Here is a 50,610-nt window from a genome sequence, read left to right as displayed (position 1 = left end):
TTTGGGGAGCCCTAGTAACAGCCACCTTATCTCTTCTCTGGTACAAAGCCAGCCAGGCTCTCCCCTGTTTTGCATGATGGGAGGATGAGGGCCAATGGGTGTCAGCTGAAACAAGGGAGGAACAGCTCTCCCCATTAAGACAGCCAAGCAGTGGAGCAGAGCTCCCAGAGAGCTTGTGTCATCTCCATCCTTGGAGCTTTTCAAGCCCAAAATGAATGAAGCCCTGAGCACCCTGCTCTGACCCCATAGCTGACCCTGCTGAGAGCAGGAGGTTGGCCTAGAGACCTCCTGAGGTGCCTTCCAGCATGAATGATTCTGCGCTTCCATCCACAACAGATCTTCCCTTCGTGATGGACGCAAAGCACTCAGGTTCCCAGTGACCGCTGAAGTCAGACAGAAAGAAGTTTGGTCGGATGATCTCTGGCTTTCCTGTCCCACTCCAGGCATTGTTGCTCAGATGCAGGGCTGCTTGGCAGGTACCCCCAAACAGCCCCGATCCTTTCCAGTGCTTCAACTTTTCTTTTCCTTTTTCCCTCTTTTCCCACTCACAATTTCTTCCCCTTGACCATCCTTGTACCCTCCCATGCAAACAGCACGTCTCTGTTTACCCTTCCCTCCCTGGCCCTAGTTTGGTTTTCTTTGTACCCTCATTTGGTGTTTCTGAGCTTGTCACCAGGGCAGTTCCTACCTTGGTCAGCAATTCCATTAGACTAGGACCTCCTTCTGTTATCTGTAGTGTCCTGCAGTTCCTCGTGCTGTCCTCTTGTCAGAGGCACCACAAATCTGGTGGGCCATCTGTACCCCCACATTAACAGCTGTCCAAACAGAGCTTCGCTCCAGGGGGACTTGAGTAACTCTGGGGTTTGGCAATAGAAACCTGATGAAGTTTTACAGGTAGAAGTGGTCAGTCCTTTATTGGGGGCAGAGTAAACCCATAGATGAGGGCAGGCTGGGACCTGAGCAGCTCAGGAGTGACCCTGAGGAGAAGGGCCTGGCCGTTCCAAGGGATGCCATATGAGCCAGTGGTACACACTCACCGGGTATAAGACCACCTGCATACAGGGCTGTGCATATGGGGCTGCTTTAGGGGGTGCGTGGCCACCCAGACAAGGGAGTTATCATCTCCCTTGACTCAGCACTGGTGTGGTCACAACTGGATTATCGGTGTCTGGCTTTGGGGCTCCCTGGTCTGGAGGAATTGGGAGGAACTGGACAGGGTCCAGAGGAGATCTGCCAGGATGGAGTTTGGAGCCTGTGTAGAGAGGCTGAAGGTCCTGGGCTTCTTTAGCCTGGTGAAGTAGAGGCTCAGGGCACCACAGTAGTAGCCTGCAAGCGTTTGAAGGCTGGTTTCAGAGATGATGGAGCTTTTCTTGGTAGTGGGAAGAGAAGGAAACCTCCACAAAGCACAGCTTGGAAGGTTCAGACTGGAGGGGAGGAAAAAGAACTCTCACTCAAAGGGTAGCCTTGTGGTTGTAAGAGGTCACCCAGAGGGAGTCTGGATCAGTTCATGGCTTTGTGTTTCAAGGAAAAGCCAGCGATGGGTGGAGAGACATGAGTGAAGGTCTAGAAATGCTGGGGTGAGAGCTAGGTGGGAAAGCAAGATGGGTGTCTACAGCCTGAAGGGCAAGAGGTGCAGGCATGGGACAGTGTAGGACAGCCTGCAGTAGACATGAGTGAAGGTCTAGAAATGCTGGGGTGAGAGCTAGGTGGGAAAGCAAGATGGGTGTCTACAGCCTGAAGGGCAAGAGGTGCAGGCATGGGACAGTGTAGGACAGCCTGCAGCAGAGATGGCTGAGGGCTCTGTCAAGACCAAAAGGCTCAACAGGACCGATGTCTTTGTCCCCTTGGCTAAGGCAGTTGCCTCTGCCACCAAGGCCTACAAGGAGGAACTTTCTTTTGAGGCTCTGCACTTCATTTCTTCCTTCTTGCCCCTTCTTTGGGAGGCCAGGAGGTACCATAGAATTTTCCTACCCTTGGCATTGCTCACCCTCACATCCAACTGCCCCCAAGAAGAGCCCTAAGCCACGCATGAGGGACAGGATCTGCCTTCCCAGGGCCTGGGGGTGAGGGCTTGGCCTTTCTGCTTCACAAAATAAACCAAGGGTTTTCTCAGCATTACAGCCACCTGCACAGTGCCTTTGCCTACCTGCAAGCATGGCCTCCAATGATCTGCTCTAACAAGGCCATGGGGAGGCTTTGTCAGTAATGGTCCTCAATGGGACCCATTAATGCTTCAAGGTACTTTGAGTTTTACTTCTGACTTCTTGAGCAGTTTCTTCAATCTTCTCTCAGTAGCTGAGGTTCATGGACTCAGCACCAAATACACAGTGGGAATCATTAACATACAGAAAGCCCTAACGAGCCATGTAATTTTCTTCAGATCTTCCAGGCTTGTACAACTAATTAGAGAGGTTTCATACAGTAGTTAAGAAGATTTCAAAGTGCATCTAATAAAAATGATCTTTTCAATTTATGGAAGAGGTGATAGAAGCATTCTCCAAGTGATATTGATCCAGGGTGTCTCCTCAGGAGGTCTGGACAGGCAGGAGAAGCAGTCCCTTGAGGTCTGACTCTGTGCGGAGAACTTTGCTCCTCACCTCCCAAGCCTCACCATTTCTCTCATTGGCCATCTGGGACTTACATCACTCTTCCTTGCATCAGACTTCTCCACTGATCTCTGCAGCTGGGTGTTACAGCTCCATGGCACCATCTCCCACCTGCTCTCCTCAGAGAACTGGCTGCACACAGGCACAGAAGATTGTTTCCTATTTGTAAGGAAAGAAAATTAAAGCATGATCAGCCTGCATAAACAATAAAGCACACTCTGTAACCATGTGCTAAGTACAAGCTGCCTCTAATGAGGCTGCCTCTCTCCAAGGGATAATCTTATCAGAAATGGTTTCGAGAGACAGATACAAAAAGATAGACAGGAACCTAATGAAGGAGTTGGCTAAAGAGCCAATGAGACTACTGAAGGACAGGCAAGCTTTTAACTCCCTGAAGCTCAAAGCAGCTGCATAGGTGAGAGGTATCGGAATGAAGAAAGACAAAGGAGAGGAGAAAAGTGGAGAATAAAGGAAGGGGCCTTGGTCTTGACAGTCTTCATCTGAAAAGATGATTTTAGAAATGGCCGTTGTATCATGACAGGTGGAAGTATGTGAAAGAATAGAGAAACTGAATACACCGTATAACAGGCAGAACAGTGGTAATGAAGTTACAGGGCAAGATCGATCTTTCCTTGCATACCCCTTTTAAAAGGCCATGGGATTGGTAGAGGTCTGTTGTGAGTGAGGACAAACCAACGTTGCACCCATCTTTGCCAGAGGCCAAAAGTGCAACCCAGGGAACCACCGGCTGCACAAGCTCACTTTGATGAGGAGTGAGCCATTGAATGGCTCTTCGTGGGTGACATTCCTGGGCACCTGAAAGAGAAGAGCATCAGCGTGGACTTTGCAAGGGTAAATCATGCCTCGCCAACCTGATTGCTTTCATGAAGTAACTGCATTTGTGCAGGAGGGGAGCAGAGTGGATGACATTGACCTCCCTTCAGCAAGACTTTTGGCATGGTTTCCCTCAATATTCTTGTACCCAAATTAGGCCATTCCAGTCTGGATGGGTAGGCAAACAGATGGGTAACCCACCAGTTGGATGATGAGGCTGGGAGAGCAGTAGTGAAGGGGTCATAGCCTACCTGGAGGCCAGTGGGACATACTGGGGCATTGTGGGGCAGCAGAGGGGACTCTGCTGAGCCCTGTGCAGTTTAACACCTGTATCCATGACCCAGAGGAGGCAAGTCTCCCCACGGTTGTTGATGGCACTATGTTGGGAAGACCATTCCTGTGCCTTGGGATGCCATTCAGGAGAAACCTGACAGGCAGAAGGACTGTCCTGTCAGGAACTTCTTGAGAGAGCAGAAGGACAAAGGCTAGATCCTGCACCTGGGACAGACTGACAGCCTGCAGTGGCAGGGGCTGGGACGTGCCTGGCTGGGGAGCAGCTCTGCAGAAAAGGCCCAGGTGGTGCTGGATGAAAGAAGGCAAACCACGATCCAGCAGCGATCGACACGATGCAGTGTGACCTGGAGGCAAAGAAGGAGTCTTTGCAGCGTCCTGGAGTGTGTAAAGAGGAGCTCCTGAAAAAAGAGAGGGAGATTATTGTCTCCGTGGCCATCACCATTAGACCACCAGTACACTACTGTGTCCATTTCTGGGCCCCTGGTTCAAGTGTACTGGTCTGGCTGGGATGGGGTTAACGTCCTCTGTGGCGCTGTCTTTGGCATTTGTGCCTAAACCAGTGTTGATAACACACCAGTGTTTTGGCTGTTGCTGAACAGTGTTTGCACAGCGTCAAGGGCTTCCCTGTTTCTGACTCTGCTCCCTCCCAGTGAGTAGGCTGGGGGTGGGCGAGAAGTTCGTGGGGGGACACAGCCAGGACAGCTGACCCCGACTGACCAGAGGAATATTCCAGACCAAATGACGTCATGCTCAGCAATAAAATCTATGGCAGAGGAAGAAGGAGGAGGAGTTTTTTGTCGTTCAGGGTGTCTGTTGCTGGGACACTGCTGGGTGTCAGTCTGCTTGTGGGAGGGGGTAAGTGATTGCCTTTGCGGTGCCTGTTGGTTTTGCTTTATGTTTGGTTTTACCTGTTTTCTTTTGCCTATTATCTGTTTTGATCTCAACCCACAAGCTGCACAACAACTCCATGCAGCAGCATGGGTGGAGACCTGGCCAGCTAAGGAGTGCCCTGAGGAGAAGGGCCTGGGCACCAGGACGATGCCATAGGAGCCAGTGGGCCTCCCATTTCAAAAGGAAAGTGGAGAAACTGGAGAGGGTGCGGAGGAGGTCTGCCAAGGTGGAGCTAGGGGCCTAAAGCAGGAGCTGTGAGGAGAGTCTGAGGGAACTGGGCCTCTCTAGGCTGCTAAAGGAGGCATGGGGCAACCTAGGAAGAGCCTACAGCTACCTGGAGAGATGATGGAACCAAGCCTTTTCTGCAGTGGCCAATGATATGACAGAGGCAACAGGCACAAATTGCCTCTTGGGAGCTTTAGGCTGAGCCTTAGGGAAAATAAAATGGCCTAGGCTGAGCGTTGCTGTGATGTCCACCTTTGGAGCTCTTCTTTGCTCTGCAAAGTCAAAGCCAGCCTGGAGGCTGGACTAGAGACCCCCAGCAGTCTCTTTCCCACCAACCCTTCCATGAGCCTGTGCCTTGACCACGTGCCCTATGAGAAAAGATGAAGCTGGAAGTGAGGGTCTCTACATCCTGTGCTCCTAGGACAGTTCAGGGTGGAAGGGAGCTCAGGTGCTCTGTAGTCCAATGCCCAGCTCCAAGCAGGGCCAGCTCTGAGGTCAGACCAGGTTGCTCAGTAAATGTCAGCACCCACCGAGAGAGTTTACAGATGAACCAGGCATCTGGGCCACCATTACAGAAATGGAGACGAGGCCTTTGAGCAGCTCCCTGAGCACAGCTAGGGGTACGCCATGCCTCCGGAGATTCCTGGGAACATCCACCTTCTTGTGCAGAGGAGTGTGGTTCTTCTGCAAGTTTCCTGGCATCTCTCCAGACCACGGGGTACTTTAGGCTGGACACAGGATTGAAAGAAAGCCTCTGACTTGGGTACTGTCAGCTTAATTGCTAAAGGAGAGGGAGGTGGAGGGATCTCAGCATTTCCAGGTTCCTGCTGAAGATTTAAGGCCTCCGAGAAAGGAGCTGAAGAGAACACTTGTGAACTAGCATAGCCTTTAGATCGTTTCACATGTGAGGGCTCTGCTCCCCCATCTCAATCCTTGGCACCCAGAAACCTCACCTGCTTTTCCCTCCTCTCCTCCCAAAACCTGACCAAGTGATGGGAGGAAAGGCAGCAGAAAGGCCCTTGGCCTCTGTGAATCAGCCGGGGTCTGGCACCTGGAGGGCAATGGTGTCATTTCATTGGACACCCCATAAAGACTCAAGCTGGGGAGTGCCTCTGCAAGTCCGAACCAACAAGGTCCATGGCCAGGCAAGGCTGTGTCTCTGGCTGTGTCTGGAGACCCGAACACCTACAGCTTAGATGAAGCTGGGGCTGAACCTCAGGCCTGGACTTCAGTGGTCTCCTGGGCCCATGGGCAGAGATGCAGGTGGAGGCCCCAGGTGATGCTGCTCAGGGCCATGAAGGCCTATGGATGCTCTCAGGGCCCTGACACTGCCATATTGGACCCCACCTGCCACTGCCCTCACTAGGACAAATTCTCATTCCCTGTTGTGCAAGGTCTGCTCTCTGCTACTCTCCTTCCCCATGTCCCTGGGCATCTGGGAGACCACAATTTCAAGGTCACTTCAGCCAAGGCTGACACTGGTCTTCACATCCCTGACCAGCTCTTCCTCCTTTGGCAGTACCAGGTCCAGGTGAGGAGAAGACTGGGTGGCCCATTCAGAAGCTGACCCCCACACAAGCCGCCATCTAACCTGTTACGTGTCCCATACAATCACAGAATCATAGAATCATAGAATCATTAAGGTTGGAAAAGACCTCTAAGATCATCGAGTCCAACAGTCAACCCAACACACCATGCCCACTACACCATGTCCCTAAGGGCCTCATCTACATGTCTTTGAAATACTTCCAGGGATGGTGACTACACCGCTTCCCTGGGCAGCCTGTTCCAAGGCCTGACCACTCTTTCAGTAAAGAAATTTCTCCTAATGTCCAAACTAAACCTCCCTTGGTGCAACTTGAGGCCATTTCATATATCCCTCCATGTATCTGAGATGAGACCCTCCATATATCTGAGCTGCCCTGACACCACACAAGGCAGCCCCCACTCCTCATCATCCCCATCAGTCTCTCCTAAAGATACTGTACCTCCACCCACCACAAAAGCCGCGGGAGCTGTCCTTCCCCACCCCAGCTCTTCTTCCACTGAAGTCACAGCTCTGTGATGGCACCCACGGCTCCTGCTCTCTGTGGCCCAGGCTGTGGGCTTTGGTGCCCATTTGGGCTGCAGCCCCTCCGATGGGGCACCAGGGCCAAGGGCAGACTTGTCCCATGCAAACCTGGTCCCCAGAGATGGGACCCCGTGTGTGGGAAGGCTTTGCTTCCCAGCAGAGGCATGCTGGAGTGGGTGGCAGGTGGCAACAGAATGGTGGATGAGGTTGCCACCCCGAGAGCAAAAGCTGCAGTGCCCAAGGCCAGAGAGAAAGAGGCGAGGGCTGTGCAGTCCCGTCAGGAGAGGGGTTTACTGTCCCAGGTGACTCTGCAGCACCATGGGGCCTGTGCCAGAGGTGGGGCTGATCTCCACGATGGACAAGGTGCTGCTGAGAATGTCCCTGGGGGAGGACAGCCTGTGATCCAGCCACACTCTGGACATCATGCTGGGGGCCAACCAGCTAGACAGCAGCTCCGCAGAGAAGGATCTTGGGGTCCCAGAGGACAAGCAGCTGAGCAGGAGCCAGCAGTGCACCCCCGCGGCCAAGGCCAACAGCCTCCTGGGCTGCATTAGGAGAAGCATTGCTGGCAGGTGGAGGGAGGTGACCCTTCCCCTCTCCTCAGCACTGGTGAGGCCCCATCTGCAGTGCTGTGTCCAGTGCTGGGCTGCCCAGTGCAAGACAGTTGTTGACCTGCTAAAGCAAGTCCAGCAAGGGGCCACAAAGCTGGTTTAAGGGACTGGAGCATCTTTCACAGGAGGAAAGGCTGGGAGATGTGGGACTGTTCAGTCTGGAGAAGAAAAGGTTTGGAAGGGTCTTATATAATGTTATAAAGTACAACCTGAACCCAAGAAAACACTTTTTGACTGTGAGGGTGGTCAATCACTGGAACAGGTTGCCCAGAGAGGTTGTGGAGTCTCCATCCATGGAGATATTCGAAACCCACCTGGACAAGGTGCTGAGCATCCTGCTCTAGCTGACCCTGCCTCAGCTGGGGAGTTAGACTAAATGATCTCAGAGGTCAACATTTCTGTGATTCTGGGAGTATAAAGGAGAAAAGAGAGGCAGAAAGAAATGAACAACACATGGCCTTGACCACAAATATGGTGGGATCCATGGAGGAGAGGACCCAAGGTGGAGCAGGGGAAAAGTGTGAGGAGGAAGGAGACGAAGCGATATTCTTTACTGACTGTTAACCCCCTCTTCACCATCCCCCCTGCTCCTCTTGGTGTGTGGGTGGGTAGATGAATTGGGAGCAATGGAGAAATTTGAGCAAGGAGAAAGTCTGAGGAGAATGGCCTTTAATATTTTTGTCATTGATTCTCACAATCCCGATCTTTTTTAATTGGCAGTAAATTACATTGATCCCCGGCAAGTCAACATGTCTTTGCCCGTGACAGGAATTGGTAACTGATCTCATTGATTCTCTCTTCACCCATGACATTTCTGGTTTATTTTCTCCCTTTGTCCTGTTGAACCGGGGGTGTGAGTGAGTGAGCAGCTGGGTGGGTGTCTGGCTGCTGGCCAAGGCTAACCCACCACAGGACCGCTGTGTCCAGTTTGGGGCTCCCCAGCACAAGAAAGACCCTGACAGACTGGAGCGAGTCCTGCAGAAGCCAGAAGGATGTTTGGGCCTGGAGCACATTTTGGCCAAGGAGAGGCTGAGAGAGCTGGGATTTTCTGAGAAATCCCTCAGAGCCAACCACTGGGGCAAGGACCCAGGCCAGTTGGTGGGATCTCAATCAATGGAGATTTTCAATGTTTGTTGAGACAAGGCCATGAGCACCTGATCGAGCTGGGGCTGTCTGAGAATGGGCTTGGTGAGAGACCAGCTGTGGCAGGAGCTCTGGGACTTGTGTGTAAGAAGTGCAGTAGGAAACTGGTTCCCTTTTTATTAATACTGGCAGTGGAGTTGGGTATCACTGAGCCCCAGAGGAGGACAGAGGTGACCAAGCAGCAAAGGTCCCTCCTCAGGGCTGGGGGGTACGACCAGAGATGGAAATGGCCAGTGTGTGGGACTGGTCTGGGTAGGTTTTCCCAGGACAGCTTCCCTGGGGTGTCCAGGGAACATGGCACAGACTGGGCCTCTCCCTTCTGCACCTTTGGTGCCTTGCTTCCTTCTCCATGACGCCTGACTCTGCACTGTGAGCACCCTGCTGTGTGCCCCCACCCTGCACACTCACACAGCTGAGCTCTACACTGCTGCTTTCCTCTCCCGGGCACTTCCCAGCCCAGCCCAGCCCCTCCCCAGCTCTCCCCACCACCCCTGCCCTCTCCCCAGCCCAGCCCAGCCCAGCAGCCCAGCCTGGGCTGGTCCCACGGCAGTGCCCACCGCAGGGTGCTGCAGACCTCTGGGCACTCACCCCACGGCCCCAGCCCCTCTGAGGGGCACAGCAGCTGCTGGGGGGCACACAGGGAGCTCAGCCTCCCCATCAGCCCCAGGGATGGTGCTGGCCCCAAGGCCACGAGGAAATGGAGGCTACTCACTCGCTGCCTCTCCTGAATTCATATTGCAGGTGGTGCCCAACCCTCACTGAATTTGCCCCCTCCTCTGCTCCCACCTGCCCCACTCCCCACGACAGCACGACAGTCCTGGCCCTGGGCCTCGTCCGGCACCTCCTGCATCTCTCCAGTCTCCCCTCCCTCTGCCTGCTGGGTCCCCACTCACTCCCATGGCACTGCAGAGTCCTTGTCCATGGATACGTCGATTTGGTGCTTTCCTTTTGGGGGACTTCACCTTGGAGGGTGTTTCACCTTCTGAGTCTCCATTCATTGCAACCCCAGGGCACGGGGTGAGTCCCCATCCTCTCCTCTCCTCACCCCTCCAAATTCATTTCCAGAGACTCTGGTATGTGCCATCAGTCTTGTCATCCATGAAGGAAACTGAGAAGATAATGGGAGTTCATGGACCGTGTCCCCTGTCATTGGACACCAAGGAGAGAACTCTTAAATCCAGACCATTTCCTCCAGTGGAATGCAGCTTGACTCCCAAACCATTGAGAACAAAAGGAGAAGAAGCTTTCTGAAAGACCAATTCCTTGGACATTTTCGTGGAAGCAACTTTGGAGGAAGAGCCCAGCCTTCAGGCACTGCACCTGGGAGATCCCCTTTTATTGAAGAGCTGCTTTTGCACATGCCACATCTGACAGAGTGTTGGGCAAGAGACAGACACAATAGTATGAATAATATGACAAGTAGTATAAAGCCAGAAAATTATATATAATAAGGATTATCACAAGAGAAAAAATAGAGCCATGGCCTAAGATAAACTCTGGGGAATGTGCAGAGAAGGGGAGGCAGGTTATTGTCGGTGAAACAGCGTCCATTGGGCCAGTTTCCTTAGGGCATCCTTGAGCTCCTGGTTCCTCATGCTGTAGATGAGGGGGTTCACTGCTGGAGGCACCACCGAGTACAGCACTGCCACCACCAGTCCAGGGATGTGGAGGAGATGGAGGGGGGCTTCAGGTAGGCAAATATGCCAGTGCTGACAAAGAGGGAGACCACAGCCAGGTGAGGGAGGCACGTGGAAAAGGCTTTGTGCCGTCCCTGCTCAGAGGGGATCCTCAGCACGGCCCTGAAGATCTCCACATAGGACACCACAATGAAAACAAAACATCCAAATGCTAAACAGGCACTAACCACGAGAAGCCCAACCTCCCTGAGGTAGGAGTGTGAGCAGGAGAGCTTGAGGATCTGGGGGATTTTACAGAAGAACTGGTCCACAGCATTGCCATGGCAGAGGGGTAGCGAAAATGTATTGGCCGTGTGCAGGAGAGCATTGAGAAACCCACTGGCCCAGGCAGCTGCTGCCACGTGGACACAAGCTCTGCTGCCCAGGAGGGTCCCGTAGTGCAGGGGTTGGCAGATGGCAACGTAGCGGTCGTAGGCCATGACAGTGAGAAGACAATACTCTGCTGAAATGAAAAAGACAAACAGAAAGAGCTGTGCAGCACATCCTGCGTAGGAGATGTCCCTGGTGTCCCAGAGAGAATTGGCCATGGCTTTGGGGAGAGTGGTGGAGATGGAGCCCAGGTCGAGGAGGGAGAGGTTGAGGAGGAAGAAGTACATGGGGGTGTGCAGGCGGTGGTCGCAGGCTATGGCGGTGATGATGAGGCCGTTGCCCAGGAGAGCAGCCAGGTAGATGCCCAGGAAGAGCCAGAAGTGCAAGAGCTGCAGCTCCCGCGTGTCTGCGAAGGCCAGGAGGAGGAACTGGGTGATGGAACTGCCGTTGGACATTTGCTCTTTCTTGGCATAGGGGTACTGTTCAAAACTGGAATAGACAAGGAAAAAGTATGACAGACTTCTCCAAGCAAAGCCACTCCTTTTTTCATAGAAATCCACCCCCCACCCCAAAATTGAAACGCATTTCCTTCTCTGGTTTGTGCTGGCTGAGTGTGCTCTGAGGAGCAGGACCTCTGTCCACGGCCAAGGAGCCAGCTTTTCTCTGCTGCAGTGGGTACCTGGCAGCTGGTTTGTGACAGCTCCAATGTTCCCAAGGGATGTCACATGTCATCCGCCCTTAATGGAAAAAATCAGTATCTGCACTCATGACTCTCAAGAGCGTGGGCTGCAGAAGAGAGGCTTAGCGTGTCCTTATAAGAATTTTTCTCTCTGTTTTTTATTTTCCACCATCACATCTGGTGAGTGTTCTTTTTAGGGGTAGAAATGCTCGTTTCTATGACTGAAAATGTGAAGAGTCTTGAGACAGGAGAGGCAAAAGGGCTCAGCTCTCTGTGGCTTAGTGCAGTCAGGTGAGCTGCAGTGTCCATCAGTCTGTTACCCAGCTGCCCTGCTCTTTCCCTTGTGCTGCCTCAAAGATGACTTCACACACAAATTACTCATTAAAAGAAACCAAACCAAACCACTGGACTCTGATGAAAGCAGGGGAGCACTGTTGCAGAGGGCAGATCTGCACACTCTTCTCTTTCCCACCCCAGAGGTGGAGTTGTGATGGAGAAGGACACCGTCCCTCACAAGAGAAGCAAAGGACTCTGAGCGGAGAGTACTGACCTCCAAGGGAAAGCTCAGCCCTCCCTAGGATCCTACAGGAGAGCTGTGCCTTTCTGGAGGGCAGCTTGCAAGCCCAGCAGGACAGGCAAAGCGGAGGGTCAGGGGTCCTGAAGATGGGATGTCCTAAAGGGAGAGTCAGCTCATTGCCCAGCAGACAATGCCCAGAAGACATCCACAGTGAAGGACCGAATGAGAGCTGCCTTAATGGAGCCTACCCCGGTGCTTGTTTGCAGCTTCCTCCCACCCCCTGCCCAGGTCTCTGCTGCCTGGAGCTGTCCCTGCCGAGAGCTGGTTCCCTGTCCCCACCTCTCCTCCCTGTCGGTGCTCACAGACCCCATCCCACCCGCTGTGTGCTCAGCTCTTCTTGCAGACCCCTCCCAGCAGCCGGGCACTGCACAATGTCTTCTCTGTCCATGCAGGCTCTGATGGGATCATCAGACCAACCCTGATGAGGCTGGAGAAGTTGTACTGATGCTGTCTGTAAGCCACGGTGTGTTGATTTCTCATACTCCCTGCTTTATTCACCTCCAAGAGTAACAGATTTGGAAATTCAGTGCCTCCTCCTGACATCAGACATTAATTTCTATGTCCCATTGCTCACCCAGGCAACCCAGAGTACAAGATAGAAAGAACAGGACACTTGATTTACAGGTAGCCCCTGCCTTGCTGTGCTTCTTCAAAAGTCTTCTGGGAAAGTCCTGTAGTGATCTGAAAATGTGAGCAGGGCTGACCCCGGCAGCACCCTCTCAACAGCAGAAGGACCCTGCCCTGCTGGGGCTCGCTCCTTCCACCCACAGCTTCTCCCCACAGCGCCGTGGGGAGCTCCCCGGGCAGGCTGAGTGCTGACCCTGGCAGGCGGCAGAGTCCCTGCCCCAGCACACAGCCCCTGGGGTGCAGGGACCCTGCTCGCAAGGACAGCCCTGGGCACCCCTGGTTGCACACCCACATGCACACCTCCACAACCATCCCTGGGAGAAGGCAGCCCTCATGCCCTGTCCCTCTGACAGTGTACCAGGGAAGCCCTGCTCTGGAGCACCTCCTCCTCCTCTACATTACAGAAACTGAGTGAGTCCTCCTGACAGAACCAATAAACTGTCAAATGGAGCAGTTTTCGGAGATCCCTCCAGGAACTGAAGCTGCATTGCCCCGCACCCAGAGACTTACCACGTAGAGGGCTGTGAAGATTCTCCCCCAGTGAGGTCTCAGCATCCTCCCACTCCCAACTGCCTCTAACCTCTCTCTGCCTTGCCGGTCTCCTCTCAGTGCCTGCAGGCAGTGCCCCCAGCCCTGCTCCTGGGCAGAGCTGTCTCTCTGCAGCGCTGCCCGCTTGCCATGAGCTCCCTCCATCCCAGGAGCCCAGCCCAGCTCAGCAGCAGAGGACCAGCCCAAGGCACCACTTGGTCTGCCCCCTCGGGGCTCCCTCCACGTGTCCCTGCGCCTCCAGGGAACCTGCTGGGAACAGCCTGAAGCCATCAGTGATGGTCCCTCCCTCAGCTGCGGAGAGACACTTCTTTCCAGCAGGGGCATTTCTCCCATCTCAAGAAGAGTCAGCTCCAGGAATCACCTTTTCATTGGCCCATCTGTAGACAGGACACCCGGACAGGGACAGGGAAGGACCTCATTTAGCAGTGCCGAGGGAAGGGATTCAGCCCCCATTCCATGGTTGTGGCCCTGGGGCTAGAAGTGGGCTCAGCTGCCCCCCACGCACAGCACAAGCCCACAGGAGGTGGGATTCCTCTGGCCTCAGCTCAGGTGTGCACACAGCAGACACCTGCATGTCAGCTCCTTCTCTCAGCTCCCTGCTAATTAATGGAGATGGAGGCCAGGGCTGACGTGGTCACATGCAAAGACCTGGGGACATCTGGAGTGCCAGAGGTGGTCCAAGATACCTGGAGCTAGCTGCAAGCTCTAGTGGAGCAATGCTGAGAGACAGGGCAGCATCTGGGGGCATCTTCTTGGAGGCTGGAGGTGAATCTCTTTGGCCAGTGGAAATGGCATCAGATGCCCACATTTAGGATGATGGAGCCTGTCTCTCTTCTTTATGTTCTGGGCAGCCTATGCAGGGATTCATCTGATGGAGTCATGTACCACAGGGAGAGCTCAGTTCCTCTCTGTCTTTCCCATCCGCCAGGTTGACTAGATCTCCATTGGCTCTAATGGCGGTGGTGTCCTGAACGTTCTCCCATTGCCCAATCCACTTCAGGGCAGTTATTCCATGTAAGGCCAGATACAGGCCTGTAATGGTAGGTGAGGTGCCAAGGCTCTCAGACACAGCGACATGCAGTTGGCAGGGACAGCGATGGTCCTACACAGGAAAGCCATCCCCATGCAGAGCGAGGGTGTGACAGACACCCAGGCAGCATTGCGACAGATCCAGGGCCTTTTGGCCAGAAACTGATTGCCACCCCTGCAGCGTGGCAAGGTCCGTCCCTTCTCTCTCCAGTAGAGGTAGGGCACTCCATGGATAGGAAGCCCATCACACCAGGGCCACCACGCGTGTGCCTACACCTTCAGACTTCTGGTTTTTCTCTCCACCAACCTTCCCTCACCCCCTGGAGAACACAGTCAAGGACCAGACCAACAGTTGTCACAGTGGGCCTGCCAGGAGCACCTTGTCATTCCTGGAGATCAGCTTCACCTCCACCAAAGGCCCTCGGGGACAGCAGAGACCCCACCGACAGCAAACCCATGTCTTGCCAGGGCTGCCCTTCCCAGCCCTGATCCTCTCTGCCCTTGGGGACAGCAGGGTTTGCTCACTCTCTTGGCACCCAGGTTCAGCTTTCTGTTTCCACCTGCTCTCCACCCCGGCATGTCTCTGCTGTGAAGCAAAGCCTTTGCACACACGGGGTCTTGGACACTTGGTCCCAGGTTTGCCTAAGACAAGTGAGAGCTTGGCCTGGGGCTGCACCTGCAGTGCTACAGCCCAAATGTGCACTGATGCCCTCAGCCAGGGGCACAGCCAGGACGAGCTGGAGCCAGATGGGCCAGCAAATGTAATGCAAACCTGGATCTGACACTTGCAAGCAGGTGAGAGCTGGCCAGTGGACTGAAGGTCAGTGTAAGCCTTGGTTGTCCTGACACTGAAACAGTGGGGTCCCAGCTCCCAAGGGATATGAGGAAGGAGAATTGAAGGCTTTAGATGCTGGACATCAGAGGAGCAGACTTTGGCCTCTTCTGCGGAGTTCTGGTGGGGTCTCATGGTCAGCAGCGTTGAAGGGCAGCTGAGCTCAGTACAGCTGGTCTGCAAGGACAGCATCCTCCAAGCACAGAAACGGTCTCTATCAAAACTCAGTTGAAACTTGGATGTAAATTCAAGGGCACCATAATGAGCTGTTACTACTTCAGGGACAGTTCAAGAAGAAGCAAAGATGAGGATCACTCCTAAATCTAGTAAGAGTAGGTATGGCTAGATCTGAGATATTTGATGTGCTCTTATCACCAGCAAGGTCTCCCAGGCCTTTGTGCCTCAAGGCAGGACTCTAGAGGAAAACAGCCTTCAGTGGACAGGAATCAAATCAGTAGCTGCTTGAGCAAACTCAAATGTTACCAGTGAAAAGGGACCGGATGTAGAAATCTGTATTTACATCGAGGGAGAGAAAGTGTCATCAGCTTGCTGGTCCATGTCCGTGGCCTGTGAAAAATAATGAGAATTTACAGACCAGTGTCAAAGCTGTCAAGATGAAGCCTTCTTACACACTTATTACGCCGAGGTCGTTTCTGCATATGTTTCAACTTCTGCCTAACATCTTCCTTCAGGGGTTGATGCACTTGCCCACACCGAGGCGGCCACTGCCTCTGAGATTCCCAGGGGTAGCTGAAGACCCCACATGGTACTGGGAAATGTTACCCAGGGCTGACAGGAGCCTTTCTGGAGCAGGAGCTGGTGGACAGGCAGGGTAGGCCAAAGCATCTCAGTTGAGACAACTCCTTTCTCTCCCTTGAGTAGGAAGGGAAGCCTGGACAATTGCCCCCAAGGTGTCCAGCACTGGAGGAGAATGAGAAATGAGTGGGTCTAGGTGCTGCAGAGTCTACTTGAAGACGCTCTTGTAACCCCGATATGTTGGGACTAGTGCAGATTTGGCTATTCAAAAGAGAGCATTCCATGCACTTTGCCTCTTTGCTTCCTTCTGTGCATTAAGGGAGCTCATGACTTCAGCGTGTGACTCGCTCTGAGTGAGTGTGGAGAAACAGAGTCTGGGGCAGGGAGTGCTTTGGGGGTTCTTGGGATCTGTGCTTGACACAAACTTGTGTTTTCTGTTGGTCTAAGGCCATCCACTGTGGGAAGTGCACTTCAGAGGAGGTAAGGTGGATTTAATATACAGCAGAGGAGAGTGGTTTATTTTTTATTGAACCATGCCTTTATTTGGTTTTGTTTGCTGGAATTAAGAAACATCCTTCTGTGTCTGCGTGCAGCTCGTTCTCCAAGCAAAGCGGGTGGGAGCTGGTGCCAATGGGATGAAACACGCAGCTACTGACTGTAGTGGAGAAAGCTCAGGTTTGAACAAAGGTGCTGTAAGTCCCAGGGGGCTGATGGGAGAAATGGTGGGGTTGGAGGTAGGGACAAAGACTGCCAGCCTGACATACAGGGCCTTGACTTCCCTACATCTTCAGCCTCCGTTAGGAGATGCTGAGGATCAATATCAGTTGGAGTTTTCTGGTACCACGGAATGTGTAAGCAGAAAAAGAAGAAGGGGAAAAAGAAGAAATGGTTTCTTACTGATATTTAGTATTGAAAACTTTTCACTTTGACTACACTCCTGAAACCTCTCACATTAACCCCATAAGAACAGAGGAATGAAGGAAAGTTATGCCCAGAGACTTGGCTGGGTAGGGCATTTTGCATGTTAATGAGCCCTCTGGTGCCAAGGTCCTGAACTGCAGATACTGAAAGAGGATTGAACTGGCCTCTGGAGAAGGAAAAGTCAGCAGCACGTCTCCAAGTTTCTGCAGGTGTTATTTAGTCCCCCTGAGGGCCATCACTGAAGAGATCATGGAGGGAATGAGATGACAAGGTGACTGTCTCTGGGGGCCAGTGAAGCAGGAACGCAGAGGCACTGCTTACAGGTTGAAGATCAGATGTGCAGGCAACTGTGAAAGGCCTTGATGTGTTTCATCAAGCAGATGCTCAAGCGCTGACCCCCATGCCCTAGGAATGGGGATCCGTTCCCTCCTGCGATGCTCAGGGCTCTTCCAGGGAGCAGGGAGATGTGGGGGGTGCGATGCCGAGTGCAGGGCTGCAGTAGGACTCCTCCCAGGCTGTGTGGAGGGTGGGTGAGGAGGCAAGGAAGTGCTGGGGCTGTAAGGAACTGGTGTCCTCTCAGGGGCTACAGTGGAAGAGACAGCAGCCATAGTCGAAAGGACAAGGATTTCAGTTCTGTTGGGGGGTCCCAGCCCCCACAAAGGGGCCATCTCCACCACAGGCTGTCCTACACGGTTCTGTGCCTGTGCCTCTTTCTCTGCAGATTTTAACCACCAGCCCTGATTGCCCACCTCACTCTGACCCCATCAAGTCCCAAGCTTTACTGATGACTTTCTGTCCTCATTGACTCATTCTTCAAACACAAAGCTGAGGTTTTCTGAGGTTCTGCCAATGGCTGTGAGTTCCCCACACACTGTGCAGCTTCTTCCAAAGCCCTGCTAATGCTCCTCAATCACCCAAGATGTCCCAGCACACAGACACACTTGAATCCTCTATTTATCTGCATATCCTAGCACTGAACTGCACCTCCTCCTTCTTCTGCTGCCTCACAATCAAAACTCAACCTATGTCACTTCCGCATGACACCCTCCCACTCCCTGCTCTTTCACATCTTCTTCTTCCTTTAACGCACACGCTGCCACCTACCCACGGCTCTCTTCCTGCATGCCCGTGTGTCTCAGAAACACTTCCTCTGCCCCTGCAGTGATGGGACATCAGCCCAGGAGGTTTGTGCGTTCTCCAAGCTCATGGATGTTTCCCTGAGGTCCACCCAAACGTTGGGAGTGAAGGAAGAAAAGAGATCAAGGTCAGCTCATTGGGCACTACTGAGCACATTCCCCCCAGCAGTGGGCATTCCCCTTCTGCCAGGCTGAGCCATGCGCACAGGATGGAAATGTCTCTATCATCCCTGTTTGTACAAGAAGGGCCTTTCTTCCTGCCATATGCCCAGGACAATCCTCCTCTTCTTCCTCCCCCACCTGCAGACATCAACTGCTGTCCATTGCTGGGCTCAGGCATGGTTGTAAGGATTTGCTAAAGCCATCAGCCATCCCCTTGCTTCTCCCGGACATCCCTCGACCCTCTCTCCTAGACCTACCCATGGCCAATCACTGCTGCTCAGGGCCTCTCGCTCTTCAGAAGAGGCCTTGAGCTTCTTGGTTCTTCCTGGTGCTCATTATAAACTTCCTCGCTCGCTCCAGACCTCATGGTGAGCTTTCTTGTCCATAAAGGGCCCTTTTGACCATCTCTTATGAAACCGTTTTCTGTTTATGATCGTCTGTGCAGAAAGAGCAGAAAAGCACCAAAGAGATCAAAACGGATGCTGTGTGAAATGCCATAAAAACCTGCTGAGTTCCCCCCGCGGCTGTGTCTTTCTGGCAAGGAGTCTGTCCTGAGAAGGGGATCCAGCCTCTGCCACTCTCTGGAGAGGCAAACCAGCAGCGTCCATGCCACCTGGGGAGAAAAAGGGTGACTTGTGCAAGATCGCCCTTCATCTGAACCACTTAGATATGTACTTGGGCATGGGGTATCATGCCTTAGAGTGCAAACACCGATCTGATGGGCACTGCCCAGAAGGGCACCCACAGATGCAGACTGCTATGTTGCAGGTGTTTATATTCAGGCAGATTAACCCTTTTGAAATTGGTATTTATTTTTCTAAAATACTGATACCCTTCGGGAAATCACACAAGCACTTGAAGGATTATTGATGCATTTTAACATGATTATGGACAAAAGGCCCACCAGCTTTACATGTAATGGGATGCCAGAGGCCAAGGGATGGATGGTTTGGGCACTGTCCTGGGATCAGGGAAACAGAAGCGTGCTCCCACCTCCCCAACACCCTGCCCTCCTCTGTGAGGCGTGTGAGAAACTCTGCCAACGAGGTCTGAACTCACAGTCGTGACAAGTATCATATGTCTAACTGCAGCCAACGTTGTCCTGCCAGCTCAGGATTTGAGCTTCCATCTGAGTCAAAACCCTTTCAGTTCACATTGCCTCCATCTTCCCTCTGAGGCTGGCTGTTGTGTGGCACAACTGTCCCGGCTCTCCAGGCAGGCTGGGCAATGGGTTGATGCCTGAATTGGAAGTTTTCCTCTTCCTGGGGTACAAGACCCTCGATGAGAGAAGGCTGTAGAGATTTGGGTTGCAGAGGTTTGAAGTAGTCCTTTCAAAATCTGAGCAGGGTGAGCTTTGGAGCCAAGGAAAAATAGAGCAGCTCTCAAGGGTGTTTTTGGATTAGTGGTACACCACCAGTACCTGCACTTCCAGTTCCCAAAGTCCTACCTGTGCAGCAGAGAGCCTGGAGTTGTGAGCTCCCTTCATCTGCCCTGCATGTCAGCATGTGAAATGGAACTAACCTAGTCACAGAGTTGGGTTTGGTTCTCTCCACAGCCTGAAGCACCACATGGGTCAGGAGACAAGCCAGGATACCTGACGAGGACTCACACTTCTCTGCACTTAAAGTTTAGGGTTCCAGGGAATCTCAGGTGGCATGGCATACCGATTCCTGGTTTGAAGGAGCTGGTCAAGTGCCTCGTCTCCATTTCTGTGATGGTGGCTTTGATGCCTGGCTGATGTGCAGACTCTGTACATGGTTGCTGACACCTATTGAGAAACCTGCTCTGAAAGGATTACCAAGGTAGGCTGTTCTTTCTGGAAGGGTATTAGGAGAGTAAAAAGGAAGAACGTGGGTTGGGGCAAATGAAAAGGGATACCAAAGATGTGGTCAGGGCTGTTTGGGGGTACTTGTAAGGCAGCCCCACACCTGATGTGAATTATTTCTGGGGTCAGGGAGAACCTGAGAGCTTCCTCTACTCTGAAACCATGAAGGGGAAGGAAGGACAGCATCCTTCAGGCTGGAAGGGACCTCAGGAGGTGTCTCCACCAACCTCTTCCTCAAAGCAGGGTCAGACCAGATTACTCAGGGCTTTATCCAAAAACATCTTGTTCACATTCCAGGACAGAGCTGGTGCACGCTCCCTGCGAAACAGCTTCCAGAGTTTGACTTTCCTCATGACTGAAAAGTTTCTCCCTATATCTAGCGTCCTTCCAAGCCCAACCATCCAGCTTCTTTTTTACCCATCTGCTTATACACCCATGCAGACCATAATATCCTCTCCTGGCCACAAGAATATCATGGGGGATGTTGCTGAATGCCTTGCTGACTTCCAGGGAAAAGACCACCACCGCTCTCCCGAAGTCCAGCAGTCCTGTCCTTTCATCACAGAAGGCAAAGAGCCCGGCCAGGCACAATCGACCCTGGGTAAATGCCGTCACCTTCTCTTCCAGACACCCAGAGGTGGGATCTGAGTGGACATGCTCTGGGGCACAGCCTTTAGTTCCACTGCTCATGCACTGGCCATTTCTGAAAAGTGCACACCACATTTGGGTGCTGCCAGGCGTCAAGGAGTTCTCCCAGTCTCCGTGAGCTTTCAGAGATAATGGAGAGTGGCCTCACTGTGCCACCAGCCTGCTCGCTCAGCTCCCTGGGATGCTGCCCCTCCTGTCCCGGAGACTGGTAAAGATTGCATTAGTCCAAGTGACCCCGACTTGATCCCCATCCACTGCTGGCTGTTCTTCTCCAGATTCCTACCTCGAGTCACAGAGGCCTGGGAGACCTTGCTGGTGAAGACAGAGGATGAGAGGACATGGAGAATCTCACCTCTATCCCTATGAAATTCAGCAGTGGCCACACAGTGTCTTTGTTTCTTCTTTAACTCTTCCTCAAGGAGTCAACACTCCTTATGGTGCCCTTGAGTTGCCTTACAGGTCTAGACTCAGTTTCGATCGGGACTATTGCTGTGCCTGGAGGATGCTGTCCTTGAAGAGCAGCTGCACTGAGCTCTGCCACCATGCCTTGGCAGTTCATTCCATCAGTGTCACAGCTCGGTCTCTGACATGAACGGCTCCAGCTCACCGTGTCTGTGGCCCTGGCTGAGGGCATTGCTGCACATCAGGGCTGAAGCACATACGCTGTGGAACCAGGCAAGCTCTGACTTGCCATAAGGGGTCCTGGTACCAAGTGTCCTCGACCCCGTGTGTGCAAAGGCTTTGTTTCAGAGCAGAGACGTGGCAAGGACAAAAGATTGCTGAATGTCTTTGTAGGCCTAGGACTACAAACCCAGAATGCAATGCCTAAATTCACTCAAGTGAAGACATCCCCCCCAGCTTGGAGAACTTAGATCCTTTGGTGTAACTTTCCTGGTGTCCTTTGTAATGGGACAAGAAATGCCCAAATTTCTCATGTTCAAATCTTTTTCTAATAGGAGAAATGCCCCTGCTGGCAAGAAGCGTGTCTGCAGAGGTGAGAGAGGGACCATCAGTGATGGCTTCAGGCTGTTCCCAGCAGGTTCCCTGGAGGTGCAGGGACACGTGGAGGGAGCCCCGAGGGAGCAGAGCAAGTGGTGCCTTGGGCTGGTCCTCTGCTGCTGAGCTGGGCTGGGCTCCTGGGATGGAGGGAGCTCCTGGCAAGCGGGCAGCGCTGCAGAGAGACAGCTCTGCCCCGGAGCAGGGCTGGGGGCACTGCCTGCAGGCACCGAGGGGAGAGGAGCGAGGCAGAGAGAGGTTAGAGGCAGTCTGGGCTGGGAGGATGCTGAGAATGAACGGGAGGAGAAACCTTCACAGCCCTTGACACGGTAAGTCTCCGGGTGCAGGGCAAAGAAGCTGCAGTGCCTGGAGCAATCTCCAAAAGCTGGCACATGCCACAGCCTGTGGGGCATTTCAGGAGGTCTCTCCCACCTTCTCTGGTGTGGAGGAGGAGGACGTGCTGCAGAGCAGGGCTTCCCTGCTGCACGGTCAGAGGGAGAGGGCATGAGGGCTGCCTTCTGCTGGGGGGGACTGCAGGGGTGTGCAGGCAGGGGTGCCCAGGGCTGTCCTTGCGAGCAGGGTCCCTGCACCCCAGGGGCTGTGTGCTGGGGCAGGGACTCTGCCGCCTGCCAGGCTCAGCACTCAGCCTGCCCGGGGAGCTCCCCACGGCGCTGTGGGGAGAAGCTGTGGGTGGAAGGAGCGAGCCCCAGCAGGGCAGGGTCCTTCTGCTGTCGAGAGGCTGCTGCCTGGGTCAGGTTTGCTCACAGCTCCGGCTCATGCCCAGGGCATTTCTGAGGGGACTTTTCATGAGTATGTTCAGGGCAGGGGTTTCCTGCTGGAGTCTGTGCTTTCCTGAACCTGCGCTTCCACTTTTCTCTGTCTCAGCTTGGTGGGAATGGAGACCAATGTAGGTTAGAGCAGGGTCTGAGACTCTTAAACTGTCACGCTGAGGTTTACTAGGAACCTCAGCAAGCGCATTCACCCCCCACCAGCCTGCAGATAAAACCAGCACCACCTTTGCATTTTCCTCAGGGTTTGTGTGACCTGTTCTTTGAGCCCTGCACACACAGCGTGGCTGCAGGGCAGAGCTGTGCAGACGGGGACTGGGATGGGCTCTGTGAGCACTGGCAGGGAAGAACCATGGGGCCAAAGAAACAGCTCCCAGCTGGGGAGGCAGCTCCAGGCAGCAGAGACATGAGCAGGGAGGGAGGGAAATGCTGCTGGAAACCCTGTTGCAGGGGAGATACGGGCACCTCCCAGCCATGCCCTGCAGTGCAGACTCCTTCCCTGGGCAACACCCCTCTTGTCTCCTCTCCCACCCAGCACAGCCCTTAGCCCGTGGGCTCTAGGCCGTTAGTCACCTCCTCGTCCAGCAGACCAGCAGAAGAGATGAAGCACGTCTCTCCGGCCACGTGCCCATTTCCCGCTGACCAGGGCCTGAGGGCGACTGTCCTGCATTGCTGTTGTCTGGGAGGGGTTTGCAGAGCTGGGTAAGGGAAAGGCTCCCCTCAGTGCCCATCTGTCTCTCTCCTTGCCTTGCTCAGATGCTCTTGGTATTGCTGACAGGCTCCTGGGAATGGCAGTTTCAGCTGCAGAGTCAGGCACAGACCTTGTGGGTCCTCCTATGCAGATGTGTCCACAGCAAGGAGGTGTCCCAGCTTTCCTCTAACCTGTGCAGCTCTGGGCAATGCAGTCTGTGAGGCTGGGGATGAGCTGACTCTCCCTTCATAAGTTGCCATAGTTAGGATGCTTGGCTCTCTCCTTGGGGTGTCCATCCAAGATTTCTGCTGCTTCCGGGGTATGCTATGAGCAATGTGTGTCCTTGGCTAGAAGTGGGGTGCTGAGGCTTTGAGAAAGGGTGAGTCATTTCATGGTCTGCAGTGGATCCCTCTGCTCTCAGCAGTGTCTGGTTGCTTTTCAGGGTAACACGGGAGTGTAATGGCCCTCCATCTCAGAAAGGTGCAAGGCCAGGGCAGCTGGGAACAAGACGGAGGGACAGACCAGATCCCCTCACTCCGCAGTAATCTGCAGGCAATCCTCTTGCCTCGCAGGACTCACTCTGTTCTCCTGAGTGCAGCAGAAAACCCTCTCCAAGTGCCTTCTGCCACCTCAGTTCCTCAGCACGGGGAGTGCAGGTGCTGACAGGCCCTTCTGCGTTAGGAGCGGTTCCATCTGACCAAGTCAAACGCCAGCACTGGCCCCTGCCCCCACCCTTCCCAGGAACCCACTGCTGCAGAGCAGGGCTGACTCCTCGGCAGCCAGCGGGCAGAGGCCCTGCTCCTCACGCCACATTCAGCCAGCACCCACCAGAGCTCCAGCCCCGCAGCTGAGGAAGGTCTCCTCGAAAAGGAAAAGGGGGTGGTGTGTAGCGGAGGGGTGGGTGTAGGAGAAAGCGCTTTGATTTTGCTCAAAGAAGTCTACCCGAACGTGTCAGTGTCTTTTTCTTCTTGGACAGTGTTCCATTATGAATAGAAGCAAATGTCCAACGGCAGCTCCATCACCCAGTTCCTCCTCCTGGCCTTCACAGACACGCGGGAGCTGCAGCTCTTGCACTTCTGGCTCTTCCTGGGTATCTACCTGGCTGCCCTCCTGGGCAACGGCCTCATCATCACCGCCATAGCCTGCGACCACCGCCTGCACACCCCCATGTACTTCTTCCTCCTCAACCTCTCCCTCCTCGACCTGGGCTCCATCTCCACCACTGTTCCCAAAGCCATGGCCAATTCCCTCTGGGACACCAGGGACATCTCGTACTCAGGATGTGCTGCCCAGCTCTTTTTTTTTCTCTTCTTGATCACAGCAGAGTATTGTCTTCTCACTGTCATGGTCTACGACCACTACGTTGCCATCTGCCAACCCCCTGCACTACGGGACCCTCCTGGGCAGCAGAGCTTGTGTCCACATGGCAGCAGCTGCCTGGGCCAGTGGGTTTCTCAATGCTCTCCTGCACACGGCCAATACATTCTCACTACCCCTCTGCCACGGCAATGCTGTGGACCAGTTCTTCTGTGAAATCCCCCAGATCCTCAAGCTCTCCTGCTCACACTCCTTCCTCAGGGAGGTTGGGCTTATTGCGGTTAGTGTCTGTTTAGGATTTGGGTGTTTTGTTTTCATTGTGGTGTCCTATGTGGAGATCTTCAGGGCCGTGCTGAGGATCCCCACTGAGCAGGGACAGCACAAAGCCTTTTCCACGTGCCTCCCTCACCTGGCTGTGGTCTCCCTCTTTGTCAGTACTGTCATGTTTGCCTACCTGAAGCCCCCCTCGATCTCCTCCCCAGTTCTAAATCTGGTGGTATCATTTCTCTACTCAGTGGTGCCTCCAGCAGTGAACCTCCTCATCTACAGCTTGAGGAACCAGGAGCTCAAGGATGCCCTAAGGAAACTGGCCCAGTGGACGCTGTTTCACCGACAATAACCTGCCTCCCCTTCTCTGCACATTCCCCAGAGTTTATCTTAGGACACGAGTCTGATTTTTTCTCTTGTAATAATCCTGCTTATATATAATTTTCTGGGTTTATAATCCTTGTCTTGAGGCTTGATTTTGTTGTGTCTGACTCTTGCCCAACACTGTGTCAGATGTGGCCTGTCGAACAGCAGCTCTTCAGTAAATGGGGATCTCCCAGGTGCAGTGCCTGAAGGCTGGGCTCTTCCTCCAAAGTTGCTTCCACGAAAATGTCCAAGGAATTGGTCTTTTCAAAAATCTGTTCTCCCTGTGTTCTCAATGTTTTGGGTGTTAAGCTCATGGTACCATTAGGTTCCACGGGTCCAAATGGTCTGGATTTGAGAGCTCTCTTCTTGGTGTCCAATGGCAGGGGAGATGGTCCATGAGCTCCCATTATCTTCTCACATTTCTTCATGGATGACAAGACTGATGGCACATACCACAGTCTCTGGAAATGAATTTGGAGGGGTGAGGAGGGGAGAGGATGGGGACTCACCCTGTGCCCTGGGCTTGGAATGAATGGAGACTCAGAAGGTGAAACACCCTCCAAGGTGAAGTCCCCCAAAATTAAAACACCAAATCGACGTTGCTGAACGAGAAAAATGGCCAGTACTTTATCTCTATACTGACTCATGGATGGTGGCAAATGCCCTGTGGGGGTGGTTGCAGCAGTGGAAGCAGAACAACTGGCAGCGCAGAGGTAAACCCATCTGGGCTGCCGCATTGTGGCAAGATATTGCTGCCCGGGTAGAGAACCTGACTGTAAAAGTACGTCACGTAGATGCTCACGTACCCAAGAGTCCGGCCAGTGAAGAACATCAGAACAACCAGCAGGTGGACCAGGCTGCTAAGATTGAAGTGGCTCAGGTGGATTGGAACTGGCAACATAAGGGTGAATTATTTATGGCTCGGTGGGCCCATGACATCTCAGGCCATCAAGAAAGAGACACAACATATAGATGGGCTTGTGATCGAGGGGTGGACTTGACCATGGACACTATTGCACAGGTTATCCACGAATGTGAAACGTGCGCTGCAATCAAGCAAGCCAAGCGAGTAAAGCCTCTTTGGTATGGAGAACGATGGTTGAAATACAAATATGGGGAGGCCTGGCAGATTGGTTATATCACACTCCCACAAACCTGACATGGCAAGCGCTATGTGCTCACCATGGTGGAAGCAACCACCGGATGGCTGGAAACATCCCATGTCCCATGCCACTGCCCGGAACACCATCCTGGGCCTTGAAAAGCAAGTCCTGTGGCTACACGGCACCCCAGAAAGAATTGAGTCAGACAACGGGACTCACTTCCGAAACACCCTCATAGACACCTGGGCCAAAGAGCACGGCATGGAGTGGGTCTATCACATCCCCTACCACGCACCAGCCTCCGGGAAAATCGAACGATACAACGGGCTGCTAAAGACAACACTGAGGGCAATGGGTGGTGGGACATTCAAGCATTGGGACACACATTTAGCAAAAGCCACCTGGTTAGTCAACACCAGGGGATCTGCCAATCGAGCTGGTCCTGCCCAATCAAAACTCTTACGTACTGTAGATGGAGATAAAGTCCCTGTCGTGCACATAAGAAATATGCTGGGGAAGACAGTCTGGGTTACTCCTGCCTCTGGCAAGGGAAAACCCATCCATGGGATTGCTTTTGCTCAAGGACCTGGGTGCACTTGGTGGGTGATACAAAAGGATGGGGAAGTCCGGTGTGTACCTCAAGGGGATTTGATTTTGGGTGAAAATAGCCAATGAACTGAATTGCATGATGTTAATTGTTATATGATATTGTATATCATTATTTCTATGGTTGCTATCAATGGTGTAGCAGTAAAAATCACCCAGATTAGTGAAGAATGAGCTAACTCCGATGAAACCGAGCAAAGTGCAACGATGATAGAACTGGACGAGCGCAGCAGTACCGAAATGAGAACTGGCTTCAGGATGCAACAGCCCAACACCACACACCATCTCTCCGGCCCTGAAAGATTGTTATGACAGATGGAGCTCAAAGTCATGGACTAAATGAACTCAATGGACATTTTAGAGGGATGGCCCACAGGCTAAGGGAATGATATCTGTGCGTGCATATATATATGTGTGTGTATATATAAAGAAAGATAGGGTGGTTAATTGAAATGTATTAAAAAAAGATGTGAGACCTAAGCACGACGTAAATGGTATAGAATAAGGGGTGGATACTGTCCTGGTTTCGGCTGGGATAGGGTTAAATTTCTTCCTAGTGCTGTGTTTTGGATTTAGTATGAGGAGAATGTTGATAATGTCGATGGGCCGAGGCCAACTGTATGAGATTCAACAAGGCCAAGTGCCGGGTCCTGCACTTCGGCCACAACAACCCCAGGCAACGCTACAGGCTTGGGGAAGAGTGGCTGGAAAGCTGCCCAGAGGAAAAGGACCTGGGGGAACTGGTTGACAGCCGGCTGAACATGAGCCGGCAGTGTGCCCAGGTGGCCAAGAAGGCCAATGGCATCCTGGCCTGTATCAGAAATAGTGTGGCCAGCAGGAGTAGGGAGGTGATCGTGCCCCTGTACTCGGCACTGGTGAGGCCGCACCTCGAATCCTGTGTTCAGTTTTGGGCCCTTCACTACAAGAAGGACATGGAGGTGCTGGAGCGTGTCCAGAGGAGGGCAACGAAGCTGGTGAAGGGCCTGGAGCACAAGTCTTATGAGGAGCGGCTGAGGGAACTGGGGTTGTTTAGCCTGGAGAAGAGGAGGCTGAGGGGAGACCTCATCGCGCTCTACAACTACCTGAAAGGAGGTTGTAGCGAGGTGGGTGTTGGTCTCTTCTGCGAAGTAACTAGCGATAGGACAAGAGGAAATGGCCTCAAGTTGCGCCAAGGGAGGTTTAGATTGAACATCAGGAAAAATTTCTTTACTGAAAGAGTGGTCAGGCCTTGGAACAGGCTGCCCAGGGAAGTGGTGGAGTCACCATCCCTGGAGGTATTTAAAAGACGTGTAGATGAGGCCCTTAGGGACATGGTGTAGTGGGCATGGTGGTGTTGGGTTGACGGTTGGACACGATGATCTTAGAGGTCTTTTCCAACCAGTATGATTCTATGATTCTATGATTCTATAACACACTGATGTTTTCAGTTGTTGCTAAGTGCCCTCCTAGCCCAAGGACAGCTCCCGTGCCTACTGACTGAGCTAGGTACACAAGATGGGAGGGAACATAATCAGGACAGCCAGCCCAGCTGGCCAATGGGGTATTCCATACCATGTGACGTCATGCTCAGTATATGAATGGTAGGCGTGATCCAGGAAGTAGCGATCGCTACCTGGTTATCGGTCAGTGCGGGTGGTGAGCAATTGCATTGTGCATCACTCATTTTTGTATATTCTATCATCATCATCGTTGTTATTATTGTTGTTGTTGTTATTATTATTATTATTATTATTATTATTATTTTCCCTTTTCAGTTCTATTAAACTGTCTTTCTCTCAACCCACGACTTTTTCTCACTTTTACCCTTCCGATTCTCTCCCCGTCCCACTGGGGGGGAGTGAGTGAGCGGCTGCGTGGTATTGGCTGCCTGCCAGGTTAAACCACGACAAGCCTTTTACTGCAAGCCAGTGACTGAACCTTTCATTTTGCTCTTGGTGTTGCCTGCAGCCCCCATCAGCTCCAGGTGAGCTCTGGCTTTCCTAAACACATCCCCGCATGCTCAGGTCATGTTCCTGAATCCCCCCTGCATAGCCTGTCCTTGCTTCCACCTCCTGATGGCTGTGCTGGAGCTCCCACCTGTGCCTGAGCCAGTGCAGCCCCACTGCCCTGCACGTGCCCCCACATCCCCCGCAGCAGACACAGCACAGCACAGGGTACGTTTGGGGTGGGGAAACGCTCCCCACCACAAGTCCCCGTGCCAGACCTCAGGGTCCATCCCCACCAGCCCTCCTTCTTTTGCAGCCCACCAGTGCCCAGCCCCAGCCGTGGCCCACGCAAGGCTTTGCAGAGAGCCCCACTCTGGGCTCTGCCAGGTCTGGGCAAGAAGAGAGCCTGGGGCAGGGCTGGCTCTTCCCCCAACCCAGGTACCAAGACCAACAGGAGGGAGGAGATGGCCACAGAGCAAAACCACCCCTAAACTGGGATGAGTGGCCAGTGCTGGAAAAGGCCAAGGGAAGAGGCTGGGGTGGGGGTGTGATAAATGCCCTGGGGCACCTTCTCGCTCTGTCCTTGCCACCAAGGGCACAGAGCAGCCTCCTCTCTCCTGCACCCGCCTGTCTCAGTTCCCTGCCAGGAGACCGGGCTCTACACCACACACCCACTGGAGCATGGCCCTGCCCTGCATGGTCACACAGCTCAGCTAACATCGGTGTTGTCTTCTCCTGGGCATTTTCCAGCCCAGCCCAGACCTTTCCCAGCTCTTCCCATCTCCCCTGCCCTCTCCCCAGCCCAGCCCCGCAGAGCAGCCCAGCCTGGGCTGGTCCCACGGCAGTGCCCACCGCAGGGTGCTGCAGAGCTCTGGGCACTCACCCCACGGCCCCAGACCCTCTGAGGGGCACAGCAGCTGCTGGGGGGCAGAAAGGGGTCTCAGCCTCCCCATCAGCCCCAGGGATGGAGGCTCACCACGCCATGAGGAAATGGAGGTCAGTGAAACCGAAGAGCTCCTGGTCTTGGGTGCAGGAGATCCCCAGCCCAGGCTGCCTCTGGAGCTCAGTGCCAGCCCCTCTCCCCAGGCCAGCACCAGAGTCCTGGTCAGGGGACAGAGCAGCCTGCCCCGAGTGGGTGCCTGCAGAAAGACCTTTCTCTTTCTCAGGGATTCCTCCCTGCAGGCACAGAAATGCTCCCTTGCTCTTCTCCCTGGATGTCCCTTGCCCCACGTGAGCATGTCCATGCTGGCCTGGCCAGCCTGTCTTGGTTCCCACCCCGTGCTCTCCACAGGGCCCTGAGCTGGCAGTGCTGCTCTGGAAAGACCAGGTCCTGCTGTCGTCCATGGCCATGGCTCCAGGGAAGCAGCAGCCCCATGTGAAGGTGGCAGCAAGGATCTGTCCACTGAGGCAGCGACGGGCAGCCCCGAGGTCCTCAAGTGCCTGCTCCTCTATGTGGCAGGGGGGCTCATGGATCCTTGAGCCCTCCTGTGTGCTGGGGCTGCACCCCCATCTCCAGAGGAGATGGAAGAGATGGGAACAGAGACAAATAATTTTCTGCTGCATTCTTTATTCCCAGCTCCTTCACCTGCACAGGGAGCCTGGCTCCATATGTACATGAGGTCTTTCGGGTCTGAAAACACCAGTCGGGGTGGTTAAGAACAGCATTATTTAAGCGTAAGTAATATATGACGTGTAATTAACAAGAGAAAAACAAGACACATATGATCAACATAGCATCTGAGCTTTTCCTGAGGATGATGGACACCTTATTGACGCTGCAGTAATGCATCTTCAAATAGTTTCTGCAAGGCGTCCTTGATCTCCTGGTTCCTCATGCTGTAGATGAGGGGGATCACTGCTGGAGGCACCACAGTGTACAGCACTGCCACCACCAGGTCCAGGGATGGGGAGGAGATGGAGGGGGGCTTCAGGTGGGCAAACATGACAGTGCTGATAAAGAGGGAGACCACAGCCAGGTGAGGGAGGCACGTGGAAAAGGCTTTGTGCTGTCCCTGCTCAGAGGGGATCCTCAGCACGGCCCTGAAGATCTCCACATAGGACACCACAATGAAAACAAAACACCCGAACACTAAACAGACACTAACCACGAGAAGCCCAACCTCCCTGAGGTAGGAGTGTGAGCAGGAGAGCTTGAGGATCTGAGGGATTTCACAGAAGAACTGGTCCAGAGCATTGCCGTGGCAGAGGGGTAGTGACAATGTATTGGCCATGTGCAGGAGAGCATTGAGAAATCCACTGGCCCAGGCAGCTGCTGCCAGGTGGACACAAGCTCTGCTGCCCAGGAGGGTCCCGTAGTGCAGGAGTTGGCAGATGGCAACATAGCGGTCGTAGGCCATGATGATGAGAAGAGAAAACTCTGCTGAAATGAAAAAGAGAAAGAAAAAGAGCTGTGCAGCACATCCTGCGTAGGAGATGTCCCTAGTGTCCCAGAGGGAATTGGCCATGGCTTTGGGGAGAGTGGTGGAGATGGAGCCCAGGTCGAGGAGCACGAGGTTGAGGAGGAAGAAGTACATGGGGGTGTGCAGGCGGTGGTCGCAGGCTATGGCGGTGATGATGAGGCCGTTGCCCAGGAGGGCAGCCAGGTAGATGCCCAGGAAGAGCCAGAAGTGCAAGAGCTGCAGCTCCCACTCCTCTAGTGTGTGTGAATGCCAAGAGGAGGAAATCAGTCATGGAGCTGCCATTGGACATTTGGTCCCTCTGGGCATGTGAACCTGTCCAAGGAGGAAAAGGCAGTGAGAAGTTAGGGGAGACTTCTCTGAGTAAAACTATTTTATTTCTCATAGAATTTCCCCCCACCCCCTGCCCCAAACTGCCTGACCCCTTTCAGGAAGACCTTTGGCAGGTCCCATCCATGAGCTGGAAGGTGCTGGCTGAGGGTCCCCAGGGAGCTGGGAGCTCTACTGGGGGCCCTGCAGGCGTCAATCCTGCCCTCCAGCAATACGCAAATAGGAAACAGGAGAGATCCCAGATTAAAACCACTCAGGGCATCAAAGAGCTTTGCAGCATTGTTGCTCCCAACTCACCTGACTGCAGAGCAGAGCTGGGGGGGTTTGTTGGGTTTGTTCTGTTCTAGTTGCCCCACCACACCTGAGGAGTGTTTTTAAGGCAGAAATTGTTGGCATTTCTGCTGCACTCCACGTGAAACATTGCGGGTGCTGAGAGGCAAAGGGACTGTCCCTTAGTGCCGAGCGAGGACGGCCAGTCTGCCCACCAGTCCTGGGCTCAGCTGCCCGGTGCTGGCAGCTCCTTCAGCTGGAGGACGATTGCACTCAGATGTGTCCCTGGGGGTGACGTGGAGCTGTGAGCAGCCCTGTATCACACAGCACCCTCCTGGCAGCAGAAGAACCCTGCCCTGCCCTGCCAGGGGTCACTCCTTCTACCCACAGCTTCCCCCACGCCCCCTAATTACCTGGTAGGCCAACCTGGGAAGAGGCGTTGGGTATGGGTTGTCACTTCCTTTCCACCTCAGTAACTGAGGGGACAGGGGCAGGCACAGGGCTTGGCCGGGTCAATCCCAGAAGCTGAAAGGCCAGCAGCAGGCACGCGGCTTGGGAGATCATGGTGAGGTCACTTCTGTCCAGTGGGCTGATAGGCCACAAGGAGGCTGGTGGGTTGGGATGTTATTATGTTATCAGTTGTGTCTGAGGAGCTCATAGGCCAGCAGGAGGCACATGGCCGTGAAGGGGAGTGTGAGGCCCCCTTAATCTCCAATCTCCTTGAGTGATTGGCCATCAGCAGGCACAGGGCTGGGGTGTTGGCTCTGACATTCCCTTCTGCTGAGAACCTGAGAGCCAGCAGCAGGCACGTGACTTGGTGGCTGTTTTGTACCCGGAGGTTCTGGTTTGTTATGTCCCCACTAAGAAAGGCAAGCAGACGCTGTGAGGTTGTGTTTAAAATGCCGTTTGTTAGAGAAACACCATAAACAAAGAGCAGATCATGGAGGCAATATTAGGTTCCTTCAGATGCCAGAGCCTTTGACAGTGGGGCAGAAAGTTGTGCAGCTTCCATCTGTGGAATCTGCTCCTGTGATCTCTTTCCATGTTTTCTAACAGAGAAACAAACTCTAGTCGTCATTTCTCCTGCCCTAAGAATGATGTTCACATGCAAATTTGTTGCTGCAGTGTTTGGTAAAGGTAAGGACATGCAGTTGGCCTCATCACCAGTAGCAGGTGGGAGCTTCCTGCAGATTCCTCTGTTGCAGTCAAGTTTCTCCTGTGACCCAGGGATATGCTCAGCACAACACAGCCTGAAGACCAAGCTGTACGTGGAGCACAGCACAGCGCAGCACATGCAGGCCAGGGTCTTTTCAGGTTTGCTGTTAGGGGGATCACTAACTCCTCCATGTACAATGCTCTTATGGTCGGGATCACCGAACCGTCTGAGCAAGGTTAGGAAGAGGATGAGGTCTGCTTTAGAAAGCTGGAGGAAGGGACACAAAGGACTTGGTAGTCACTGGGGACTTTGAAGGCCGTGGACCTCTGCTAGAAGGCCTCAGTCAGAGGGAAGGTGGAAGGTGATCCCTGATCTGCCATGGGGGGATGCTCTCCTGGACTTGTTTCTCACAAGAAGCTGGTGGAAGATGTGGAGGGCAGCTTTGGCTGCAGTGGGAGTGAGGTGGGGATGTAGAAACCCTTGAGGGAAGTCAGCAAGACAACTTGTAGCAGGGCTGAGTGGAGAGGAAGGATCACCTCCACCCACCTGCTGGCAGTGCTCTGCCTAATGCAGGCCAGGCTGCCGTTGTGTGCCTTTGCTGCAAAGGTGCAAAGGCAGGAGAGGAGAAGGCTTTGGGGAGACCTAATGACAGCCTTCCCATATCTTCTGGGAGAGAAGAAAACGGAATGGAATGGAATGGAATGGAATGGAAAGGAATAGAAAGGAATAGAAAAGAATAGAATAGAACAGAACAGAACAGAATTTCTTCTTAGATAGAAGAAATGGAAAACCAGGGCCTCCCTGGAGGAATGGGGATGAACTGGAGTGGCCCCAGAGGACATCTGCCAGGATGTGGTTTGGGGCCTCTGTGGAGGGGCTGAGGGATCTGGGGTTCTTTAGCCTGGTGAAGCGGAGGCTCAAGGCTCTCTAGTAGTAGCCTGCAATGTCTTGACGGGTGGTTTCCGAGATAATGGAGCTTTTCTTGGTAGTTGGAAGACATGGCAACCTCCAGAAAGTGCAGCTTGGAAAGTTCAGACTTGACATGAGGAAGAAGAAATCTCAGTCAAAGGGTAGCCTTGTGGTGTAAGAGGTTACCCAGAGGGAGTCTGGATCAGTTCATGGCTTTCTGTTTCAAGGAAAAGCCAGCGATGGGTGCAGAGACATCAGTGAAGATGTAGAAATGCTGGGGTGAGAGCTAGGTAGGGAAGCAAGATGGGTGTCTACAGCCTGAAGGGCAAGAGGTGCAGGCATGGGACAGTGTAGGACAGCCTGCAGCAGAGATGGCCTAGGCCTCTGGCAATTCTGAAAGGCCCATCAAAACCAAGGTCTTTGTCCCTTGGCTAAGGCAGTTGCCTCTGCCACCAAGGCCTACAAGGAGGAACTTCCTTTTGAGGCTCTGGACTTCATTTCTTCCTTGCCCCTGCTTGGGGAGGCCAGGAAGTGTGGTACAATTGTTCTACCCTTGGCATTGCTCACCCCCACATCCCACTGACCCCGGGAAGAGCCCTGAGCCACGCATGAGGGACAGGATCTGCCTTCCCAGGGCTTGCGGGTGAGGGCTTGGCCTTTCTGCTTCACAAAATAAACCAAGGGTTTTCTCAGCATTACAGCCACCTGCACAGTGCCTTTGCCTACCTGCAAGCATGGCCTCCAATGATCTGCTCTAACGAGGCCATGGGGAGGCTTTGTCAGTAATGGTCCACAGTGGGACCCATTAATACTTCAAGGTACTTTGAGTTTTGCTTCTGACTTTGACTTCTTGAGAGGTTTGTTCTTTCTCCTCTCATCATGGGAGCTTCAAGGACTCAGTACCAAATACACCATGGATGTCATTAAAATACAGAAAGCCTTAAGGAGCTCTTTCTCTTCCTGTAGTTTTCTTAAGGTCTTCCAGGCTTGTACAGCTAATTGGAGTCATTTCATAGTGTAGTTAAAGAGGAAGATTTCAAAGTGCACCAAATGAAAGTTATTTTTTAATGTAAAGTTTGTATTTTATTATCCTTTGGTTTAGAGAAGAGGTGATAGAAGCCTTCTCCAAGTGATAGTGATCCAGGGTGTCTCCTCAGGAGGTCTGGACAGGCAGGAGAAGCAGTCCCTTGAGGTGTGACTCTGTGCGGAGAACTTTGCTCCTCACCTCCCAAACGTCACCATTTCTCTCATTGGCCACCTGGGACTTACATCACTCTTCCTTGCATCAGACTTCTCCACTGATCTCTGCAGATGGGTGTTACAGCTCCATGGCACCATCTCCCACCTGCTCTCCTCAGAGAACTGGCTGCACACAGGCCACATAAAAACTTTTCCTATTTGCAAACAAAGAAAAGCCAAGCATGATAAAGTTTCATAAAGAATAAAACACACTCCTCAACCATATGCTAAGTACAAGCTGTCTCTAATGAAGTTGTCTTTCTACAAGGGATAATATTATGAGAAATCTTTGAGATAGATACAAAAAGTTAGATATAACCATAATTAAAGAATTGGCTAAAGAGCCAATGAGACTACTGAAAGACAGGCAAGCTTTTAACTCCCTGAAGATCAAAGCAGCAACTGAGTAGGTGAGAGTTATCTGAATGAACAAAGAATAATGTCCGGAAACAATTAGAGACTGATGGAACGGGCCTTTGTCTAGAGAGTCTGCATCTGCAAAGGCGACATCAGAAATGGTCATTGTATGAGGACAGGTGAAATTATATGAAAGATTAGAGAAACTGAATACACCGTATAACAGGAAGAATAGTGGTAATGAAGTTACGGGGCAAGACCAATATTTCTTTGGAATATCCCTTTTGAAAAGTCATTGTATTGGTAGAGGTCTCTTGTGAGTGAGGACAAGCAAGAGTTGCACTCATCTTTGAAAGTGGCCAAAAGTGCAACCCAGGGAACCACAGGCTGCACAAGCTCACTTTGGTGAGCAGTGAGCCATTGCATGAGTGCTCCTGGGTGACATTTCTGGGCACCTGAAAGAGAAGAGCATCACCATGGACTTACCAAGGGTAAATCATGCCTCGCCAACCGGGTTGCCTTCATGATGAAGTAGCTGCATTTGTGCATGAGGGGACAACAGCTGATGTCATTGACCTCCACTTCAGCAAGACTTTTGGCATGGTCTCCCTCAATATTCTTGTACCCAAGTTAGGCCATTCCAGTCTGGAGAGGGAGACAAACAGATGAGCAAAACACCAGTTGGATGATGAGGCTGAGAGTGCAGGGTGAAGGGGCCATGCTCTACCTGGAGGCCAGGGGACGTACTGGGGTTTGGTGAGGCGGCACAGGGGACTCTGCTGAGCCCTGTGCAGTTTAACACCTGTATCCACGACCTGTAGGAGGAGGCAACTCTCACCACATTTTTCAATGATACCAACTTGGGAGGACCATTCCTGTGCCTTAGGGATGCCTTTCAGGGGAAACCTGACGGGTGGGAGGACTGTCCTGTCAGGAACTTCATGAGATAGACAATGGACAAAGGCCAGGTCCTGCACCTGGGATAGACTGACAGCCTGCAGTGGCAGGGGAAGGGGACTGCCTGGCTGGGGAGCAGCTCTGCGGAAAAGGCCCTGGTGGTGCTGGGGAACAGAAGGCAAAACAAACCCCAGTAGTGTTAGATGGTGGCAAAGGTGGCCAGCAGTGTCCTGGAGTGTGTAAAGAGGAGCCTTGCCAAGACTTTAGGCTCTAAACAGAATTGAAACAAAGCCCTGACTTGGGTGCTATCAAGTTAATTAATACAAGAGAGGGAGGTGGAGGGACCTCAGCATTTACAGGTTCCTGCTGAAGATTTAAGGCCTCCGAGAAAGGAGCTGAAGAGAACACTTGTGAACTAGCATAGCCTTTAGATCGTTTCACATGTGAGGGCTCTACTCCCCCATCTCATTCCTTGGCACCCAGAAACCTCACCTGCTTTTCCCTCCTCTCCTCCCAAAACCTGACCAAGTGATGGGAGGAAAGGCAGCAGAAAGGCCCTTGGCCTCTGTGAATCAGCCGGGGTCTGGCACCTGGAGGGCGATGGTGTCATTTCATTGGACACCCCATAAAGACTCAAGCTGGGGAGTGCCTCTGCAAGTCCGAACCAACAAGGTCCATGGCCAGGCAAGGCTGTGTCTCTGGCTGTGTCTGGAGACCCGAACACCTACAGCTTAGATGAAGCTGGGGCTGAACCTCAGGCCTGGGCTTCAGTGGTCTCCTGGGCCCATGGGCAGAGATGCAGGTGGAGGCCCCAGGTGATGCTGCTCAGGGCCATGAAGGCCTATGGATGCTCTCAGGGCCCTGACACTGCCATATTGGACCCCACCTGCCACTGCCCTCACTAGGCCAAATTCTCACTCCCTGATGTGCAGGGTCTGCTCTCTGCTACTCTCCTTCCCCATGTCCCTGGGCGTCTGGCAGACCACAATTTCATGGTCACTTCAGCCAAGGCTGACACTGGTCTTCACATCCCTGACCAGCTCTTCCTCCTTTGGGAGTACCAGGTCCAGGTGAGGAGAAGACTGGGTGGCCCATTCAGAAGCTGACCCCCACACAAGCCGCCATCTAACCTGTTACGTGTCCCATAGAGACCCTCCATATATCTGAGCTGCCCTGACACCACACAAGGCAGCCCCCACTCCTCATCTTCCCCATCGGTCTCTCCTAAAGATGTTCTATCTCCATTACCACAAAAGCCATGGGAGCTGTCCTTCCCCACCTCAGCTCTTATTCCTCTGAAGTCACAGCTCTGTGATGGCACCCGCGGCTCCTGCTCTCTGTGGCCCAGGCTGTGGGCTTTGGTGCCCATTTGGGCTGCAGCCCCTCCGATGGGGCACCAGGGCCAAGGGCAGACTTGTCCCATGCAAACCTGGTCCCCAGAGATGGGACCCCGTGTGTGGGAAGGCTTTGCTTCCCAGCAGAGGCATGCTGGAGTGGGTGGCAGGTGGCAACAGAATGGTGGATGAGGTTGCCACCCCGAGAGCAAAAGCTGCAGTGCCCAAGGCCAGAGAGAAAGAGGCGAGGGCTGTGCAGCCCCTGCAGGAGAGGGGTTTGCTCTCCCAGGTGACTCTGCAGCACCGTGGGGCCTGTGCCAGAGGTGGGGCTGATCTCCACGAAGGACAAGGTGCTGCTGAGAATGTCCCTGGGGGAGGACAGCCTGTGACCCAGCCACACTCTGGACATCATGCTGGGGACCAACCAGCTAGACAGCAGCTCCGCAGAGAAGGACCTTGGGGTCCCAGAGGACAAGCAGCTGAGCAGGAGCCAGCAGTGCACCCCCGCGGCCAAGGCCAACAGCCTCCTGGGCTGCATTAGGAGAAGCATTGCTGGCAGGTGGAGGGAGGTGACCCTTCCCCTCTCCTCAGCACTGGTGAGGCCCCATCTGCAGTGCTGTGTCCAGTGCTGGGCTGCCCAGTGCAAGACAGTTGTTGACCTACTAAAGCAAGTCCAGCCAAGGGCCACAAAGCTGCTTTAAGGGACTGGAGCATCTTTCACAGGAGGAAAGGCTGGGAGATGTGGGACTGTTGAGTCTGGAGAAGAAGAGGCTTGGAAGGATCTTATTAATGTCTATAGACACCTGATGGGAGAGTTTGAAGACCAGGGAGCCAAACTCTTCTCAGTAGTTCCCAGTGACAAGACAAGGAGTGATGGACACAGATAAAAACACATGAAATTCCATCTGAAAACAAGAAAACATTTTCTGAGTATCAGGGTGGTCAAACACTGGAACAGGTTGCCCAGAGAGGTTGTGGAGTCTCCATCCATGGAGATATTCAAAACCCACCTGGACAAGGTGCTGAGCATCCTGCTCTAGCTGACCCTGCCTCAGCTGGGGGGGTTCGACTAGATGATCTCCAGAGGTCAACATTTCTGTGATTCTGGGAGTATAAAGGAGAAAAGAGAGGCAGAAAGAAATGAACAACACATGGCCTTGATTTCAAATATGGTGGGATGCCATGGAGAGGACACAAGCTCTCCAGGGGGGAGAAGGGGGGAGCAGAGGGGAAGTGTGAGGAGGAAGGAGTGGCAGGGATGTTCTTTACTGACTGTTAACCCCCTCTTCACCATCCCCCCTGCTCCTCTTGGTGTGTGGGTGGGTAGATGAATTGGGAAGAGTGGAGTAATTTGAGCCTGGGAGAACATATGAGGAGAATGGTCTTTAACATTTTTGTTATTATTTCTCACAATCCAAACCTCTTTTAATTGGCAACAAATTAAATTGATCCTCGGCAAGTCAAAAGACCTTTGCCCGTGACAGCACTTGGTAACTGATCGCCGTGACTTTACCTTCACCCATGAACTATTCCATCTTATTTTCTCCCTTTGTCCTGTTGAGTCAGGGGAGTCAATGAGCAGCTGGGTGGGTGTCTGGCTGCCAGCCAAGACTAACACTCTGCAGGACCACCACATCTGGACTGCTGCATCCAGTGTGGGGCTTCCCAGCACAAGAAAGACCCTGACAGACTGGAGTGAGTCCTGCAGAGGCCAGAAGGATGATTGGGGCCTGAAGCACATTTTGGACAAAGAGAGGCTGAGAGACCTGGGTTTTTGAGAAATCCCTCAGAGGCAACCACTGGGGCAAGGACCCAGGCCAGTTGGTGGGATCTCAATCAATGGAGATTTTCAATGTTTGTTGAGACAGGGCCATGAGCTCCTGATCGAGCTGGGGCTGTCTGAGAAGGGACTTGGTGAGAGACCAGCTGTGGCAAGAGCTATCATAGAAACATAGAATAATTTAGGTTGGAAAAAACCCTTAAGAACATCGAGTCCAACAATAAACCTAACACTGCCAAGTCCACCACTAAAACATGTCCCTAAGCGTTGCGTCTACAAGTCTTTTACATCCCTCCAGGTGTGTGTAATGAGTGTCAGTAGGAAACTGGTTTCCTTTTCATTATAACTGGCCGAGGAGTTGGGTATCACTGAGCCCCAGAGTAGAACGGGGGTGACCATGTAGAAAAGGACCCTCCTCAGAGGTGGGGTGTACAAACAGAGGTGGAAATGGCTGGTGTGTGGGACTGGTCTGGGATGGTTTTCCCAGGGCAGCTTCCCCGGGGTGTCCAGGGACCATGGCACAGACTGGGCCTCTCTCTTCTGCACCTTTGGTGCCTTGCTTCCTTCTCCATGATGCCTGACTCTGCACTGTGAGCACCCTGCTGTGTGCCCCCACCCTGCACACTCACACAGCTGAGCTCTACACTGCTGCTTTCCTCTCCCGGGCACTTCCCAGCCCAGCCCAGCCCCTCCCCAGCTCTCCCCACCACCCCTGCCCTCTCCCCAGCCCAGCCCAGCCCAGCAGCCCAGCCTGGGCTGGTCCCACGGCAGTGCCCACGGCAGGGTGCTGCAGAGCTCTGGGCACTCACCCCGCGGCCCCAGCCCCTCTGAGGGGCACAGCAGCTGCTGGGGGGCACACAGGGAGCTCAGCCTCCCCATCAGCCCCAGGAATGGTGCTGGCCCCAAGGCCACGAGGAAATGGAGGCTACTCACGCGCTGGCTCTCCTGAATTCATATTGCAGGTGTTGCCCAACCCTCACTGAATTTGCCCCCTCCTCTGCTCCCACCAGCCCCACTCCCCACGACAGCACGACAGTCCTGGCCCTGGGCCTCCTCCGGCACCTCCTGCATCTCTCCAGTCTCCCCTCCCTCTGCCTGCTGGCTCCCCACTCACTCCCATGGCACTGCAGAGTCCTTGTCCATGGATACCTCGATTTGGTGCTTTCCTTTTGGGGGACTTCACCTTGGAGGGTGTTTCACCTTCTGAGTCTCCATTCATTGCAACCCCAGGGCAGGGGGTGAGTCCCCATCCTCTCCTCTCATCACCCCTCCAAATTCATTTGCAGAGACTCTGGTATGTGCCATCAGTCTTGTCATCCATGAAGACACGTGAGAAGATAATGGGAGCTCATGGACCATCTCCCCTGCCATTGGACACCAAGAGGAGAGCTCTTAAATCCAGACCGTTTGGTCCAGTGGAACCCAATGGTACCGTGAGCTTAACCCCAAAACACTGAGAATAAAAAGGAGAACAGACTTTTTAAAATATCAATTCCTTGGATATTTATTTGGAAGCAACTTTGGAGGAAGAGCCCAGCCTTCAGGTGCTGCACCTGGGAGATCCCCTTTTATTGAAGAGCTGCTATTGGCCATGCCACATCTGACACAGTGTTGGGCAAGAGACAGACACAACAGGATCAAGCCGCAAGACAAGTAGTATAACCCCAGAAAATTCTATATAAGCAGGATTATCACAAGAGAAAAAAGCAGACTCGTGGCCTAAGATAAACTCTGGGGAATGTGCAGAGAAGGGGAGGCAGGTTATTGTCGGTGAAACAGCGTCCACTGGGCCAGTTTCCATAGGGCATCCTTGAGCTCCTGGTTCCTCATGCTGTAGATGAGGGGGTTCACTGCTGGAGGCACCACTGAGTACAGCACTGCCACCACTAGATCCAGGGATGGGGAGGAGATGGAGGGGGGCTTCAAGTAGGCAAACATGGCAGTGCTGAGAAACAGGGAGACCACGGCCAGGTGAGGGAGGCACGTGGAAAAGGCTTTGTGCCGTCCCTGCTCAGAGGGGATCCTCAGCACGGCCCTGAAGATCTCCACATAGGACACCACAATGAAAACAAAACACCCAAATCCTAAACAGGCACTAACCACAAGAAGCCCAACCTCCCTGAGGTAGGAGTGTGAGCAGGAGAGCTTGAGGATCTGGGGGATTTCACAGAAGAACTGGTCCACAGCATTGCCGTGGCAGAGGGGTAGTGACAATGTGTTGGCCGTGTGCAGGAAAGCATAGAGAAACCCACTGGCCCAGGCAGCTGCTGCCATGTGGACACAAGCTCTGCTGCCCAGGAGGGTCCCGTAGTGCAGGGGTTGGCAGATGGCAACGTAGCGGTCGTAGGCCATGACGGTGAGAAGGTAAAACTCTGCTGAGATGAAAAAGAAAAACAGAAAGAGCTGTGCAGCACATCCTGCGTAGGAGATGTCCCTGGTGTCCCAGAGGGAATTGGCCATGGCTTTGGGGAGAGTGGTGGAGATGGAGCCCAGGTCGAGGAAGGAGAGGTTGAGGAGGAAGAAGTACATGGGGGTGTGGAGGCGGTGGTCGCAGGCTATGGCGGTGATGATGAGGCCGTTGCCCAGGAGGGCAGCCAGGTAGATGCCCAGGAAGAGCCAGAAGTGCAAGAGCTGCAGCTCCCGCGTGTCTGCGAAGGCCAGGAGGAGGAACCGGGTGATGGAGCTGCCGTTGGACATTTGGTCCCTCTGGGCATGGGGACCTGTCCAAGGAGGAAAACACAAGAAGTTAGGGGAGACTTCTCTGAGCAAAATCCAAGCCATTTCCCACACCCCCGCCCCTGCTGCACACCCCCCCTTTGCATTTTCCAGGAATCCTTCCTCAGCTGCGGGGCTGAAGCTCTGGTGGGTGCTGGCTGAATGTGGCGTGAGGAGCAGGTCCTGGATGGACACCCCAAGGAGAGAGCCAAGCGTCCTAACCATGGCAACTTATGAAGGGAGAGTCAGCTCATCCCCAGCCTCACAGACTGCATTGCCCAGAGCTGCACAGGTTCGAGGAAAGCTGGGACACCTCCTTGCTGTGGACACATCTGCATAGGAGGACCCACAAGGTCTGTGCCTGACTCTGCAGCTGAAACTGCCATTCCCAGGAGCCTGTCAGCAATACCAAGAGCATCTGAGCAAGGCAAGGAGAGAGACAGATGGGCACTGAGGGGAGCCTTTCCCTTACCCAGCTCTGCACACCCCTCCCAGACAACAGCAATGCAGGACAGTCGCCCTCAGGCCCTGGTCAGCGGGAAATGGGCACGTGGCAGGAGAGATGCACTTCATCTCTTCTGCTGGTCTGCTGGACGAGGAGGTGACTAACGGCCTAGAGCCCACGGGCTAAGGGCTGTGCTGGGTGGGAGAGGAGACAAGAGGGGTGTTGCCCAGGGAAGGAGTCTGCACTGCAGGGCATGGCTGGGAGGTGCCCGTATCTCCCCTGCAACAGGGTTTCCAGCAGCATTTCCCTCCCTCCCTGCTCATGTCTCTGCTGCCTGGAGCTGCCTCCCCAGCTGGGAGCTGTTTCTTTGGCCCCATGTTCCTTCCCTGCCAGTGCTCACAGAGCCCATCCTAGTCCCCGTCTGCACAGCTCTGCCCTGCAGCCACGCTGTGTGTGCAGGGCTCAAAGAACAGGTCACACAAACCCTGAGGAAAATGCAAAGGTGATGCTGGTTTTATCTGTAGGCTGGTGGGGGGTGAATGCGCTTGCTGAGGTTCCTAGTAAACCTCAGCGTGACATTTTAAGAGTCTGAGACCCTGCTCTAACCTGCATTGGTTTCCATTCCCACCAAGCCGAGCCAGAGAAAAGTGGAAGCACAGGTTCAGGAAAGCACAGACTCCAGCAGGAAACCCCTGCCCTGAACATACTCATGAAACGTCCCCTCAGAAATGACCTGGGCATGAGCTGGAGCTGTGAGCAAACCTGACCCAGGCAGCAGCCTCTCGACAGCAGAAGGACCCTGCTATGCTGGGGCTCGCTCCTTCCACCCACAGCTTCTCCCCACAGCGCCATGGGGAACTCCCTGGGCAGGCTGAGTGCTGACCCTGGCAGGCGGCAGAGTCCCTGCCCCAGCACACAGCCCCTGGGGTGCAGGGACCCTGCTCGCAAGGACAGCCCTGGGCACCCCTGCCTGCACACCCCTGCAGTCCCCCCCAGCAGAAGGCAGCCCTCATGCCCTGTCCCTCTGACCATGCAGCAGGGAAGCCCTGCTCTGCAGCACGTCCTCCTCCTCCACACCAGAGAAGGTGGGAGAGACCTCCGGAAATGTCCCACAGGCTGTGGCATGTGCCAGCTTTTGGAGATCTCTCCAGGCACTGCCGCTTCTTTGCCCTGCACCCGGAGACTTACCGTGTCAAGGGCTGTGAAGGTTTCTCCTCCCGTTCATTCTCAGCATCCTCCCAGCCCAGACTGCCTCTAACCACTCTGTGCCTCGCTCCTCTCCCCTCGGTGCCTGCAGGCAGTGCCCCCAGCCCTGCTGCGCTTTGCAGAGGAGCTGCTCCTGGGCAGAGCTGTCTCTCTGCAGCGCTGCCCGCTTGCCATGAGCTCCCTCCATCCCAGGAGCCCAGCCCAGCTCAGTAGCAGAGGACCAGCCCAAGGCACCACTTGCTCTGCCCCCTTGGGGCTCCCTCCACGTGTCCCTGCGCCTCCAGGGAACCTGCTGGGAACAGCCTGAAGCCATCACTGATGGTCCCTCCCTCAGCTGGGGAGAGACACTTCTTTCCAGCAGGGGTATTTCTCCTATTAGAAAATATTCGGGCATGAGAATCACTTTTTCTGTCCCATATTTAGGCAGGATTTCAGGAAGGTGACAGGGAAGGATCTAATATTCCATGCTGGGGAAAATGTCTTCACTTCGATGAATTTAGTCATTGCATTCTGGGTTTGTAGTCCTAGGCCTCCAAAGACATTCAGCAATCTTTTGTCCTTGCCATGTCTCTGCTCTGAAACAAAGCCTTTGCACACACGGGGTCGAGGACACTTGGTACCAGGACCCCTTATGGCAAGTCAGAGCTTGCCTGGTTCCACAGCGTATGTGCTTCAGCCCTGATGTGCAGCAATGCCCTCAGCCAGGGCCACAGACATGGTGAGCTGGAGCCGTTCATGTCAGAGACCGAGCTGTGACACTGATGGAATGAACTGCCAAGGCATGGTGGCAGAGCTCAGTGCAGCTGCTCTTCAAGGGCAGCATCCTCCAGGCACAGCAATAGTCCCGATCGAAACTGAGTCTAGACCTGTAAGGCAACTCAAGGGCACCATAAGGAGTGTTGACTCCTTGAGGAAGAGTTAAAGAAGAAACAAAGACACTGTGTGGCCACTGCTGAATTTCATAGGGATAGAGGAGAGATTCTCCATGTCCTCTCATCCTCCGTCTTCACCAGCAAGGTCTCCCAGGCCTCTGTGACTCGAGGTAGGAATCTGGAGAAGAACAGCCAGCAGTGGATGGGGATCAAGTCGGGGTCACTTGGACTAATGCAATCTTTACCAGTCTCTGGGACAGGAGGGGCGGCATCCCAGGGAGCTGAGCGAGCAGGCTGGTGGCACAGTGAGGCCACTCTCCATCATCTCTGAAAGGTCACGGAGACTGGGAGAACTCCTTGACGCCTGGCAGCACCCAAATGTGGTCTGCACTTTTCAGAAATGGCCAATGCCTGAGCAGTGGAACTAAAGGCTGTGCCCCAGAGCACGTCCACTCAGATCCCACCTCTGGGGGTCTGGAAGAGAAGGTGACTGCATTTACCCAGGGTAGATTGTGCCTGGCCGGCCTCTTTGCTTTCTGTGATGAAAGGACAGGACTGCTGGACTTTGGGAGAGCGGTGGTGGTCTTTTCCCTGGAAGTCAGCAAGGCATTCAGCAACATCCCCCACAATATTCTTGTGGCCAAGAGAGGATATTACGGTCTGCATGGGTGTATAAACAGATGGGTAAAAAAGAAGCTGGATGGTTGGGCTTGGAAGGATGCTAGATATAGGGAGAAACTTTTCAGTCATGAGGAAAGTCAAACTCTGGAAGCTGTTTCCCAGGGAGCGTGCACCAGCTCTGTCCTGGAATGTGAACAAGATGTGTTTGGATAAAGGCCTGACTAATCTGGTCTGACCCTGCTTTGAGGAAGAGGTTGGTGGAGACACCTCCTGAGGTCCCTTCCAGCCTGAAGGATGCTGTCCTTCCTTCCCCTTCATGGTTTCAGGGTAGAGGAAGCTCTCAGGTTCTCCCTGACCCCAGAAATAATTCACATCAGGTGCGGGGCTGCCTTACAAGTACCTCCAAACAGCCCTGACCACATCTTTGGCATCCCTTTTCATTTGTCCCAACCCACGTTCTTCTTTTTTACTCTCCTAATACCCTTCCAAAAAGAACAGCCTACCTTGGTAATCCTTTCAGAGCAGGTTTCTCAATAGGTGTCAGCAGCCATGTACAGAGTCTGCACATCAGCCAGGCAGCAAAGCCACCATCACAGAAATGGAGACGAGGCACTTGACCAGCTCCTTCAAACCAGGAATCGGTATGCCATGCCACCTGAGATTCCCTGGAACCCTAAGCTTTAAGTGCAGAGAAGTGTGAGTCCTCGTCAGGTATCCTGGCTTGTCTCCTGACCCATGTGGTGCTTCAGGCTGTGGACAGAACCGAACCCAACTTTATGACTAGGTTAGTTCCATTTCACATGCTGACATGCGGGGCAGATGAAGGGAGCTCACAACTCCAGGCTCTCTGCTGCACAGGTAGGACTTTGGGAACTGGAAGTGCAGGTACTGGTGGTGTACCACTAATTCAAAAACACCCTTGAGAGCTGCTCTATTTTTCCTTGGCTCCAAAGCTCACCCTGCTCAGATTTTGAAAGGACTACTTCAAACCTCTGCAACCCAAATCTCTACAGCCTTCTCTCATCGAGGGTCTTGTACCCCAGGAAGAGGAAAACTTCCAATTCAGGCATCAACCCATTGCCCAACCTGCCTGGAGAGCCGGGACAGTTGTGCCACACAACAGCCAGCCTCAGAGGGAAGCTGGAGGTAGTGTGAACTGAAGGGGTTTTGACTCAGATGCAAGCTCAAATCCTGAGCTGGCAGGACAACGTTGGCTGCAGTTAGACATATGATACTTGTCATGACTGTGAGCTCAGACCTCGTTGGCAGAGGTTCTCACACGTCTCACTGAGGAGGGCAGGGTGTCGGGGAGGTGGGAGCACGCTTCTGTTTCCCTGATCCCAGGACAGTGCCCAAACCATCCAACCTTGGCCTCTGGCATCCCATTACATGCAAAGCTGGTGGGCCTTTTGTCCATAATCATGTTAAAATGCATCAATAATCCTTCAAGTGCTTGTGTGATTTCCCTAAGGGTATCAGTATTTAAAAAATTAAGAAAAAATTTTTTAAAAGTTTAATCTGCCTGAATATAAACACCTGCAACATAGCAGTCTGCATCTGTGGGTGCCCTTCTGGGCAGTGCCCATCAGATCGGTGTTTGCACTCTAAGGCATGATACCCCGTGCCCAAGTACATATCGAAGTGGTTCAGATGAAGGGCGGTCTTGCACAAGTCACCCTTTTTCTCCCCAGGTGGCATGGACGCTGCTGGTTTGCCTCTCCAGAGAGTGGCAGAGGCTGGATCCCCTTCTCAGGACAGACTCCTTGCCAGAAAGACACAGCCGTGGGGGGAACTCAGCAGGTTTTTATGGCATTTCACGCAGCATCCGTTTTGATCTCTTTGGTGCTTTTCTGTGACGGCTCTTTCTGCACAGACGATCATAAACAGAAAACGGTTTCATAAGAGATGGTCAAAAAGGCCCTGTTGTGGATAAGAAAACTCACCATGAGCTCTGGAGCGAGCGAGGAAGTTTATAATGAGCACCAGGAAGAACCAAGAAGCTCAAGGCCTCTTCTGAAGAGCGAGAGGCCCTGAGCAGCAGTGATTGGCCATGGGTAGGTCTGGGAGAGAGGGTCGGGGGATGTCCGGGAGAAGCAAGGGGATGGCTGATGGCTTTAGCAAATCCTTACAACCATGCCTGAGCCCAGCAATGGACAGCAGTTGATGCCTGCAGGTGGAAGAGGAAGAAGAGGAGGATTGTCCTGGGAATATGGCAGGAAGAAAGGCCCTTCTTGTACAAACAGGGATGATAGAGACATTTCCATCCTGTGCGCATGGCTCAGCCTGGCAGAAGGGGAATGCCCACTGCTGGGGGGAATGTGCTCAGTAGTGCCCAATGAGCTGACCTTGATCTCTTTTCTTCCTTCACCCCCCACGCTTGGATGGACCTCAGGCAAATATCCATGAGCCTGGAGAACGCACAAACCTCCTGGGCTGATGTCCCATCACATTTTGGTTGATTGAGGAGCATTAGCAGGGCTTTGGAAGAAGCTGCACAGTTTGTGGAGAACTCACAGCCATTGCAGAACCTCAGAAAACCACAGCTTTGTGTTTGAAGAATGAGTCAATGAGGACAGAAAGTCATCAGTAAAGCTTGGGACATGATGGGGTGAGAGTGAGGTGGGGAAGCAGGGCTGGTGGTTAAAATCTGCAGAGAAAGAGGCACAGGCACAGAACAGTGTAGGACAGCCTGTGGAGGGGATGGCCCCTTTGTGGGGGCTGGGACCCCCCAACAGAACTGAAATCCTTGTCCTTTCGACTATGGCTGCTGTCTCTTCCACTGTAGCCCCTGAGAGGACACCAGTTCCTTACAGCCCCAGCACTTCCTTGCCTCCTCACCCACCCTCCACACAGCCTGGGAGGAGTCCTACTGCAGCCCTGCACTCGGCATTGCATCCCCACATCTCCCTGCTCCCTGGAAGAGCCCTGAGCATCGCAGGAGGGAACGGATCCCCATTCCTAGGGCATGGGGGTCAGCGCTTGAGCATCTGCTTGATGAAACACATCAAGGCCTTTCACAGTTGCCTGCACATCTGATCTTCAACCTGTAAGCAGTGCCTCACCATTCCTGCTTCACCGGCCCCCAGAGACAGTCGCCTGTCATCTCATTCCCTCCATGATCTCTTCAGTGATGGCCCTCAGGGGGACTAAATAACACCTGCAGAAACTTGGAGACGTGCTGCTGACTTTTCCTTCTCCAGAGGCCAGTTCAGTCTTCTTTCAGTATCTGCAGTTCAGGAACTTGGCACCAGAGGGCTCATTAACATGCAAAATGCCCTACCCAGCCAAGTCTCTGGGCATAACTTTCCTTCATTCCTCTGTTCTTATGTGGTTAATGTGAGAGGTTTCAGGAGTGTAGTCAAAGTGAAAAGTTTTCAATACTAAATATCAGTAAGAAACCATTTCTTCTTTTTCCCCTTCTTCTTTTTCTGCTTACACATTCAGTGATACCAGAAAATTCCAACTGATATTGATCCTCAGCATCTCCTAACGGAGGCTGAAGATGTAGGGAAGTCAAGACCCCGTATGTCAGACTGGCAGTCTTTGTCCCTACCTCCAACCCCACCATTTCTCCCATCAGCCCCCTGGGACTTACAGCACCTTTGTTCAAACCTGAGCTTTCTCCACTACAGTCCGTAGCTGCGTGTTTCAGCCCATTGGCACCAACTCCCACCCGCTTTGCTTGGAGAACGAGCTGCACGCAGACACAGAAGGATGTTTCTTAATTCCAGCAAACAAAACCAAATGAAGGTATGGTTCAATAAAAAATAAACCACTCTCCTCTGCTGTCTATTCAGTCCACCTTACCTCCTCTGAAGTCCACTTTCCACCGTGGATGGCCTTAGACCAACAGAAAACACGTTTGTGTCAAGCACAGACCCCAAGAACCCCCAAAGCACTCCCTGCCCCAAACTCTGTTTCTCCATACTCACTCAGAGCGAGTCACACGCTGAAGTCATGAGCTCCCTTAATGCACAGAGGGAAGCAGAGAGGCAAAGTGAATGGAATGCTCTCATTCTCCTCCAGTGCTGGACACCTTGGGGGCAATTGTCCAGGCTTCCCTTCCTACTCAAGGGAGAGAAAGGAGTTGTCTCAACTGAGATGCTTTGGCCTACCCTGCCTGTCCACCAGCTCCTGCTCCAGAAAGGCTCCTGTCAGCCCAGGGTAACATTTCCTAGTACCATGTGGGGTCTTCAGCTACCCCTGGGAATCTTGGTGACCACCTCAGTGAGGGCAAGTGCATCAACCCCTGAAGGAAGATGTTAGGCAGAAGTTGAAACATGTGCAGAAACGACCTCGGTGTAATAAGTGTTTAAGAAGGCTTCATCTTGACAGCTTTGACACTGGTCTGTAAATTCTCATTATTTTTCACAGACCATGGACATGGACCAGCAAGCTGATGACACTTTCTCTCCCTCGATGTAAATACAGATTTCTACATCCGGTCCCTTTTCAATGGTAACATTTGATTTCGCTCAAGCAGCTACTGATTTGATTCCTGTCCACTGATGGCTGTTTTCCTCTGGAGTCCTGCCTTGAGGCGCAAAGGCCTGGGAGACCTTGCTGGTGATAAGAGCACATCAAATATCTCAGATCTATCCATGCCTACTCTTACTAGATTTAGGAGTGATCCCATATTATCTTTGCTTCTTCTTGAACTGTCCCTGAAGTAGTAACAGCTCATTATGGTGCCCTTGAATTTACTTTCAAGTTTCAACTGAGTTTTGATAGAGACCATTTCTGTGCTTGGAGGATGCTGTCCTTGCAGACCAGCTGCACTGAGCTCAGCTGCCCTTCAACGCTGCTGACCACGAGACCCCACCAGAACTCCGCAGAAGAGGCCAAAGTCTGCTCCAATGATGTCCAGCATCTACAGCCTTCAATTCTCCTTCCTCATATCCCTTGGGAGCTGGGACCCCACTGTTTCAGTGTCAGGACAACCAAGGCTTACACTGACCTTCAGTTCATTGGCCAGCTCTCACCTGCTTGCAAGTGTCAGATCCAGGTTTGCATTACATTTGCTGGCCCATCTGGCTCCAGCTCGTCCTGGCTGTGCCCCTGGCTGAGGGCATCAGTGCACATTTGGGCTGTAGCACTGCAGGTGCAGCCCCAGGCCAAGCTCTCACTTGTCTTAGGCAAACCTGGGACCAAGAGTCCCAGCCCCCATGTGTGCAAAGGCTTTGCTTCACAGCAGAGACATGCCGGGGTGGAGAGCAGGTGGAAACAGAAAGCTGAACCTGGGTGCCAAGAGAGTGAGCAAACCCTGCTGTCCCCAAGGGCAGAGAGGACCAGGGCTGGGAAGGGCAGCCCTGGCAAGACATGGGTTTGCTGTTGGTGGGGTCTCTGCTGTCCCCGAGGGCCTTTGGTGGAGGTGAAGCTGATCTCCAGGAATGACAAGGTGCTCCTGACCGGCCCACTGTGACAACTGTTGGTCTGGTCCTTGACTGTGTTCTCCAGGGGGTGAGGGAAGGTTGGTGGAGAGAAAAACCAGAAGTCTGAAGGTGTAGGCACACGCGTGGTGACCCTGGTGTGATGGGCTTCCTATCCATGGAGTGCCCTACCTCTACTGGAGAGAGAAGGG

At 53.3% G+C, this 50,610-nt stretch overlaps 2 protein-coding genes across 2 annotated transcripts; both read right to left on the bottom strand.

The window, feature by feature from the left end:
• Positions 1-30,247: 30,247 nt before the first annotated feature.
• Positions 30,248-30,838, bottom strand: LOC142076224 (olfactory receptor 14J1-like). The gene has a single exon (XM_075138603.1). It carries the CDS (start codon positions 30,836-30,838, stop codon positions 30,248-30,250), a length of 591 nt encoding a protein of 196 aa, XP_074994704.1.
• Positions 30,839-40,931: 10,093 nt separating this feature from the next.
• Positions 40,932-41,873, bottom strand: LOC142076223 (olfactory receptor 14A16-like). Its single transcript, XM_075138602.1, has one exon. The coding sequence runs from the start codon at positions 41,865-41,867 to the stop codon at positions 40,932-40,934; it is 936 nt and encodes a 311-aa protein (XP_074994703.1). The 5' UTR covers positions 41,868-41,873.
• Between the last annotated feature and the right edge of the window lie 8,737 nt (positions 41,874-50,610).

The sequence above is a fragment of the Calonectris borealis genome, unplaced genomic scaffold, assembly GCF_964195595.1.
Source record: "Calonectris borealis unplaced genomic scaffold, bCalBor7.hap1.2 HAP1_SCAFFOLD_35, whole genome shotgun sequence".
NCBI classification, from domain to species: Eukaryota; Metazoa; Chordata; class Aves; order Procellariiformes; family Procellariidae; genus Calonectris; species Calonectris borealis.
The sequence above is the reverse complement of the archived record's forward strand: the minus strand, read 5'-3'. Positions and strand labels throughout refer to the sequence as shown.

Excerpts from the sequence above, each read along its gene's own strand:
- LOC142076223 (XM_075138602.1), bottom strand. The coding sequence starts at position 41,867 with ATGTCCAACGGCAGCTCCATCACCCGGTTCCTCCTCCTGGCCTTCGCA.
- LOC142076224 (XM_075138603.1), bottom strand. The coding sequence starts at position 30,838 with ATGGCCTACGACCGCTATGTTGCCATCTGCCAACTCCTGCACTACGGG.